The 72,089-nt window shown below is 40.0% G+C and overlaps 2 protein-coding genes across 2 annotated transcripts; one reads left to right on the top strand and one right to left on the bottom strand.

Moving 5' to 3' along the window:
* Positions 1–549: 549 nt before the first annotated feature.
* On the top strand, positions 550–11,949 carry LOC124169139 (neuralized-like protein 4). The gene is made up of 7 exons (XM_046547643.1): positions 550–707; positions 819–911; positions 1,305–1,638; positions 2,413–2,530; positions 4,292–4,462; positions 5,107–5,197; positions 11,593–11,949. Exons 3-7 carry the CDS (start codon positions 1,350–1,352, stop codon positions 11,749–11,751), a joined length of 828 nt encoding a protein of 275 aa, XP_046403599.1. The 5' UTR covers positions 550–707; positions 819–911; positions 1,305–1,349; the 3' UTR covers positions 11,752–11,949.
* A 4,837-nt stretch (positions 11,950–16,786) lies between these two features.
* Positions 16,787–42,829, bottom strand: LOC124168659 (hormone receptor 4-like). The gene is made up of 13 exons (XM_046546922.1): positions 42,586–42,829; positions 37,674–38,160; positions 31,399–32,487; positions 30,476–30,624; positions 29,952–30,013; positions 27,486–27,971; positions 25,465–25,626; positions 24,759–24,890; positions 23,854–23,982; positions 23,561–23,689; positions 22,801–22,993; positions 22,339–22,466; positions 16,787–21,851 (listed from the first exon to the last, which is right to left on the bottom strand). Exons 1-13 carry the CDS (start codon positions 42,827–42,829, stop codon positions 21,771–21,773), a joined length of 3,471 nt encoding a protein of 1,156 aa, XP_046402878.1. The 3' UTR covers positions 16,787–21,770.
* Positions 42,830–72,089: the final 29,260 nt, after the last annotated feature.

Raw genomic sequence — 72,089 nt, forward strand, 5'->3', positions numbered from 1 at the left:
AATTTAAAAGAATAATGTATCGCGGATTCAACGGATGTATGCATCTGTATTTTATTTTTGGAAAAAAATATAGGGTAAATGTTATAAATAAAAATGTAATTAAAGCATTTAAATCCTCAAATGGAGGGTCAGTTCAAAAAGGTTTAGTAATTACGTTTTTGTAATAATTTATAAAAAATATACAAAAATTCTTTTAAGATCAGGGGTCGGAAATCTTTCCGTACTCGCGAGCCCAATTTTCAAAGTTACAGACGTAAAAAATTGTGTTTTAACGGTATATTTGCTAAAAAAAAACTGCTAACTTTGAGAAAATAAACGTGTTTCGCACGCATCATCAACAGATGAAATCATCAAAAAACTGAAATTTACATGCGGACTATCATCATTAAAACAACTCTGATTAGTTACATAAATTTATCGCGAAGCCGAAATAATAAACTGAACTGATAGGGTCACCCAAGTTCATCAAAGCAATAAAATCTTAAAGTGCTTCGTAGAGTGACGACGCAATGGAATTTTTTCACTGCCAGTTAAACGAGAAATCTCCTCGCAGTTGACTCATAGGAGTAAAACCAATAGCACTGTCGTTTCCACATCCACACCAAGTGTTTCTTTATCTTTCTTCATTTCTCCAATGCCACGCATTCTCGGTCTTCCCTGCGGTCGTTTTTCATTTTCGGTTTTCCTTTCCATACCTTGCTGATCACGTACGTTTCTTCTGCACAAATTTCCCATTTCCCAATTACCTATAATTACTCCTACATTGCCTGGTTCCTTAAATAGTTTTATTAGTTCTTTATCCTTTCTTGTTTTCCTAGTGATATCTTCCTGAATTTGCTCATACATACACAGCTTTAAAACGGCATAATTTTTTTTCTTGGACAGCACTGTGAGAGTCCATAAATATCTACGTACGTATCTAGTATAGATCCATTAAGTGTATATTATATATATTATAAGTATATATATATTATAAGTGTATATACCGCATTAAATAATCTCATTTTTGTCTTTCTGGGGAGTGTGTTGCTTATAAACTACCCATTAAGGCTACAGTATATTCTTTCTGTTGGTAATATTTTTCGTTAATTTTTATGTCGTCCTTATTACTTTAAGTGATTTTTAAAGCTAGATGTTTAAATTGATCTACCGTTCACAATATGAATGATAGTAGTAATAGGAAATTCCCATTGCCTTCGTGTCTATCAAACTTTGTGCACTAGGTCTTGTTTGTGCTAATTTGTAATATAACATCAATTTCTTTCTGTGATGTAAGGGATTTTGATTTTTCTTCATTTCGAAAGCGATATTAGTTCTGTTGGTTTCCCACCGTCAATAAGCACCGGAAGATGGTGAACCGGTTTATCCTATTGGCACTCATTGGATTGCAATTGCTACTGGTGCTATCATCGGGAGCTGTATCTGAAGGAGATTGTCCTAAGGCCGTCAGGAGCCAAAATGTCCTTAAAGTCACGTACGATCGAAAGCTGAATGAATCTGACGGCCAATGGATGACAATATTTTCTGCACGGAGGATAGACACGATCAACACTACGGCGGATCTTAAGATGGAGGCCACGCAGAGCGCCGTGGAATGCGGTGGGAAACACGAAATACAAGTGGAGATCATCGTGAAAGGTAACTTGAAGGCTACATGCTTAGGTTTGTGAAAAGGAGAGTTATAGTTTTATTCGTACCTTTATGAAACCTTCTCCTTCACCTTATTCACTAAGTGACTCTCGTGAAATTAGATGTTGATGTTAATAAACATTGGTCAAACTTAATATACAGGGTGTTTAAGGAGGAATCTATAATACTTCATGAGGTGGTTTTGGTGACAATTTTTATCATTTTTGTTCCTAAACATGGGGTCGTAACTCCTTAGTTACTGAGATATGGAAATGCAAACATATTTTAAGCCTAACCTTAGAACTTAATTAAACGATCTACAATACTATCGCTCAATCTCACCCGTTTTGAGGTTAATTGTTTCAGACAATTATTATCTCACATTTTCATCCAACCTTAATTATTTAATGTCCTTAAAATCCAGAGTATTACATGAAATGTCGAAAATGCTGGATGACCAAGAAAAACTAAAGAAAACTGTTTTCATGGTAACTGAAAAATGGATCCAAAATAAGTGCGTTCCCATAACTCAGTAACTAAGGAGTTGCGACCCCATGTTTATGGACACAAAATATCTACAAATATCTCTCCTAACATCTCCTGAAGTATTGCATATTCCTCCAGAAACATTCAGTATTTTATTGTCGAACACTTATGGATACCTAACTCATTTTATATTTAGAATTTCGCGATTTAGAAGTCTAGTGTCAGTGGAGACTGGGCTGCCGGGATGCTCCCCTTTCGTACTTATTCCGACTCTAACGTTTCCGATATTGTCCACAGATGTTCAAGGAAGTAATCCTATTCTGAAAGCGAGTCAGGAAGATAAACTGCGTTTTTATCATCGCCACGCTTCAAATGTCGTGATATTCAACGGTGGACGGTCACTGCAGAGGATTAAGTGAGTAATGAAGTGGTAAAAGGAGGCATTTTTGGAGTCGGGTACTGCGGACTCATTGATATTGTCGTTAAAACTAAGTGTTAGAAAATGGTATGTGCCTCTTGAGTAGAATCCTCTAGCTCTAAACGTCGGGAATTTTAAATTTTTAACGCACATACCGTTGTGGATGTATTCACTAATATTGTCGTCAAAACTCGCGTGTTAGAAAGTGATATGTGGTCATACGGTAAACTCATTCGGCTTGAGAAATTTGGCAATTTAATTTTTTTTAACGCATAAGCTGTAAGCGAAATTTTGGGGATGTTAAATTCTTGTCAAAAACTTTGCACGCCCAATTTTTTTCTCAAAATTTAGCGATCAAGTGATAATTCTTCAAGTATATTGAAGTTATAATTTACGTCTACATACCTGTACTACCTCGCAAGTCGCCTCAATAGGCATGTTAACATCCAAAAGTAAAATTTACATGTGATTACCCATACAAGAATATATCTGATTTGATCAAAAGAACATCAATGGAAAACTAAAGCCAATATTTTTCAAATGAATTAATCTCTCAACGTGGTAGCGATCATGAAAAGTAAAAGAAAGAAAAATTGTAAAGTAATACTTTCAAAGTTTTAGGGATGAAGAGAGTTCCAGAAGAATGGTAAATGCTTTGAGCACTATGCACTGTCTTTCGGAAAAATAGTATCGTGCAGTTGAAAACAAAATTCAAAACCTCCTTTTTCGAACTAAATTCTTTCAATAGGGTGGTCTCCTATTTTTTTATAGCCTAAATCGAAAGATTACTCCTGCAGTAAGTACTTCACGCTTTTAGATTTTTAAATGACGATATCTATTTTTCACGATTAAATGAAAAGAGAAATTTTCAAGCGCGCGAAAACGCGACGGCCAAGTATGAATGCTGGGAGAAGCCCGTGTGACGTCATTCCTGCTTCAGCTGCCTCCGTGTGAGGCCACCTTGGTGCGAGGCTATGAGTGACGCTACGATGCAGGCTGCTAGCAGGTAGCAGAGTATGCTGCTATCAGGTGGCGCTTGGCTTAAATAAGGATTATTAATACCCTCTCAAACGAAGGAAACTTTCCGACCATAGGCAATTTTAATAAGTGTTTATTAAGAGATGTTTCCCTGAGCTCTGTGCCTCATGCATGCATTGTTAATTTCAGATTATGTTAAACTCCTATCTACTCGTATAGCGTCTAGGTCCCTGTGACGTCACGTGGAGTGGCGTCGCATGCGCGCCAATCTGGCTTTTTTCAAATGAGGATAAAATTGACCCTAGCCATTCGTCGAAACCGGTATTTCTAAAACCAAATAATTTGTATATTATGAATACACTAATGGTGGGTAACGAATCGCAATCAATGCCCTTCGTTTTCTTTGACGAAGGAAACTACCCAATCTACTACAGAAATCCAGGTCAAAACTTTTCTTTGCATCTACCCTAATGAACTAAAAATTTCTTTGCATGCGATAGAAGGAGGTAATCATTTAAGAATAACATATTTTTATTCAATATGTAGTTAATACTCGGAGGAAAGAGAATTTGGTGGGACTTTCATTCGTAAAGCATGAAAAGAAGTGTGTGGTATTCCAATTTTTAGATTTTTTTCATTTTCGGATCTAATTCTCATTATAGAATAATCCTTCAATTTCGTTTATTAATATTTTTACGATTTTCCTGGCCAGTGCCAGTGCGATTTCATTGTGAAAGTCCTCTGTGATTCAATGAAGCTATATATTCTGCTTCTTTACAGCCTACAAAAACTCGACAACGCTGCAGCCTTCACGCACAGACCTCTGAAGGATAACGAAATGTTCGAAGTGAGACTTGATAAGAAATATTCTGATGTAAGTCACAGTCCAGGAATTGGTGTAATGGCCCACTCACCAGATGACGTGGCAATACCTGGGTCAATGCTTGAGAGGTAAAAAATCAAATACATTTACTTCTTTGTAGATGGTAAACACCTGGTTACCCGATAAATTAACTTATAATAACGCTTGAGTTAAAGTCTAAATGTATAAATGCGTGAATGAACACGAAAATGCACCGTGTAAACATCCAACTTGTGCGAACGCAAGAACAGAAAATAGAACCTTGTTCTTATTTGGTTTATGCATTCGTACACGTTCCGTTCCAGTCCACCAATATCGTTTATGCATTCACTCATCAACTCACTCGTGTTAATGTATCGTGTAACCTTGAGGCCTTAAGAATGAGACTACTTTTCTATGGTGGTTGCCTACAGTGGAAATTTTTTGTCGATTCCCACGCAAAAAAAACTATAAATTAATCAATAAATTTCGTGAAATTTATATTATCATTTGTTTTTACGGAAATGGCCGTGGCCCTCTGCCATAAGTAATATCTGAAGTAAATTTTACGAAATTTATGAATATTACAAGTTACTTTCAGGAGTCTAATTATAACTAAGGATAATTAATAGCTCCTGAAACATTATCCATCAACTTAATTTCTGCCATAAGTTAAACCCAACTTAAGAAGAAATTGGGTACTATAACATTCTATCTAGCATTAAATTGAATCAAATTTTTTCCCATTCAATAGTACTTCTACTTGGATGTATCACCGGAGGGACATTCACAGTGCTGGAAAAGTCGTGAGCAAAAATTATGGGGTAAACTCCTTTGAGATAGAGGTATGTACTTATAATTCCTTAACCTTTTGATTCATATAAGGTAATTCAAAGCGTACAGGAACAGCAGAGCTTCAATTATCTGTTCTCCTGATGGGGAAAGCCCAAAAAAATAATTGAACAACTACTGAGTTTTGCTTCAATTGTTTAATTAGAATGTAAAATACACACGCAAGGTAGGTCTGACCCAGTCGGCTGGTCCCTAGCTTAGGGGGCCCCCATCTATCATGAAGCGTATGTGAAAGGTGTAAAAAAAGACTTATATTAATTGAACCCGGTCGCAGTCAAAAGGCCCGCTCCTAAAATCCACAGCGACAAAAGACCCGAGATAAAATACCTGGAACAAAATCCCCGCGGCGAGTAAACTACCGAGACAAAATCCCCGCAGTGACAAAACGCACGAGACAAAATCCTCGTGGTATCAAAACGCTCGGAGACAAAATCCCCGCGGTGACAAAACGCCCGAAACAGAATCCCCGCGGCGACAAAAAGGCCCGAGACAAAATCCCCGTGGCGACAAAACGCCCGAAACAGAATCCCCGCGGTGACAAAACGCCCGATACAAAATCCCCGCGGTGAAAAAACGCCCGAGACAAAATCCCCGTGGCGACAAAACGCCCGAGACAGAATCCCCGAGGCGACAAAACGCCCGGAGACAAAATCCCCTCAGTGACAAAATGCCCGAGACAATCCCCGCGGCGAAAAAAAGGCCCGAGACAAAATCCCCGTGGCGAAAAAACGCCCGAAAAAGAATCCCCGTGGCGACAAAACGCCCGAGACAAAATCCCTGCGGTGACAAAACGCCCGGAGACAAAATCCCCGTGGCGACAAAACGCCCGAAACAGAATCCCCGCGGCGACAAAACGCCCGAGACACAATCCCCGCGGTGACAAAACGCCCGAGACAAAATCCCTGCGGTGATAAAACGCCCGGAGACAAAATCCCCGTGGTGACAAAACGCCCGTAACAGAATCCCCGCGGCGACAAAACGCCCGAGACACAATCCCCGCGGTGACAAAACGCCCGAGACAGAATCCCCGCGGCGACAAAACGCCCGAAACAGAATCCCCGCGGCGACAAAACGCCCGAGACACAATCCCCGCGGTGAAAAAACGCCCGAGACAAAATCCCCGCGGCGACAAAACGCCCGAAACAGAATCCCCGCGGCGACAAAACGCCCGAGACACAATCCCCGCGGTGACAAAACGCCCGAGACAAAATCCCTGCGGTGATAAAACGCCCGGAGACAAAATCCCCGTGGCGACAAAACGCCCGTAACAGAATCCCCGCGGCGACAAAACGCCCGAGACACAATCCCCGCGGTGACAAAACGCCCGAGACAGAATCCCCGCGGCGACAAAACGCCCGAAACACAATCCCCGCGGTGACAAAACGCCCGAGACAAAATCCCCGCGGCGACAAAACGCCCGAGACAAAATCCCCGCGGCGACAAAACGCCCAAGACAAAATCCCCTCAGTGACAAAACGCCCGAGACACAATCCCCGCGGTGACAAAACGCCCGAGACAAAATCCCTGCGGTGATAAAACGCCCGGAGACAAAATCCCCGTGGTGACAAAACGCCCGTAACAGAATCCCCGCGGCGACAAAACGCCCGAGACACAATCCCCGCGGTGACAAAACGCCCGAGACAGAATCCCCGCGGCGACAAAACGCCCGAAACAGAATCCCCGCGGCGACAAAACGCCCGAGACACAATCCCCGCGGTGAAAAAACGCCCGAGACAAAATCCCCGCGGCGACAAAACGCCCGAAACAGAATCCCCGCGGCGACAAAACGCCCGAGACACAATCCCCGCGGTGACAAAACGCCCGAGACAAAATCCCTGCGGTGATAAAACGCCCGGAGACAAAATCCCCGTGGCGACAAAACGCCCGTAACAGAATCCCCGCGGCGACAAAACGCCCGAGACACAATCCCCGCGGTGACAAAACGCCCGAGACAGAATCCCCGCGGCGACAAAACGCCCGAAACACAATCCCCGCGGTGACAAAACGCCCGAGACAAAATCCCCGCGGCGACAAAACGCCCGAGACAAAATCCCCGCGGCGACAAAACGCCCAAGACAAAATCCCCTCAGTGACAAAACGCCCGAGACAGAATCCCCGCGGCGACAAAACGCCCCAGACAAAATCCCCGCGGCGACAATACGCCCGAGACAAAATCCCCGCGGTGACAAAACGCCCGAGACAAAATCCCCATGGCGACAAAAAGGCCCGAGATTAAATCCCCGTGGCGACAAAACGCCCGAGACAGAATCCCCATGGCAACAAAATCCCCGTGGCGACAAAACGCCCGAGACAGAATCCCCATGGCAACAAAATCCCCGTGGCGACAAAACGCCCGAGACACAATCCCCGCGGTGACAAAACGCCCGAGACAGAATCCCCGCGGCGACAAAACGCCCGAAACACAATCCCCGCGGTGACAAAACGCCCGAGACAAAATCCCCGCGGCGACAAAACGCCCGAGACAAAATCCCCGCGGCGACAAAACGCCCAAGACAAAATCCCCTCAGTGACAAAACGCCCGAGACAGAATCCCCGCGGCGACAAAACGCCCCAGACAAAATCCCCGCGGCGACAATACGCCCGAGACAAAATCCCCGCGGTGACAAAACGCCCGAGACAAAATCCCCATGGCGACAAAAAGGCCCGAGATTAAATCCCCGTGGCGACAAAACGCCCGAGACAGAATCCCCATGGCAACAAAATCCCCGTGGCGACAAAACGCCCGAGACAGAATCCCCATGGCAACAAAATCCCCGTGGCGACAAAACGCCCGAGACACAATCCCCGCGGTGACAAAACGCCCGAGACAGAATCCCCGCGGCGACAAAACGCCCGAAACACAATCCCCGCGGTGACAAAACGCCCGAGACAAAATCCCCGCGGCGACAAAACGCCCGAGACAAAATCCCCGCGGCGACAAAACGCCCAAGACAAAATCCCCTCAGTGACAAAACGCCCGAGACAGAATCCCCGCGGCGACAAAACGCCCCAGACAAAATCCCCGCGGCGACAATACGCCCGAGACAAAATCCCCGCGGTGACAAAACGCCCGAGACAAAATCCCCATGGCGACAAAAAGGCCCGAGATTAAATCCCCGTGGCGACAAAACGCCCGAGACAGAATCCCCATGGCAACAAAATCCCCGTGGCGACAAAACGCCCGGGACAGAATCCTCGCGGCAACAAAACGCCATAAACAAAATCCCTGCGGTGATAAAACACACGAGAAAAAATTCCTGCGGCGACAAAACGCCCGAGACTAAATCCCCGTGGCGATTTTGTTGCCGATTTTGTCGAGGGGATTTTGTCGCCGGGCCTTATGTCCTGAGGGGATTTTGTCGCCCGGCCTTATGTCCTCAGGGGGTTTTGTCGCCGGGCTTCAGGGTTTTTTTCGCCGGGCAGGGGATTTTGTCGTCGGGCCTTATGTCGGCGATCGTTTTGTCGCCGGGGATTCTGCGCCGGGCCTTATATCGGTAACCCAATTGAACCAAAGTGTTACTTGCAATTATATGTTTCTACGTTGTTATTAGCTGCTTTATTTACAACATACTGAGGGTAAAAATATTATATAAAAACAAATGAAGATAAAAGAAATCCGAGGGCTTTCTTTGAAAGGGTTATTCGAAAAGTTTATTTTAGATTTCAGCGCTGTTTTAAGGAAAAAAATCATCAAATATAAAATAGAACCCTAAAACACATTTAAATTTTATAAGCTGTAAAATGCTCACTTTTCTTGGTATTATTCCCACGAAATTGAAATTTTCGTTAACATTTATCTAGTTTTTCAGAGCCGGAATAGTGTCAAAATCTATTTCCGGGAATGCAATTTCCTAAATGATTCCAGGGGTGGACCTCCACATGAACGAAGCCCCTATCATGGGAAATGGGTTTAGGATATCTCCTTGAAAATTAAAAGAGAGCTCATGCAAGTGCTGTCTGCTGTGTGCACACTTGCACAAGAAAGATATTGGTGATAAATTCAAAGTGTGAAAATTAATTCTACAGGGGAAAAATCATTTTCTTCAACCAAGAGTTGAACCCAGATCTCCTGAATTTTTGCAAATTTTTTAACCACTTGAACTACTAAGACATTGTGTTTTGGCACTTAGATAGCTCTAGAGAACAAGGTGGCATCTACTGCCAGACATACAATGCCAAATGGCAGCATGTTTGTGGGCATACTGCCATACTCCTGAGGTAAAAGCCAGAAATTAGAATGCTTGGGTATTCACCATGGACATTACGCAAGAAAATAACCACATATTAGCCAGTGGCAAGCAGCCTTTATAACATGCGTACATCCGAGCCTTGGTAGTTCAAGTGGTAGAACACTTCACGCAAATTCGGGATATCTTGGTTATGAATCCTGGTCTAAGCAGATGATTTTTCCCTCTCTGAAATTTTCACACTTTGCACATTGCACTTGCAAGTGACTCCATAAAGATATGCCACTGTCAATTCCACAGGTATTTCCTTGAATATAACCATGATAGTATTCTTAGCAATTTTTATTTTGGCATCAGTATCATAATCTCTACAGTCTCCGGCTCAACTTTGTGGAAGTTCATTATAACAAGTGAAAAGAAAAGTAATATTATATTAATGTGACAAATTTCAATTGAATATATGGTAATTCAATTGAATTTCCATATATTCAATTGAAATTTGTCTCTTTACAATTGAATGGAATTTAATATTTCCAATAGGGTATGTACTTATCCACCAATTTATTCTCGCAGTACAACTAGTTTCGATGCAGCGGCATCATTAGCGGGTACTAAGGTTACAAGCTTAAAATACGTATTCAGTGGGAGAGGAAGAAATACATCTTTTTCATGATAAATAAGGACATATTTTATGCTTGTAACCTTAATACCGGATGATGATGCTGCTGCATCTAAACTATAGTTGCACCGTGAGAATAAATTGATGGATAAGTACATAGTTTTCTTTTCATTTGTTATCAGTATCATACTTTACTCATTTTTTGTTTCTGCCCCATTGGCAAAGGAGGATAGGAGGAATGGAAAAGGAAAAGGGTAAGGCAAAGGGAGTACAGGGGAGAGTTTGGGGGGAATGATTCACTAAGCGATTGATGGATATTCTACGAGGCATGTCCAGAAAGGAAGAGTACCGTTGGGTTCTTGTGCTGCTGGATTTTTTTCCAATAGATGGCACTCTGAGTAGTGTTTGGGATAGTCTCTGAACACAACAGTAAGGGATACAGAAAAAACTCGAGGGGAGGGACGTGCAAAAGATATTTTGAGCTGCCCATACTTTTATCGTAATGAGAAATAATCAAGTTACATGCAAAATTTAAGGGAGTTTTTTTTTTAAACTGATTATATGCAAATACAAAACAATTCTATCTTATCATATACAAAAGCTACAAATAATTTTCTGCAATGTTCGGCAAATCGGGTAGCCTGCAAGGGGGGTTGCGTGCCCCCTCCACCCCCCCATACGTACCCGCAACGGGAACACAACAGTGGGCACCGGTGACCTGGTGACCTTCATTAGTATCAAAACTCACGTCTTAGTGGCCGCTTCTGTGAAGTATGTTGGTAAGAAATCCCCCCGAAAGTGCTTGCAGTTGTAACGTTCATTGTTGCAGAAGGAATTTTTGCATTGGTTTGGTTGGGACATATTAAACCACCCTACTCACTACCCTGGCTTGGCACCTTCAGATGTTCATCTTTTCACCTTCCCGAAAGCTCACGTGGGTAGGAAAAAATTTCAACTGATGACAAGGTGAATCTGGAGATGTAATAAGTGAATGAAGGACAAATGCTAGAAGAGTTCTATGAGGAGGGTATCAAAACACTTGCACCATGGCTTAAAATTAGCATTGAATGGCAGCCGACTACATGGAAAAATAAATCATATGCATACCTTCAATATCATGTAATTAAAAATAAATAAATTTCTTTTGTTTTCAATAGAAAAATTGGATATTTTTACTTTCTGGACATTCCTCACATGGATGGTCAATTGAACGACAGATAATTGAGGCTTTTGTGAATTTGTGACATACGTAACCTTAGAATTTAAGAGGGTTTCTGCCCAAAATTCATAAACTTGTGGGGAGTTTATGGCAATAGTTATTGTGGCAGAGTTCTAAGTTTTCCAATATTGCAATTTTTTTAAATTGTATCAAATTAAATACCAAAATTTTAATCACTCCATTTACATTGTCTGCAAGTAAGCCTGTCTAGGTCAGCAGTGATAAGCAAAGGAAGAGAGGCTATGACTGAAAATAAATCTTTGGTGAACCTATTGAGATAAATATGGGTATAACTTCAAGAAGTATGCACCTATTCTTCAGGTTGGGTAATATTGAATTTTTATTGATTTTCTTTGTCATCAGGTTGGTGATACCGTAGGCGTTATGAAAAGGGACAATGGAAGTGTTCATTTCTTTGTCAAAGGGATTGACCAAGGCCCTGCTCTCACCAATGCTCCATCTATATTGTATGGAATCTATGAAGTCAGAGGAATGTCTGCCAAGGCTACAATTGTGAACTGATTTGAAACTTCAGGGCATCTATAGCTATAGTAGACTATAGTGGCAGAAAAATGTTCACCATTGACCACTATCATCAGCACCTTTCATCCTCCTCCTCGTATCATGACACAGTGGGGCAGCGAGGAGGGTTTTGGAGGATAAAACCTCCTCCCCCCCCCCCAGAACTCAGAGAAATTTTAAAATGCAATCCATTTTACATAATTGGATAAATATTAATCACAGAATAGAGTAAGGATTAATAAAATATCCCTCAGAAAGCCGTAAAACTCACAATTTTGAACCATTTATCTTAAAAATTTTCTGGGGGAAGGCTGCCAAACCTTCCGTATTCAATACTCCCCTGCATAAGTTGCTTCTAAAACCCTCCCTAGCCTTAATTCCCAGCTGTGTTCCTGTCATGACATTACCAGATTTGTTCCTAATCCCGGAAATGTAATGGAAATTTCACATCACTTATAAAGATTTGTCTATTCTATAACGGTAAACTATAATATATTTTACCTATAATGAATTTGCAGGTTCTTAATTTTTCATGAATTTTCCCACTCAGCCTTGCTGATTGCATCCCAAATTATATAGTATATCCTCGTCCCATGTCTCAACCCTATCATCCCTTCAAACCTCTCCCTTCCAACCTTATCAAATGAAGGAAATTTTCCGACCTTAGGCAATTTTAATAGGTGATTATTAAGAGATGTTTCCCTGAGCTCTGTGCCTCATGCATGCATTGGTAATCTCAGACAATGTAAAACTCCTATCTACTCGTACAGAAACTAGGTCCTTGTGACGTCACGTAGAGTGGCATCGCATGGGCACCAATCTGGCCTTTTCAAATGAGGGCATGGGATGTCCTGGAATGAGTTGTATAGGAAAGTTTATAAAGGATATAAAAGTGATGAAATATGTTGCTATGAACAGTCTACTGTGTAGTAGAGATGTATGGAGAGCTGTGTTAAACCAATCTTAGGATTGTTGTCTTATGATGATGATGAAAGTATACTTACAGGAAGCATTTTACAAGTAACTCCAGTCTTTCCTCCCTTCTGCATTCAATTTGCTTCTGATATTTACAATAAAACCTATTCCCTTTCATTCTATCCTTTAGACTCAACATACTTCCACCTCTTTCCTCACTTTACATTCTTCCCTCATTTAGTTTACACCATTCCTCCATTTACTCGCTACATTCAAACTATCAATTTCCCCTAATGGAAATATTCAACTTAAGTGTTCAATTAAAATTTGGCACTTTTTCAATAGAAAAAAATTCAATGTCAAATTTTTACTTCTACGATTAAATTTTTTCCAATTTTTCTCTGATTTTTTTTTTCAATTTTGGCTCTTTTTCAGTTGAATAAAAATTTTAATAGAAAAATTTCCAAATTTCAATCGAACACCAATTGAAAAATATTCAATTGAAATGCATGTGTAGTTTTTCATTTGAAAATTGAATTTCAACTAAAATTTTTTCAACGAATTTTTCAGTTGAAAATATATATTCATCTAATGTGGTGAATTTCTAAGGTAGGATACGCTTAAAATCATAGGTGGATCAAGGGGGGGGGGCAACAGGGTTATGTGCCCCCCCCCCAGATCCTTAAAAAATATGCAACATTTTTAATACAGTCCCATTATCATTGCGCTCATTTTGTATTACGAGGTATTCTTATGCCTTCCCCCCCCCAGAAGAAATCCTGGATACGGCCTTGCTTATGCCCCCCCCCCCAGAAAGAAATCCTGGATCTGCCACTGCTTAAAATCTCAATTTCATGAATTCTGGCATCTTAAGAAATAATTTATGTAAACATCCTTCAAATCTCCCCTAAATGTTTCTTCTCCTCACATGCCATGACCAGCATCTTTTAATTTCTTTTTCTTACTATCCATTCCACTTTATACATTCTCCTCCATACCCACAAATAGCGAATACCTACCTCAATAACTTTTTTCTCAACCTCTTTCCTCAATGTCCACATTTCCACACCATAATGGACAATGCTCCATGGAAGGCTTAGTACACATTAGAGGCAAGACTTGGTACTGCTACCGAAAAAGGGACAAAACATAATGATATGCATATTAAGAGCACAAAGGGAATGATTATTCCCACTTGAGAAAGAGATCACACAAGAGATTCTTGTCAGATGCCCATCATCCAACACGAGTGCTTACTATGGCATCAAATCTTTTCTAAAATTTTACTGGGCATTTGTTAAATTAAAAATAAACCCAAAAAGCCAAAGAAATCAAGAGTGAATTGGGAAAGTTAGATTTCACAACAAAAATGACATACTTGAGCAATTGATGGCTGAAGCAAGAAATAATGAAATGAAAAATGTGACTGCTATAAGATAATGAAAGTTGCAAATACAGTATTATTGAAGAACTGAATCCATTCAAAGGATAGTCAAGGAAGAAAATCAAAATTGTTTATTGAGGTCAGATATGGATTTCATTGGCCACTATGGAATAGTGATATTGCAAACTCAAATAATAAACACCCATTGAAAGCCATAAAAATGCCAAAGACACACTCTGTAATAGCAACAAATGAATTTCTTTTTCTCATTTCCTAAACAATTCTAGTTGATCATGTATTCCTGTGATGGAGAGAGGTCTACTTCAGTGTGGCATTGCAAGGGGGGAGGTGCAGAGGGTCCGGACCCCCCGGAAATATAAAAACACAATTTCCTTCCTTCATAAAAGAAAATAAAATATGTATGGTAAAATCATGAATTCACAAAAGATTCCATGACAAATGAAGTTTTTTCGATTATGAAAGGTGTTGAAATTAGTTTAAATCCTCTACTTAGTAACCTGTTTTTTCAAAAATTTTCCACCTTGGTTTTGGACCTCCGGAACGAAATTCCTGGCCACCACATTGGTCTGCTAGCTTGCCTTCTGGTTTCTCAGGAACTGAAACTATGTATTAGGAGGTTAAGTATACCTACGCTGAGACTCAAGAGGGGCTCAGTAGTGACTCGAACCCATGACAGCAGGTGTCTAATCCCAGTCAACGTAATATGTTAGGGGCAATCTATTTGCGATTATGTGATGTATGTGATCTTTTTACCACTCTCATAGCCCATCAGCTTCTTTATGTTTATGATAATTTTGATGCTCTTGAATGATTTTGAAAATGGCCAGCAAAATAATATGTGGCTTATTTTGTTTTGAACAAACTACAGTGGAACCTCGTTAAAGCGAGTACGGGCTATAGCGACACCCCCGCTATTACGAGAGATAGCCGATGCACCGTCAATTGGCCCTATAATAAGCGTGTTGAAGAATTCGTTTTTACGAGACCCTTTCGGTGTTGGCTCTCGCAATAGCGAGGGTTTTACCGCCGGAAGACTTTTATGAAGTCTCCTTAACCTCTGTAATTGCTAGCGAACTGTTAGAAATGAAGTTAATGGAGTGCTCAGTCTCAAATTTGTGGTAAACTGTCGTTCGATAAATGTAATGATGACGAAACAATGCTTTGCATGATTTTTATTCAGTGCGGCGCTTATAAATTGTTTGAATAGTTAGTCGTTATTTGAGTAAGGAAATTTAGTGATGCAAAAAAACATCGCCTTTCGTCTGGATTTATGCTTACGTTTATCGGATAGATGTTTATCTGTCGCCACACCACTCCTGTTTCTGTATATCTGTTCGCAACAGGTATATTGGCTATTATTTGCTCCACCTCCGGTAAAGCGACAATTCGCTATAGCGAGTGTTTATTAGTGCACCGTGGGGTGTCTTTATATCGAGGTTTCACTGTAGATGTGTCATAGTTACCATACTGTAACAGGGTAACTACTAGAGCAAACAAGAGACTTTTTCCATCTCCGTGACGAGGCTGACAAATGATCTGGGAGCGTCAGAATATCCACAACTATCACAAGAAAAGTACATATTATGTATTTTGTAAAAAAGCTGAATCATCCATTTTATGCTCCTGAGAAAGCTGGTGAAAAGAACAATAGGCGTAAGTTTCCATGACACGTGTAGAATGAAGTCCCATATCTCTGCCGATGTTTGAGTAATCATTCAATAACCACACTTTGATCATCAAACTAAAAGGATGGCTAAGTCAAATTGGTCACATAAAAACTGGATTTTGCATACCTCTAATTAATAATATTGGGTGCATTCAGCCACAGTTAGCAATCACCCCAGATCACTGAGAAGGTGAGCGGTGTGATATATAATGAAACTGATCAACAAGAAATCATGGTACTGATCAGTCACCAGTATGGTGAGCAAAGGGTGATCAAAGGAAACCTTTGATCGCAACTGATCACCGAGTAGATGGAAGTGATACAAATGAGAATCACACAGCATACCATAGCATTCAACTTGCTCTCAAGAAATGATCTTGACATAATCACCCCTTAAGGCCTGTTTACACGGTACATTAACACGTACGGGTTAATGTCTAAATGTATGAACGCGAGAATGAACGCCAAAATGCACTGTGTAACCACCCAACTTGTACGAATGCATGCACAGAAAATAGAACCTGTTCTAATTTGGTTCATGCATTCGTACATGTTCCGTTCCGGTCCACAAAAATCATTCACGCAAACCTACATTAACTCGTACGTGTTAATATATCGTGTAAACAGGCCTTTATATGTGAACGATTTAACTTTCTCCCGACGAATGGCTTATGCAAAGAGGTCTTGGGTTTTCATCCAGGTTAGATTGTCCATCTACATCATTCCTGACGTTTTGATGAGAGACCGTTGAAGGCCATAATGGTCCTGGTGGCCATCCAGCCAACCATCAACGTGATGACAATGAATTAGTAATTCATCAAAATGTCGGCAAATATGAGATGGAGTATCTAACCCAGATGGAAACCTGAGAACTGTTTACATATAATGACCACCTGAACACTGAGAAAGATGCGGCTGAATACACCGTAATCTCTTTGAGATATATAATGACACAGGAAGAAACCAGAGCCAACCACAGGTCTAAAAAAGTAAAGGAAGAACGGAAACAGGACAGCCCAGATGATTTAGTAAATGAAAAGAAGAGAACATGGACCTACTCATGGATTTTATTTTAAATACACAAGCATCAACTTTTTTTTATCCTTACAAGGTTTCATTTTCTACAAACACTACAGACTTCAGAGCCCCCCCTAACACAGAAAAAACTTAACAACCAGAAAGTGATAATTTTTAAAGAGGTTATCTTTCTCTCACTCTCCCTCCCTCTCATTCACAGTATAATAATTACAAATAACTTTTTGTGGATTTTTTTTACGTATTTGGTTGGTGGTTGTCAATGTGGTTTATGAAATGGATTGGTTGGGAGCATGGTGAACAGGGAACCTTAATATATATATTTATATAGTTTTTTTTAATGCTTTAAGTAAAATTGTGTCAGTCAGTCATTGCTTGGAATTGGGAGGACAAAAAACATCTCTTTTGTCACTTAGAAAAATCACATGACATCAAGTTTTCATTAACTACACCACAATCTCTCTACCACAAGCCTTGGAATCTTGGCTAACAGAGCTCCTCATTGTAAAAGATGGACTTAAAAAAGTGAAGGGGAAGGGTACAGTATAATTGGATGCGCTTGCCCAGGCAATGGCCAGCCTAGGATATATGAACAGTCTTCTCAATTTCAGTTATTTTATCGTATATTTTTTTTTCTGCTTTTAAAATTCACTATCTCTCCTCAGATAGTTCGTACGTGCATTTACAGTCAAAATAGCACAGTTTACTCATTGAATAAAACGTTTTCCTCAAAATTGTGGGGTAGGGTACTCATAATATGTGTGTATAAAAAAGAAGAATCGAGAAGAGACTACGTACAAGGCATCAAACACAAGTTTGATTAGTCTCCATTTTGCAGTCAAAATGGTGCAAGACACTTCTCCTTCATCGGTTTCACAATAATCTTTTGCGAACACATTTCATATTGCACCAACGTTTTCCAGATGAAAGAACCCATCCCCCTCTACATTTATAATTATGTTTCAGACTATTTTAAACCCTTCACAGTTCTGAAATCTGCCTAATTTCTTTCCTTAACATGTTTACAGCCTGCGATCCCAAGTTTGGGTATTCCCATGCTCCCTATGGGTAATTAGTCAGTCTTCAAATACAAAGGACATTTGTGAGAAAGAATATAGCTGAAGAATTGTAAATGACAGTCACATCCTCCACCGCAAAACAATTCTGGGGACAATGTCTCATGTAAGTATGGCCCCAACAGGAAATTTTGGTAATTGGAAGTGAAAATAAAGTAGTTTCAGGCTAAGAGCTCCATCATATTATTGCAACTTTGAATCCAACAGTTAGTTATCCAGAAAGATGTCTGCTGTTTCCAGCATAAAATAAATGCAGAGAAGAGCAGACAAATCACTATAATAATATTATAGACGCGAAAAAGAATTTCATTATCAAAGCCAAGGGTAAATTTCATTTTATAGCTTCAAAATACTGTCAGCTCTAAGCCCTAGTAACAATCAAAATTTAAAAATGCAATGGAATTGAACATGGAAAATTATATATCACAATCATTAAATGTTGGCTCAGTGTGAGATATTGTTCATATTTAAAACTCATCTATTCAATTACTGTGAGTGTAAAAAGATGAACTAGGATAAATGCATGGCAATCTTACGTGAAACAAACAAATCTGTCCAATAATTGTTGAATGCATTATGAATATTGCATCTATATGATGAGGCAGCAGACTTTATCTTCACTTAAAATTACCCAGAAGTAACTGAATGTATGTACAGGAGTAACGGTATTGTCTCAGTGGATACCAAAATGGAAAAGTACAATGTTTTCAAGACAAGAAAATGCAAATGAAGGATAGGAAAGTATTTCAAGACATTTCATGTAAACTTCTAAGCATGTCCGCAATTACCATGGCAGTGAAGAAATGATTGTGAGGATGAGCTCACAGGGCAAAGTAGCTGTGAAAAGGAGTAGAGGAGGGTTCAGATTCAGAGCTATGCATAATTTTTCCTTTTGCTGGGCAGTACGCAAAATATCGCAAAAAGTGTAGCAGCTTCAAGAGCTTATATTTCCTCATCCGCATGAGTCAGGAGTCACTCCTTAGCAGAGTCCCTTATCTAAGACAACATGGGAGTTTACTTACACAATCATCACTATTTTTATCAACATTTTTTTTCTGTACAAATCCTTTTCTTAAGCAAACAGTCATGTCATTAGTCAATTCAAAGGCTTGCCGTAGTCAAGGAAATCCAAGCTTTTGGCGAGGAAGTTTATCATGGGTTTTTCCATTGACCCAGTATTTTTTCGGCCATCATAAATCTCATCATCATATAGATATAATATATATGTATATATAATATGTATATAAATTCTCTGACAATACTGACAACAAACATGCAATATATTATTTTTACACATCAGTAAAAATTGCCTCATTAGCAAATTCTTCTCAATCGAAATTCACAAACTTCACAGTGTTTCACTCTCGGATATATTCATTGACAATTCATCTCCATGAGATGATTGTACCTTTATACAATGTCCAACACTTTTATACACAAAAAAATCTTTCAGATGCTTTTTTTAATCTCTCAAACACACAAACATGAAAACAAAAGAAAACAGGCAAATATACAATGGACAGAGAACATGGAGATCATGGTTTTATTCTTCTTGAACCTACATTTTTAAAACTTTATATATATTTTCACGTCTGCCTCAAGCAAAAAAAAATTATCCAGAGGAGAAGGAAATGGAAAAAAACCATATCCCGAGGTGATCCACAAATTCTCTGCATAAACTTGTGTTGGGGGCTGTGTAGTGAACATTTTTAAGACAACACTAGGAAGGGGCAAGCAAAATAAAAAAAGGAATAATGCTGCCGGTAAAGGAACAAACTCTTTTGTCGTTAACCGACAAACGAAGAACAAATACACATGTACGACACTAGCGCAAACATGCAGTGGCTATTGGTAACTGTGGTCTTGTTGAGCAGTGGGCAGTAAACAATGGGACAAGTCCTTTCTTTACGTGCTAACGTGAGAGCAAGTGCTGAGGGGAACGTGGAAGTCGACACAATTGGCAGAAGACACCCACTTGGCAGCTAGTCGCTTTGGCCTGCTTTCACTTACAAATGAACTATGAAACAAAAGGAGTGAGGCAAGAAGCATGAATTTCACTAGAAAGCCTCTTGCATACATTTTATAAAACAAGTTTGTCCAAATTTTGTACAAAATATATAACTCTCGTACGATGCACAGTAGAATTAATTTTGTAAAAAAAATTGCATCAAACTCAACATCTAGTGACAAGAGAGATTTCTTTCACTAAATAACAACAACAGGACATTTTCTGACAGGCTCCTTGCTCATGATTGCCTGAGAGATGTACCAAAAGCACATTCCATTTCAAACAAACTCAAAACAAGAGGCAAGTGAAGAGAGAGACAAAAATGATATCTCATAATCAAAAACGAAAACGTTCATTGAGACTGTAATCCATTGACCCTCACTGCAAATGTTTTTAATTCATTGTAACAAGTGAAAGCATTGTATCAGTATAAAAAAGGGAATGCAGTTTAAAAATTAAGTGGAACATACTGTTTTTGAGGAAGATATAACTTATGGGAAAAAAACTGTGTATAAATATGAGATGGGCAGTTAGCAAGTTGAGCAATATCCTCATGTGTCATGAAGAATTTAATGCGTGCTTGCTGCAGAGCCTTCATCAGCCTTGTTTTGGTCCTCTCCACATTGTTGGTGGCCTTCTTATTAAGTGCAGTCTCTTAGCGGCAAGGTTTTTTTCAATGGCCAACCATTTTTCTTAGGCAGTCAAGGAAACTCCACCATACGCTTCTCCAAATTGTGCCATGGTTGCATGCCAAATTCCTTATTCCCTTACTCTGGACATATTTTCGTCTCCACACCACTCACTTTCAAGAACAACATTATTTTTTGGGCATTGTTTCAGCCATTACCATCAACGACTTCATTGCTTCTTGAGGGTAACCAATGCCAACATTGTCAGGCCTCTTCGTCTACTAGAGTCTTCTCATTTGCATCACACAAGTATTCTCTGTACAATGTCCTAGGAAATGCATTCCTACATTACCAAACACATTTCACAGAAAGCTAGTTACAAAATATGAATTATTTCCATTGCATACATGAAGAATAAAGTGTGGGTAACACTAAACCACCGTCTGTGTTTTTTTGGAACATATTTAACCCTCCCCGCCTATTCTCATCAAATGTAACACAGTGGAAAATATTTCCTAGACTGATATAAGACGGTCACTCTGATTCAATGTAAATGGTAACTATTGTTCCTGAGCTCGGCTATTCATAGCTTTATGCCAGGCGGTAATGAACACTGTAGTGTCGGCAATCAACCTGCGTTGATGCAACGACTACGAGAATTTGGAGATTAAGCCGTGTGAAACAAACTTCAACAGCTATGCATCTCATTCGGTAACTTCTTCCACAGTCCATTCTCCTGAGGAAGTAACTCACAAGTGTGTTCGCTATGTACACAAAAGACTCAGGAAAAAAAACCACATGAGTCCTTCAACACTTGAAAACAAATTTACAACGGCAAAAATTTATCACTGGCGTTGAACACTGACACCCAACCCCTATAACTGCAGCCATGACAATGAAACAAACAGACTTCTCTCAATTGTCATTACAGTTCCTTGCACATCACGTGCAATACTGGGCGAGAGATTTTTCACAGTCGTGAGTCTAAAGCTGCGATGCCATGAAGATAGTCAGTTGGTGCCCTCAGAGCACACACCAAACTTACCTCCGCATGAAGAGGGTTTTGTTTTGATCGCCAAAGCCCTCACTCGTCCCAACAATTTGGTCAAAGACCTAACTTTGTTGCTACTGGAAGGGATCTAAAGCAATGCTGCTTTTTCCGTCCGTCCGTCTGATGTATGCTGACATCTCACGGGGTGCTGCAGAGGCCTTGGGTCTTATCAGTCACCAAACAGAGGAGTAACGGGAACGTCTGCTTGTGGCACGATGCCCGTGATGGCAAGTACTACCTCTGAATGGCTGAGTTGAGGAGGAACGGAACGTAGAACATCTTGCTTTCAAGAAGGAGGGCAGCTGCTGATTGCACCTAAGGAGTTAAATAAAGTGAAATTTTAACCACTGGGCAAGTTAATCTGTGCAGTGGCGCAGGGAGGGGGGGGTTTTGGGGATTAAACCCCCCCCAGAGCTCAGAGAAATTTTTAAGTTTAATCCATTTTACTTATTTGGATCAGTATTACTGATAGAATAGTGTTAGGATTTATGAAATATCCCTAAGAAAGCCGTAAAAGTTTCCATTTTGAACCACTATTCTTCAAATGTTTTTAGAGGAGGGCCCCCTGCAACTCCTGCTTACCCTGGAAGGTATGCAATACCCCCACACCCGTAAGTATTAGTTGCGCCTAAAACCCCCCCTAGCCTTATTCCTAGCTGCGCCCCTGACTCTGTGGTCATAGAACCTTCAATAAATGTAGAAATGAACTTACTTCATTACTGTATCTCCAGAGCCATAACATGCAGTTTGAATTTCCAAGTTATTCAGAAAATGAAAGATGTAGATAGAACATGATACTAACCTCTGGCAGTCTGAGTAGAAGTTCATGGTAACGAGTAGGCTGCTGGGGGAAATGATGGTCAGTGTAGCTGCGAAGGCAAGCCATATACCTCTCCTGTATCATTTCCAGTTCTCTTGAACCACCTCGTCCTGGAACAAATGAATTCATTGAGCATGCTTTTTGGTTTAGATTGCAACTAAGTAAAATAATTTTTTTCTCACTATTATATTTGATTTATTTATCTACTTAATATAGAAAATCAATAATTGTAACAAAAGTATGTAACATTTAAATAAATTGCACAGTATAACAAAATTTTTTACATTGTGACAGTTAAAAATTAAATGCATACTAATTAAATTAGCATTATGGCCCTACTAAGACACTCTTGGCTTATCAACAGGCGCCCTTTATAATACATATCTTAGTAGAGTTATTACATATCTCTAGCAATATTATCACATGAAGGAAATGTAAACAAACCTTGATTCAGCATGGTGATGACTTTGAGGCAGACGTACTCCTCCATCCTCAGTCTGATTCGACGGAAGGCGAGGGTCACATGGGTGATTCTCTCCACCATGAGCCCAACGTCTTGCCTCAACTGATCCAACGTGATTGGTCGACCCATCATGGATCGGAGACACGCTTGCAATGTACACAAGTTATTCGAAACCTGAAACAGATGAATGATTATTTTATACTTCAGATATTTCTGATGCACGAAACATCTTTTTGAATTTTTACCCACTTGTACCAAGAAAAGTAACCACATAAATATTCATACTTCACTTAAGTTCCTGATAAAACCCTACATTTTGTACAGAAGAACCCCTCCGTGCAAACTTATACCATAGTGTTTTGATTAAGTAATGTAAACTTTCCCATTAATAGAATGAAGTTAAACATAAGTATATAACATGAAATCCAATAAAACCGGATCCTATTAAAAATGTTTCACTAACCTTATTTTTCTGTGACAAAATAGTATTGGAAAGGTAAATTTTTATGACATTGACTGGCAACAAAACAATAAAATTAGCTTACTTTAATAAAATTTGGAACTTTTAAAGAGGATTTTTTCCCTCAGAAAATCAAAAATTCCCTTATAAAATAAAATAAAACAGTATTGGCTAGTATTTGAACAAATCTTAGGCCTAATTTGATGTCAGAAAGAAGATAATGTAGCAATTGAAATAAAAAAACTGCTTGAAGAATATTTCATAGTACATATATTTCTTACCTCTTGAGGAAAATCTGCCTCAGTTATTTCCCCACTTTCAACTTTATGTGAACCATGGATGGCCTTATATGCAGATGTGGTAAGAACAAGAAGTTCATGCCATTTGTGAGTTAAAAGTCGTGTATGAACCTGAAAAAGTCACAAATATTAATTATATGAAAATATTTGGAGATAATTGATAATGCCTACGAATCAAACACACAGTTTACTAAGGAAAATGTACAATTCCAACTGCTTTAACCTACTTAAAATGAAGTTATAACACAAACATTTAAGAAAATGTTAATACTTACTTCAACGGGAAGCTCCAAGTAAAATGGAAGACGCTTTGTCCACTGAACTAGTTTGTAGACAATTGAATCTCCAATTTGACAGAGCTTTTCTGAAAGGTCTGATTTATGATCAAGAAGCTCATCCAAGTTCTAAAACAAAAAGAAGAACAGGTCAAGTACAATTGGATTTGGAAAACTAGCCACAAATACATGATCAAAAGAAATCGTTAACTGCACAATCCAATACCTCCCTAAAATGGCATTAAAATTAAAATACATCAAATCCAAGCATCTAGGAACTTAAGTAAGCATTCACACAAACACAATTGATCCAAGACATATGATAATGATGGACTTGCATATATGTACCATGATTTTTGCTAGACCATAAAAACTTCTCTTTGGCAAAGGAAGTTGGATACACTAAAATCCTCATGAATAGATCTAAAGTGAATAGAGTGAGATTCAATTACTCGTCACTGTAGAAAGATAGACATCTGTGATATTCCCCATAAAAATGGATAAGGCACCAACATTTTTCCAGTTAGTATTTAACTGATTGACATCCAAAATGATGGAATGACTGTTGACATCCACTTCTAATGCCATCAGACAACAATTTAGTTAGTTTACAACAAGTTGTTGTTAACTAGCAACCTGACTAAAATTTTACTTAGAATTAGAAATCAATTGTGGGTTTACAGTATATGATAGCAACTCTTGTGTAATAGCCAATAAAAATAACCCCAAACATCCTGATCAGGAATTTCAGTTCCAGATCTGACTTCACTACATAATTTCCTGACCTGGTTTTTGATGGGGAACTGGTATAAAATATTTGATTGGATTGAAATAGTGCTAAGACAACTTAAGTATCAAAAGAATACTGATACAAGGAAACCCAAATCCATTTGATGGGCACTTACCCTCAGAGTGGCAATATCCTGGAATTCATCACAGTCACATAATGTTTGAATCATGGCCTCAAATGGGGGAGCTGTACGGTCTCTAGATGAACTCACGACTGCATGATCCAATCTCTGTCTGAGGTGGATTACCTGAAGAATTAATTATGGTGAGATGATGACTTACAAGGCCACTTGCAGAGAGAGAAGTTTGAAAGAAACATAGTGCCAACAGAAGCTTCCACCCTTGAGAAGGGATGGCATTTTTTTTCTTTAAACAACCCCGAGAAATACATGAAGGACTACATTTTAAGTAAAAATGTAATTTAAGTTTTTTTTAAATAAATCACTACTTTATATGTAATTCATAATTGAAAACTTAAAATTTTTAGGGGAAAAAAAGGGCATATTTTCAAATGGGTTTTCAGGAATAACTAAAAAAAGACTAAGCCCTATCATAAAAATTTAAATGAACAAATAATATAGCTAATAAAACAACAAAGATAACTGAGTATTGAGGAATGATCAAAGTGGAATGGAAGTGAGTTATGGTTGGTGACTGGGATTTTTTTTTGTGAGCACTCGAATCGATGTATTTGTCCAAAAATAATGGAAAAAGGACTGATTTTACAGATATAAAGATCGTGAAGTTTTTAATTGAGCTTAAGATGGAGATTAAGGCTGATTTCCAGCTTCAAAATCTAAGCAAAATTTGGATTCCACTCACCTCGCTGGGATTGGTGAGAGCTGTCTTGAGGATTTGCCCGTTGACCAAATGATGTGGCGATGGCTGTGATTGTGGCTGCTGCTGCATTGTCTGCGGTGGTTGGATCTGCTGTGACTGCTGCTGAGTATGTTGATGGTGGGGAGATGATGGAGGTGGCATTGCCTATGCAGAAAAATAGAGAAATCACAATAGAGACAGGGAAAACATACACCACCTTTCCTTCACCCATCATCAACAACTCATTCACCTCCAGAAAGTGAAATGCTGACCTATCATATACCGCCAGTCTTAGGTGGGATATAATATTTTTAAACATAGCTATTTTTTATTTAGCATGGCATATTGGCTTCATCACTAATATTTGACATAGCCGTAACATCATGCTCCAATGCTGTATATTAAGAACTGTAAATTTTTAGGAATGTACGTATGTCATGCGTTAGTTATGTTTGTTTTTATGTAACGATTATTTATGTTTCTCTCTAATGTAATGAGAGATTTTTTGTTTGACGCCTTCAAATGTCTCTAAGACTATATGGAAATAAAGACTACATTATTACTATTATTATTACCATACTTTGCACATAAAATCGTCAACCAATAAATCAACCTCCCTACACCAACCTCATTTAGTTTTAACAAATCTTCACAATGGATTTCAAACAATTTCACTTCTATTTTTCAATAACTCATCAATAAGTATTATTCTCGACACTAGCCTCTCACAAGTGGGATTTTACTCATTAAAGGAGTAAATAAAGGTTATAAAATAAAGATAAACGTAGTTTAGCACGGGGATTATTAATAAATAACCTGGCTAGCCCTCCCTCCCACATTGAACGCTTATATTCAGAACAAGGCCTTCTTCATGGATGCTGCTGATAAGTCCCTGCAAGGGTTTTGTATGACATCAATTGACAAGGTTGCACTGAATGTGTTGAGAAGTTTTTACAGTGGATGAGGGCCCGAGGATACAATGCTCCAGGGCCAGGAAGCATGTCTGAGACTTATTCGCCTAGTCACCCTGAGGAGGGGTTTGGAGGGGAAGGAAAAAAGTAAACAAGCACCGCCATGATGGGGATCCAACCGTCCCCTCTGGGATGAGGATAGGATTGGAAGGGAGGGGATAAGGAAACCCCACGCCATCATCACGCCTGGGCTACGGCCCAGTGAGAAATGGGTGGTGGAATCCACGTGCAACCCACGTGGAATCCACGTTGAGTGGTGGATATATGGTGGTGGTGGATATTGAGTGGTTGGACCCACGTGGAATCCACGTTGATTTCAAGTGGATTTGTGGTGATTATCATAAAATGTTAAACAGAATTTCTAATTTGTGGAACTTAACTCTCTGGTGACATTGCGTCATTTATCATCCTGAAACCACGCTAGTTATGTGAAAATGTATCGCACATTCTATTTTTATATAATTCGTGGAAAGGCAGCCATGAGAGCGCATGAAAAATCGTAGACACATATATAGAAGGTTTAGCTATAGAGTGGTTGAGGTTTTAATGGTTTTAGGACAGCACCAACTGCTGTTTTAATTTTTCCACCAAATTTCCACGTGGGTTCCACGTTGATTCCACGACCAAAAACACGTGGTATCCACATTAATTCTCCACGTGGGTTCCACGTGGATTCCACCACCCATTTCTCACTGGGGGGGGCCACTACTTACCGTAAATGTCTGAATATAGTCCCCACTTTTTTTCCAAAAATGCCTGTGGCAAAAGTAAAGGGGGGGACTAGATTCAAACGCATTTTTTTAACTTTTTACGAAACTGAAGCCTCAAAATTAGGGGGGGGGGGAGTATATTCAGAGGGGGACTATACTCGGAGAAATAAGGTACGTAACCATAATTTGTTGTATCTACAGAAAGGAAAGATTTTCCTATGGCGAAGAAAAACCCTATGATTTTCCGTAGACTTAAGTATGTAGTTTTCACAGTGAACCTAGCTCCTGCATTGAACCAAATGCCTCAATGCCCACTATGTACGTACTTCCTAAGCAAACTCACCTGCGTTGATCCAACGTTGGTCCCGGCCCCTTGGTGTAGGTGCGTCTGTTGCTGCTGTTGGTTTTGTTGTTGCTGCTGCTGTTGCTGTTGTTGTTGCTGCTGGAGGTAGTGGTAATGCTGGTGCATGTGGTGTTGGGGGCCGTTGGGGAGGTGATCTTGGGGTGAAGCGGCCGAGATGGACGATGAAGAGGACGATGACGATGACGAAGAAGAGGATGATGAAGAAAGGGTCGTAGGCGTTGGGGTGAGGCCCACGCCAGTCGTCCCCATCAGTGTGGTCTGCACAGAGGATGGTAGGCCTGGGTTGCCCCCTACCGTGTTCCCACCTCCGGACATCAGCATCATCGACTTCTGCTGCTGTTGCTGTAGGCTCGCTGCAGTCACAACTGCAGCTGCATTCACGACTGCATTAGCGTTGATGCTTCCCTTCTCTGCTTTCACCTGGCCGTTCTTGCCTCCCGTTTTCTTATGCTTCTTGTATTTGACCTGCAGTGAACAAAGCACAGCGTGAAGAAGTGACATTTCTCTTGAATTGTAAATAGTAAATATGAGAAACAAGTCTTGTCTCTGTAAACATGATGGTAACAAAAAAAAACGTAACTTCTACCAGAGTACCTAAACCAAATTGTACTTGGAAACAGTAATATGCATTGCTTCATTTGTGTCACAAATGGTGGAATGAAAAATTTAGTATTATGTATCTTCAATTATCAAGCCATAATGATTGAAAATATGAAATACCTAAGTTTTATCACCAAAACGATTTAGTGAATGCCCCCAGTAATTTTATTCAAACTTTTAATAAACCCTCAGCTGCTGAAATATACGTTGATTTTAAAATTACCGTAGAATTATACATTTTTTTGTAAAAAAGCAAGAGACTTCTGAATATTTACTCACATAAATACAACTGAGTAATGCTCAGTTCTGCACCCTATAACTACACCTTGGGTTGGGTTTATGCCCTGGGGTGAATGTTATGCTCACAAACTAAAATTATAAATTAAATAAAGTAGTTTTATGACCAGTGCACAGATAAAACATTGGCCTTCAATGTTGAGAGGTGCTAAGAGGGATTAGGAAAACAGAAAATGTGCCAAAGGAGAACAAACATATCTCCCGAGATAGGATCAGTACCAAAAATAGAAAGTTTTTTTTTAAATTTTTCGTTCTGCAGTCACTGGTGACCTCAACAGATGAATGTTCAATGCCTTCCTTGGCACTCGGATTGTGCTTCCTGGTTGGCCCCCCCCAATGCTCAACCTACACTTTCACTTCGAGGCAGCAAGAGAAAGTCACTGCTGTGACCTTAATTCCCCTCCCTCTGGCAAATATCCCAGCACCTCCCCCCTCCAACCTCTTTTCTGCCAGTGGTTTCATGCTCCATGACCAAACGCAGATTTCCCTTTTCCACTTTTTCACTCTCTAGGGTCGATGAACCCATTATGAAAGATGAAAACTGCCTTCCTCCCCGCCACATCAAAGCCTTTCAGGGAGGAGGAGTTTGGATAGAGCTGGAAGTTTTCTCGCAACCATCATCAGATGAGATGATGTTGCACAATGTGACAGTGAAATTGAAATAACGTGACTTACACCTGGTCATGAAACATACTGTATACAAGAAAGGTGGCGGTGTTCAACGGACTGTCATGACCTACATTTCGGACTTTATGATATCAATTCTTTGATTTGAAAGACATACAATATGAATGCACAAGTGGTCCAAATGTGGATGCTCCTAAAATTGCCCAAAACAATTTGCACATATCTCAAATTCTAATGAATATCACCTAGCTGAATTAGCTTCAGCTTCATGAACGGAATCACTTTTGTTGGGAACCTTAGGCATATTGGTTCTTTATTTGGAATGATTAAACCAACATTTACTCAAATAAATTTTTCAACACAAACATCTTATCCTTCTTCAACATAACTTTCTCACAACAGAGCTAACTTAACTGATTTTTAAATCACTATTTTATGCCTGGAGAGCCTGCCTGTACATAAAAATGCTTCAAGTAGCGTCCATTGCGTGAGAACTGCCAATTCTGATCATCATTTAAAAGTAGAACACCATTCAAATGTCACTTAGTAAGGATAATAAAAACTCAAAAGTTTCAGAGGTAGTAAGCATAGCAGATTGCTACTTTGTAGGGATTTTTTAGAGCATTATACTGTTACTCTCATATACTTCAAGTGAATGCCCTGTAAAAGTATAGAATCAGAGGTGGACTGTAAGTATACAAGAGATTAGGGAGTTACTTGAAACACCAGTACAAAATGTGTTAAATTCGGAAAGAGTCAAATAAAAGATTATATTGAGATGAAAGAGTATAGAAAAAAACAGTAATTTAATGAATAAATTTACCAAAAAAATTTAAATATGTTTTAAAGATAAATAGAAAATAATAATTTCTAGCTAGTAAGCACAAGTTGGTGAGACAGAGTATATACTATACACATTACCTTATACAGGTTGTACACAGCACCAGAATTTCGACCTCCAGGCATGCGATCTTCTCTCACAGCTTAGTTAAAAAAGAAAAGAAAACAAAGAATCATTACAAGTACTAATGAGAATCATTTAAAAAATACATATTTCAGTATCACAGTTTGTACAGATTTTTTACTTTTCTTCATTCGAAAAAGAATAAACAGTTCTCAGGATAACACAATCTTAAAATCTTAAAAGATATTAAATGGAACTCATTAATGAAGTTCCTTTTTCCAATTATGAATGCTAATTGATTCAATGGAAACACAAAGAAATGAAATATGCAAATTAAGTTATGACCATTATTGAATTATTAATGAAAGGAATGATGTATTGAAAAATTAGTTAGAGCATACAGCAATTATGAACTCAAGGTAATACCAAGTATGCATCAAAATTTTAACCATAGGGACATTTTGAGACATTAATATTGAATGAAAAAAATATAAAGGAAAAAAGAATGGACAATAATTGGAAATAATAATCATATAGTTACCTTGCAAAACCATTCCTTGCTCAATACACTTCTTGAAGCGGCAATACTGACAACGGTTTCGCTGGGCCTTGGTGATTTCACAATTACCATCTGCAACACAAGTGTACACTCGACGGTTCTGGACTGTGCGCTTGAAAAAGCCTTTGCATCTGAAATTGGACAATGTTAGATCAAATTATTGCTTCACTTCTACTTTACGCTTTTGTTGAAAAAATTGTATATGAAAATGAATAATGTGAGGACATTTCAGTAATCAAGAATGGGGCACAACTCAATGAATGACAAAGTAGGTAGGATTCCAAAGAAACAGATAATATGTAGTAAGTTCAAGTTAATATTCTGATAGGATGTTAATACTGATTAGGGCACTAATATTTCCCTGAAAGATTCCAAATCCCTAACTTACTCGCTTTATACATATTATTTGTAGGATCCCGGTCAAATAACAATACAAGAACTTTATAAGCTACTTTTAATGGGAAGGGTAAAATCTTGTTGATTTTCCTTGAAATTCCCGTGACGGTATTCAATGTTAATGGTATTTTATACCACATAAAATATACTGAGGCAGGAAAAATGTAGTGGAAAGAATGCATATTGGTTGAAGAAAACAGGTCCTCATCAGGCCTGATGTGCCTGATGGTGACCTAGCGGTTGTAATGTGTTGTATCAAAGTAAGACTTGTGGAAAAAAAGCTATATTGATTTCTTCAACCAATACATATGCAATTTATGCCATCAGGGGAATTCAACTGATGTTCACACAGCAGAATTCTAATTATAATTTCTTTGTTTCACCTAATGTCCAGCACTTCTTTGGGAACCCCATCTGTTATGCTACAACTTTGCATTAATATTCCTAGGTAATCAGCTAGGAGAAATAGCAAAGCAAGAAATAGTATTGGAAGCAAATGAAATGCTTACCCTTCGCACGTGATGATTCCGTAGTGCAGGCCCGTTGCCTTGTCCTCACAGATCATGCAGATCATTGGCTGCTCCTGCTCCTCGTCGTCAACCGTCGTCACCGAAGACGAGTGCACGGTGGGCGTCACCCCTGACCCTGGCAGGAGGATCACCTGCGATGCACCCCCTCCTGGCACTCCACCCACCTGCCCACCTCCTGGCCCATCCAACAACATCAGGTCATCCCCTTTATTCCCACCCTTCCTCGGTACCATCCAAGGGGAGGACAAGTTCAGCGCCTCGGAGGGCAACTGGCTCAGGTCACCCGCCCACAGCCTCTCCATGTTGAGCGGAGGGAACCGCGGTGCCGTCGCAGCCTGGTGCCTCGGGCTCGGATGGTGGTGGTGCCCCACGGAGGTCACCACCGCAGTCGGAACACCACCCCCACCACCACCTCCCTGGTGCTGGAAGTGCCCCGGAAACCCACCAACCCTGCGCAAGGGGGGCTCCTGGGAGAGCCCTAGGAGTCCCCCAACAGCCACAGACTGCCTTAAAGGGTCGTCGAGCGTGCTGACCGGAGAGGCGTCCGGTCTCTGCCCCGGCTGGGACCACACCATGGTGCGGATTCCACCAACCTCCCCCATCACCACCGTGGGGGCGCGCATCCTCATGTTCTGCTGGGACGAAGACGTCGGGGCGGCGGACGTGGAAGAGGTCGGCGTCGCCGAAGAGATCGTCGCCGAAGACGACGGAGATGAGCTGGACGAGGGCGAGTTGGGTGGCGGCACCTTGTTTCCCCCGTTGACGTAACCCCCGCTGATCAGCTCCGGCTTCACCCCGTTGATGCGGAAGGGGGGCGTGGTGGTGGAGGGGGCGGGGGACGAGGGGGAGGGGGGCAGGGGGGAGGCGGGGAAGGAGGAGGGTGGGGCGGGGTGGGACCAGAAGTTTGGGGAGGCCTCCGCCTTGCGGGGGGAGGAGGCGGGGCTGGGGCCGCCGCCCCCGTCGAACACGACCCCCGCGTCCTCGCTCTCTCGCTTGACCCGCGGGCCGTCGTTCCCCCTGGAGGCCACGGGCGAGGGCAGGTCGCCCCGCTCCGAGTCGGGTTTCATCCTGAAAGGAAACGATAACATATTATTATCATTATCTAAGTACAGTTAAACTTGATTATAACGAATTTCAGGGGACCATCGTTCTATTTTGTTATACACGGGATTTCGTTATATCAATAATAAAGGATTTTTCCCTATAAATCACAGGATTGCGGGCTAATATTCCAGATATCGTCTTTATTTAAGCAACAGATCCTTAAGATTTAATCATCGTCCTACCCTTTCCATCGAAAAGGGAAGGATTAGATCAACAGTTGAACTATGTTGTGATGGCCACACGTGAGAACAACTGGTGATAAGGCAAGGAACGGTTAAGTAGCGAAGATAACCCTAATTTTTTTATAAAAAAGGAAATAATTCCCTAAAGGACCAAAGAATAGTTCGTAATATCGGGGATTTCGTATCATCCGCACTCGTCACACGCGGGGAAATTAACATAAGTGACCACGGGAAAGTCCAAGGGAGCGGGAAACTCAGCTCTCGATTGCCGGCTAAGTGTTCCACTAGTTACGCTACATTGCATTACCATGATTTCGGTGGGGGTTTATCCACAGAAAACTTCTTTTGACTTGGCCTACAAAAATGCCAAAGCAAAGGGAGTTAACGCCTATTCATTTACACTATTTTCTGCGCCCAAGAAATTTTTAGCTGACAATACAACCTTCGCGCGATTTGAGATCGATATTTTTTATATTACATTTTCCACATTTTCGTATGTATTTGTGGCAAAAATAACGAAAAGTGGTAAATGAATATTATACTCTACTTGATGAATTAAGCAGATACGTGAGGGTGCAGAATACAATATAAATTCATTATCCTGCCGTTCATAATGCAGCTACAGCAGGCGTATCACATTGCGGAAGTTTTATTCGGTTCTAACTCCAAATTAGAGTGATGTGAAACACTTAAAACTCAACAAATAAAAAAAAAACATATGCACCAAATTCCTTAAATGTGGTTTAAATCAAACGAATACATTTGTTATAGGCTCTCTGAAACCACATTTACTACACGAAACATTCCGTCACTTCAAACTTAGGAATGAGTACGGAATATAGATAAGAAAATTTGATACTAATCCTCGAGAACCCATTAGATTTGTTGGTTTTCGAATGTCCTTTACAAAACGATAAAACGTCTCCCAATTCATTCAATCTCTGAGGGATAAGGGCGGACGCCGCGTTTGGCAAACGCGCTTATGTGTCGTGCGTGTCGGCCAGCCTCGACTTTCACCACTCCCACTTTCGCTGGCCGATTTTTCGTGGCCGGTTAAGTGCACACTGACCCTGAAGGTGGAGGTTTCACTTTCGCGCGGCACGTGCCCATTCGTAGAGATCGCTTTAACCCTTCATTTGCCGATGGTAAATTTCAAGTCTTCCACTCGGTGCGGGAACATTTGCTAAGGTAACCAGAGCCTTTTTTTCTGCCGGGAGTGGTAAAGTACCCTTGAAGTCCCCGGGCGAATCTTTTCCCGAGGACCCGCAAAGAGAACCCCACCCGCTAAGGGATGGATTAGTGGAATATCGGATAACTGTTTCAATTTTTTTAGTCAGTAAAATTCTCATCATCTCAAATTTTTAGCATTAATAAATCAAGCATGCATTATAAGTAGATTTTTTCTACGGCTCACGCGTGAATTTAAAGTGTTTTTTTGAAAGAAAAATAATGCCATTTTTATACAAACTTTTCTTTTTGAGAACCGTCAATTTTTACGAATAATCGATATTTTGGTTTATATTTTTTGTTGAAAATGCGAGATGTTCATTTTGATTAAAATATTTTGCTTGAAATATCAATCTCGACAGACACTTTTCCATCAATAACCCAGGAGCCACCAAATTTTGACCGGACAGTACGTTTCTCACTGCTGAAGGGTTAATACAAGCGGAAATGGGGATTTTCACTCAAATCCGAAATCACAACAATTCATTTAAATAATTTGGTGTGTGGAAGGGAAATATGAAGTTACGACGAAATAGGAAAACTTCCTCTTTAAGTCATTCTCTCATAAATTTAAATTTCAAATGAAACAAAATAACGCGAAATCTAGCACCATTTTCTATGACTTAAAGACGCAAATATAGTGTCGGGTAATTAGTCCGTTAAGATAAGACAGCTCAAAGTTTAGATAAAACGGCTCAAAGACACGCCAGGCTGAAGAGTTTCGGAGAAGCGAAAAACAACACGGAAGAAGCTTGTGACGTCATCAACTTATCTGCGAAAGGGTTAAGGCCATTGATTTTTCGCCGCGAATAGTACGAGAAGTAGGCTTCTGATTAAAATAAACTGAAAATTACTGGTCTATCTAATTTTAAAAATTTAATTATTTAATTTCAATATAAAACAATGAAAAATCTTTGAACATCAGTAAAATTTCAACCCTATCAGTTCTCAAAGTAGATGGATTTTGAGGGTAAACCTTCCTCTAGCAAGGGTTATGACATTAATTCATCTCACATAGCTGAGTGAAAGAGAATAGATCCCCTTTTTCACACTACAGTATAAGGAGAAGTTATATTTCTCGCCTAGATCACCGAAGCAACCTTATAAGGAGCAGAGTGCAGCACAGATGAAGTGCTGAGTCATTCGTGAAAATAATGGTGTGAGACGCAAGTCCGTGAACGTCTTGGTCATCGCTAGCCCCTTTCAATTTCACAAGCAACGCGCATGACATATGTGAATGCACGTACCCATAACCTCCAGGATACTTAGAAAGCGGGGCTGTGTATGAAGGAAAAGTAAATTTGACATGGTAGCTCAGAAATAAAGGCTATGAGAATGGGGCCAGTTCCCAGAATATTCATTAAGTAATGATCGCAAACTTTCGGTTTCAATTCTCAAAAAGGGAAATAATTAACTTTTTCCCGTGGAATCTCTTTCGGTCTCGTAATCTTGGATTTCAAACACATTACAAAGGTATACTGATAGTATATTTTTGCCACAGGCATAACTGTGTCGATAAGTCAACGAATGTTTTAACGATATGAATGAAAATACGCCATGACTAAAAAAATAATAAATAGACTTTTAGGAAGTTGGACAAAGTAGATTGCAAAATTATTATCCATGCCAGAAATGTCTTAAATGAGAGTATTGAAAAATGCACTTCCTTCGTAATTTTTTGATTAAATTTAAGTTTCCACACAGCTGTAATAAAGAATTCCGATAGATCATATGTTTAACACAGAATTTTCACTCTACGAAAGCTGTATTGTAATTTTTTTCAAACAAAAAAGAATACCTTCTCATGGCAATTCATATAAGAGTCTTTGACGGAATTTGGCGTGAATTTGTCACTGTGAAACCACCTCAAGAAACAGCGTTGTCCTCTTGTGGAGAAAATATGAAAAGAGGTCGTCCTTGGACCGGAGAATTCTCGATTCCTTGACCGAGGGCCAGCAACATTTCGAAGGAGTGTCGGTCGACAGTTGGGAAACAAACGCCGATCGGAGGCGAATATAAAAGCAAGCACCTCCATCGGCTTCGGCAGAAATTGCGTCACGCCAAATACTCAACCGCCAGTGGCGAAGAATTAATTTCAATCCATTATCTCGAGGCGTTCGGACCGCCGGGTTCAAGATCGAAAAATAAACCTTTTCAATGATCGTTTGGGGTGGGAGCGTGACAATGAATGCAGGTTTGACCCCGATTTCGTAACGTAACGCAATGAGCTCACGGAATACACTCGGACGAACCTGAGTATGTATAATTGATATGCGGAGAATAATAGGGGGGATTATAGATTTGGCAAATTTCTTCAGCGTATGGGGACGACTCATTCCTTCATTTGTGATAGGAATTCCTGCAATTATTTTTACAGCTGTTGGGAGGAGATTCTGACCAGGATAATAATGTATTATTGATATCCGGAGAAGTATCTAGGGGAGTATAGATTTGGCAAATTTCTTCAGCGTATGGGGCGACTCATTCCTTCATTTGTGATCGGAATTCCTGCAATTTTTTTTCAGCTATTTGGAGGAGATTCTGACCAGGATAATAATGTGTAATTGATATCCGGAGAAGTATCTAGGGGAGCATAGATTTGGCAAATTTCTTCGGCGTTTGGGGACGACTCATTCCTTCATTTGTGATAGGAATGCCTTCAATTATTTTTACAGCTGTTTGGAGGAGATACTGACCAGGATAATAACCGAGCTACTTACTCTACGCAAAATATATCCCATTAGATATAAAAACAGCTGTAGTAATTTTTCCCACTATTCACAAGACCAAAATGGGTTGAAAATTATTACACCACGGTTCTTATGAGACAGAAGAGCTATATGATGGTAGTTGCATGACGCGGAATGCTGCACCGCTACTATAGCCGTTTTAATCTTATTACAATGATTTTACATTACGAGAACTCGTAAACAATCGATCCTATTTATAACCCATTAACTGGTATCACTATTTACACCGCCCAGTTACGTGAATTACAATGTAGTTTTAGTCGCATCGTATCGCTTCACAAATTTAAACATTTAAAAGCACTTTTGGTTTTTTACAAATAACTCTAATATCATTGCAAAATCATTTTTGACATACTGTGACTAATTAATACAAAGGTATTATAGTTCAATAATTTAAAAGACGACTGATCTCTTTGTTTATGAACGTTTTGTAGATGTTGTTTCGAGGATGCGATTGACCTAAGTAAATAACCATGGTGATTCTACCAAACTACTTATTAAAATTAAAAACCCATTTAATTTCAAAAATATTGATGAAAAAAGAGCCGCTGGTCGCCACTTCAATAGAAAAGGATTAACTCATCACCAGGATGTCCCAAAAACAGTCAATAGAATTTTTTTGTTCTTATCCAATTAATTTAATCTTTACGAATAATTTATAACTTCCTGAATGTATATTGCCATTTGATGTTGCCCCTAGGTATGAAACTACCTCCTCAAAACCAAGACAAATCTTCCTTGAAATTATCTACTTTATATTTCGCAGTGGCCCAACGATTCATCCTACTATACCAATGTTACCATCACAATACTATCCTCGATGCGTCGGTCATGTTTGCAAATTACACCTGAAACTCCAGTGCCGCCATCGGTGAGTTGAGTCTCGAATAGCATCCACCATAATTGAATACAAAATTGCAGACACAATTGAACAAAAAATTCATATCAAAATTGGATCCAAAATTGGATACAAAACTTCTACGGGACTCACCTCTCGCCGTGGACGAGGCCCATGTCGGCGGGCGATGACCTCGCGGGCTGCGGCGTCGGAGGTCCCCTTGACACGGGGTCACAGCATACTACGGCCGGAGGCGAAGAGGATGAAGATGTAGGGGTTGCGGCAGGTGCTGGGGGCGAAGAGGCCACAGAAGAGGCCGAGGATGAGGAAGAGGATGAGGAGGAGGTGGACAGTGCTGCCGCGGTGGTGGTGAGCGGAGACGAGGGCGTGGTGACGGTGGGAGTGTTGGTGGTGGCGGTGGGCGAGTTGGACGAGGTGCATGGCAGGTGGTGCTGCAGCGGAGGCGGCGGGGGCGGAGGCTGAGCCGGGGGGCTGGCGGGGGCGGGCGTCGAGGGGGGCGAGAGGCCCGCCCCCGCGCCCTCGTAGCCCCCACCGCCCCCCGCGCCGCCCCCGAGCGAACCGCCACCCCCCGCGGTCGCGCTGTCCGGCGACGAGGTGCTCACGTCCGCCACGCTCTCACCTGGAAACAAAAGAAATCGAGAATTCGTAAATTAAATCGAACTTATAAAAGAAAAAAATCCAATAATTTATCTATGGAAAAAAATGGGGAAACTTATGATTTTTAAAAAATAACCCAGTTTTGGGGAAAAATAGTAGAATGTATCGGTACTAAAAGATCATAGGAAGTTTGTTTGATTAATTATAAAAAAAACTATTGCAGTTAATAGTGATGACGCTGGTTTAACAATTTTTCCAGCATACCCATAAAACATGGGTGGCAGTAAATGTAAATTGGAAGAAAGCTCCTTCACTTAATAGTGAATCGAATCGAACTTATAAAAGAAAAAAATATTTATGAAATTCATTAAGAGGACGCTTTACCACTGAAAAAAAAAGAATACTGGTCGCTTTAGGTGATGGAAATGTCGTTTTCAAAAAATTGTAAAAAAAGCTACCAACAGATCCACGCAAGTGAATTATTTTATTGATTATTAAAAACTATTGCTGCCAATTGTGATGATGGCAAATAAAAGCAGATACATAATAAGACAGATGTATTCCACAATAACGTACACAGCTGGTAGTTCATAGATAAATAGTTATAGCTGCGAATGCCTATAAGAGTTAGCAGCAGCGAAGCTAAAATGGAAGGAAATTCCTGAATTTCGCACAGAAAAAAAATAATAAATACTTTTATGTGCCAAAAAAGGAACAAAAAGTCTTTTTTTAATACACGCGCTCGATAGAAAATTCGTCCGCCTACATGGCGATTTGAATCATGGACCAAAAATACACGACGCTGGGCGCAAAATCGAATTGGCATTGAGAAAGGGGCGGGAGTCATCAAAATCTTCCATCCTATGCCAAGGTGGCGCACCTTCGACGGCGCCATCTTGTTTCAAGAATCTTCAAAGCGCACGGGAGAGGATGGGAGGGGGATATTGGATGTTAGAAGCGAGGAGTGGGATGGGAGATCGAAAGAGGACGAACGCAGTGCAAAGAGTAACACACTCTCACTTTCCGAAGGACTAACCACTCGGCAGGAAATGCCTCGCATACCGCGTGGTCCGCTTCGATGGGTTTCGCGGACGTATCTTCACTTCGGGTATGGTAACCCACAGTCGGAGAGCTATTTCAGACGCATTCACGCACCTTTCGTTACGCCTTAAGCTGGAGGTTTGGGGCGGCATCTCAAGGACACGCGTTTTGGTCCATGAGATACTGGGCTCCGGGATGTGAGCAGTTTGCGTTATGTCAGCGGTGAAATAATTTTTCGTAATTTTTCAACAATTTTATTTCACGCCAACCGGTTTTGATGTTAATTACACGCTACCCTCATGGAAAGCTCAATTTCTATCGGCTTTGATGATAAATACGACAGCATATTCTGTTCCACGCACTCTTTTCGAAAAATTTTTGCTGACATCGATTAATCGACGTAAGATTAAATTTAGTGGAAATCATTAAGTTTTTCTTTCACAAACTTGGTAATAAAAAAATCACCCTTCCAATGCCTCCAATCATCATGTTATATTAAGGTAGACAAAGAAAAATGTTTTATTTAGAAACATTTTTGATGCAGACTTGAACCGTTTCGCGTTCTCTCCATCTTAATAATGAATCAAGTTGGTTGAGCGGTTGATCCGTTGTGCATTGTAATAATGTTATTGTTATTATTTGATTTTTGCCTTGTTTACACTTTTAGCTATTGTAATACAGCAATAGGACGCATTGTTTCAAATAAATCAGTTTACATAACAGATTAATGTCATCTCTCAACCTCTGGCATATTCTCTCTGAAAAACTCTAGACACGACACCAACCCGATCCACTCCGAAACTCGAACGAAAAATGTTACAGCTACACGAGCACGCATAGTTCGGGCAATCACGCTTCTGGGTCGCGACATCCATCCAATCCGCCGTTGTTGAGGGCTTTCACTTTCCCAAGATTGGACCGAGCGAGACGTGACAACGCTGTACGAGACAGATAAACTTGAAGTTGCTGTCGCGGCCGCTATGCTCCCTGACGGAGGTCACGACAGCTGCGGTAAGGAAGAGAAGCAAAATATACGATATAGTGGCTAACCGCAAGCAACAGGTCTCTCTAGGCCGTTCAGTGACCATTTGATAGCAAGAGATTCCAGCAATGCAATGAATTATTGCGAAGCTACTCAAGGAGTAGTGAACTTTAACTGACCGACTTAATCTTGACCAGGTAACTTGGGAGCCACCTGCAGCGGTTACAGCTGGTTGGTTGGAGGATTTTTGAAATTTGATTTCCGTGAAACTTCTAAAACGCTTTTTACTCGTCGTAAATCAAGAATCAAATTTTTTTAAATAGCATATAATCGACTATTTTTATTAATAATGAAAGCAACGTTCACATGCAGTCTTATGCAGCTCGATAGTCATTGATATCAGTCCCCATCGTGCCTTCATTTGATGGAGGAAACCAGTCTGTTTGCATTGAAATACAAATGGGGGGACAAGGCGGGAAAAAAATCCCAAGACTATAAGAAAAATAAATAATAAACGTGAGTAAACCATTCTCTACACCCTACATGGACTTTGAGAAGGTATTGTAAAGTCAGAAAACATTGATTAAATAGGATTTTCAGCAGATAGGTACATTCGGACGGAAAGAATCACTTGCAAGAACAAGGTGGCGAATATTGTACAAGTTATGAAATTATCAAGGAAATAGTAACATGAAAGGAAATTCACATTTTTAGAGCCAATAGATAGCTTTGTTCAAAGGGAGAAGAGCCTTTAATTTACACATGAGAATAGCTGGATTATTGTTTTCGAGATCTTGGTAGCCCACTTAGACGAATAAAAGTGGATCCTCCGAGAACTCTTTGAATTTACTTCTGGACCAAGAAGGTCTTCTAGGCGGAGCGTCGCAAAAATGATTTGACGACCTGTCACGTAGTTTGGTTAGCTCACCGGATAAACTTCGTGGCCCCAATTGGAAAACAGCCGGTGAGCCATCTTTCTAGGATACTTTCCTTATTGCTTGTGACATTAAAAATAGTAAATATTTTTGGTTACATACAGTGATTATAAAAAGTGACTAATTCCCAAAATGAGATTTTATTGTAAAAATGATTCCTTCTAATTTTCAAAAGAGAATCAGCCTAAAGTTTGTGTTTAGAAGTATTAGAATTATAAGAACTAAGCCACCTTCACAATTCGAACATAATCACTGCGTCTTGCCTTGTCATAACAAAAGCAAACATTTTGCTGACTCGCTCTAATTGCAAAATACCTTGTCAGTTTGTTTACACACACTAAGCCTTGAGTGCAACTGGAGTTGAACAGAAAGTCAACGACTTGACTGGAGAAGATGAGGTCTGGAGAGTTTAGAAGTAGCCCAAGATCATAAAAAGATAACGAAGACCAACCAACCAAGAAGCCAACCTTCGTATTAGCTCCAGGGGGTAAGAACTCTGGAGGGTAAGAAGTCGTCGCTGTCCTCATTAATTCTTGGGGACATGGACAACGCTTTGTGAACATAAAGAGGATTTCACTTAATTTCAAGTATGAAAACTGAAGTATGCCCCTTACTTCATAAGCCACGATCGATGTAAATTGAGATACTTAGCAGTCACATACACAACAACAATGATATCCATCTAAACAAAATGATAACATCCATCTTTGTTTGTAGAAACTGTATTCTTTCCTACATTATTCATCCTCTCGACATAACAATGGAAACACTCGGTAACAATATCTCATATCTAAAATCTACAAGACTAGTGGAAAACCTACCTTAATTGGGGGAATATCATGGCGCGTATTGTAATAGCGTGATGGCTTCAATTTCACGCAAATCATGTTTTCAATATCATGGAAATATGCTCAGCACCCTCATACTAGGAGGGATCAACAAAATGATAAAAATCAACTGCTCCATGGGCAGTCTCCCGACAAGATTCCAGCAAATTTATACAGGGTGTTTCAGGAGGAATCTGCAATACTTCAGGAGGCGTTTAGGGAGACATTTTTAAGCATTATTTTTTTATAAATCTTGGGTCGTAACATGGTAAAAATTAAGGTTATAAACCAATGTCGAAAAAATACATGTTTTCATGGTAACAGCAAAGTTCATAAAAAAATGTTTACGTTGCCATAGCTCAGTAACTGAGGAGTAGCGACTCCATGTTTGTAGGATAAAAATGTACGTATTTAATGGTGTAATAATTTCAATTTCATGCCGGTCTTGGTGGCGTCGGGGCAACTTCACAACCTGCCGACTCAAAGGTCGTAGGTTCGAATCCGTCTGGGTGGATGTACCATCATTCAGGTCATGGATTTGTGGTTGAGAAACAAGAAAAATTGTAAGAAAGGACTATCTAGTCCAAAATTCGCTGGTAATAAAGACGACATAATTACAATTGTTATTCTTATTAAAAAATTCTTGAACTTGTCTGCCCTACCAGCTCCTGAAGTATTGCAGAATCCTCCTGAAACACCCTGTATAGCGTTCACGTGCACCTTTACATCGCACGGCCAATGATAACCTCCGTGAATGACGAGACACGAGTCGATCACCTCCTCGTTAACTTTCACTCCCGATAGAGGGCAGGCGACACACTTGAACCCACCCATCCCAGCCACCTCTTCCGCACACCAAGAATTCCGACCGACGACGCCGTACTGAGGAGACTTCAACGCCTGCATGTCCGCGGCGGCGAACGCGCGTCAAGGATATCGCTGCCCCGAGGGGACATTTTGTAACGACCGGGCAGCAGGTTCAACCGCTTCGGCCCTCGGGTTGGTCTTGCGGTCACGGTGCCGGGAACCGCCGACACCCACCGAGGTGTTGGCACCACAGATATACGAGTAGATAATTTGTAATCATCTTATCCTTGGAGTTTCGGTCATGGAATAATTTATGCTTAATGTAAGACTTAAGATCCACTCACAGCACATTTACCTGACGCGACAATAGGAGACACACGTATGCATGTAGGATTTTAGTACTATGCATGTATGGATATTAAATATCCATAATTATATTATTCCACAAGTGTCCATGGAATGGACAAAATAGCTGCCTTTTTATACTCACATGATCACTGGTTAATGCAGATTTCAAACAGGATAATTAAGGGAAATATTCTTTATGCTCATGAAGTGTCGTCCATGTCCCCAAGAAACAATTAGGACAGCCAGGACTTCTTATCCTTCAGTGGAGCTGCCTGTCAGATCCTGACAAGCCTTCGGCTAAGCAGGATCTGGTTATTAGTCAATTTTTGCTTAATATAACGATATATCCCTAATTTGATAATACGTAAAAGTTGTAACGCTAAAATTATTGCAAATTATTGTAATCAAAAGTATACTGCCTGCAGGCGGTGTCTTTCATCTAAGGAGGTATTACGCAAACATATTTACTCACATCTTAAAGAGTGGTTACACTGCACGGGGTGGGTAGTACATGGGGTACATCAACAGGGCGATGACGTATTTGCGTGGTGTAAGGAGGGAGCGTGCAGGAGTGAGATGGTTGGGTTAATAAAAGAGGTGGAGAGACCACGCCGGAGGAGGGAAGGTGAGGGGAAGGGTCCTTGAGGTTGAAGCTGCGACCTCAATCTTAGAGTCTGCGGAGGTGGCGCGCGCAGCCAATGAATGACGGAGTCGAGGCGCGAGGCATGCAGTGAGCATGGAGGGGAGTGGCTGGGGGATGGGAGTCGTGTGGGAAGATGCAGAGGGGATGGGGGATGGCAAGAAAAATTCCCCCATCCCTAACGCTACCACTGAATGCAAAAGACCAAGCGCATATGAGAGAAGAGTTTGCCAGCGAATGTACACAGAATAATCCCTTATGATGAATGAATGAATGTTTATCTATTAATGCTCTGGGATAACCCATAAACACAAAAAATAAATTTATTCATCTATTTTTTTATTTGTTCCCATATAAATCGCACCGTAAACAGCACATTTTGGCCTTTCACATCGAATTTTTTCAACAAGTTCACAATTATATATACACGAACATCTATGCTCGGGATAGAGGCAACCTATTCAAGCGGAACTCGAACCCGCGACCTCTTGTTTGGAGGGCGAGGAATTTAACCAGCCGTCACCGAGACCGGAATGTTATAGTTTTATGCTCTGTTCAGAAGGAAATAAAGAGCCCGTGAACAAACAGTTTGAATATCGATTGTAAAGAAACAAGTTTCAAAGTTTTTACGTTTAATATAACGAACACTCACGAATAGAATATTTTAGCAAAAAGAAAAATATCAAACAAACTTGAATGCGGGATTTCAAGCAACAATATTCTTTTAATGACTTTATTGTATGAGATGATTTGACGTTACCAGTGAGAGAATTCCAGAATTTCAAGATTATAATGGCACCGCGAGATAAATACGCAAGAAAGAGCCTGAATCAGTCCTTCAAACGGTTTTATTATGGAAGTATTTTGCATTATCCGACCACGATGGCAGTTAGGTAACATTTTTGCATCCTAACTAAAAGGCCGTTGGTTTAATGTGAAGAACACTAATTAAACAGGAGTTGCTCCATTCTCCCGCAGCGAATTCAAATAGTGGGACGCTAAATTCAAGTGGGATGAATAGCAGAATAGCAGTACAAGCAAGTGATCTCTCCCGCGGGGGGTCTCGGAATAATAGGTGAAAGCTGGATCAGGAAGGTCGTAGGGGAGGCGAAGGTAAAGCTAGGAAGGCTGAGGGGGTTGGGCAACGTGCGAAGAACAAGCGACCGCTCATTGCTAGACCAACAACAACTCAGACGGCGAAAGGGGACGTCGATAATTAGCCAGCCACTCACTCGACACGGCCATTGGTTGAAGTGAACGAAGCCTTCGCGCGAAGTAATAAAATAGATCGACGCCGAGGCCTCATTCATTTCCAAAGAAACTATCAGCTCTCTCACTACGCCTAAACTTCGCAGAGTTAAAAACATACAAACAAAAAAGTCAAGTGACAAGCGAAAATTCTCAATGATGAAGGATACCAAGAGAGCATTCTAAAATATAATACCAATTTAGAGTGATCTTGCAGAATTTTTCAATATTTTGATTATGCACCCACAAAGTTTAAACGTAATTTTAAAAATTACACAGCTTTTCTTTATTAAAAGGAGCTCAATGATGCAAAGTATCAACAAAATAAAACGCGCGTTGAAGATAGGTTTCATAAAATAAATAATGCTCATTGATTTTAAATTAAGAGAGGATACTAAAGAATTTTCAAGGAATATTTTGCAAAGAAAATCGCACGTTCGCAAATCAACTTGGAAATTCGGCGAATTCAGCAATATTTCTTAAAATATGCAACCCATTTTTGCTGTATGAACACAGAATTTGTTGCCTGACTTTTTATAGTAGTTACAGCCGTTAAATTCGTTATGTAGTGTAATCGACGATAATGCCTTGCTTGTTCATCCGTGGCTAATACGATGGAAATTCAGGGCGAGTATTAAATCGATGGAAAAAAAAGAAGGCAATCTTTTTATTTGCCAACAGTGATCCAAACCGTGGATACCTTCAAAAAAATTTCAATATGAAGATTCACCGTTGCCAAGGGCGACCTTCGCCACAATGGCGCCGTTTGGTAAGTTGGCTGAGAGGCGAATAGAGGGAACGTGATCGACAAAGCTGTCCGTTTTTCCGTTTCAGAAGTTGCGATGAGAAGGGAGAAGGTAAAGGGCAAGGTGAGGATAATTGGTAAACAAGACGAAGGACAAAACAGAATAGAGAAAGGAGAAGTAGGAGGATGGGTGAAGAGCTAAAGCTGACGGGAGAATGGAAAGAGGGTGTTTGGGAAGCGAGTGCCAGATAAACACTTGATAAACAAAAATATCGCACTGATTACTTAATTTTAATTTTACAAACTACAGCACGTGTTTCGACAGGCTTGTAGTCATGATCAGGTACAAACATATTTCAATTCATGCACCACTAATAATGTAATTTATATCCTTTTTCGCAAATCTTGCCCCGCCTTCTACATCGGTCTAAACACAACTTCACTCAACCTCAGGGTCACTAACCATCCATCTTGTTGCAATCCTACCTCCCCATTCTGCCTCTGTTTCCGTCCCCACCCACGCCTTTTCCCACAGTTTGGATTTTTATGGTTGTTTCAATCTAGGAATACTTGCCTCCCTCCCTCTCTCCGCTTCACCGCTAGAATTGAAAACCTTGGAGCAATTCCGAGTGAGTACCAAAAATAGGATTGCGCAATATTACCCATTTTCAGAGTAATTGATTCAGAGAATTTTAATCGCAATTTTCGTCAAGCCTTTATTATTTAATTTCCTTAAAAATAGTACTAAATAAAATTTCTAAAATGCTGGATATCCGAGAAAAAACGTTTTTATGGCAACTGCAAAGTGCTTCCAAAAACTATTTGCGTTGCCATATGTTTATGGACGAAAAATGCTTAAAATTCCTGAAACACCCTATAAAAGAAAAATTCTTCGGTGAAGGCCAAGAGCAGAAAAAGAAGGGCACTGAATTAAACCAGGCATTTATTCACGATCTTTGAAAATACTGAACCCGATTAACTGCTCTGGCTCTTAATTTATAATGAGGGTTATATCGGTGACTTATACACGCTCAAATACTTCAAACCACCCAGCAGATGTACGCTTAAGTTGGTAAACAAAGATTAGAGACTCCAAAAGAGAGAGAAAAGGAAAATATTGTGACGGAAGTAATTAAAATTTTTGTTCCGGGAGAGAAAAATTTCCGGTCGTCGTGCGACCTTGCTTTCATGATTCCATCTATTCCTCCTCTGGCTTCTAAAGGGCGGTCCCAGTACTTGTCTTCGACCGGCCAGTTCTTTAATCGTTCTAGCTCGTTCCACGGCCAAGCTCCAGCGGCCAATTTTCAGGCAATTATAAAATAGGTGGGAGGGAAAAATTATCATCTTACCTCGTTGAGCATGAAAACTGAGAAGAATTTGAAAATAACTTGGAAAACTGGCAAGGTCATGGGTGTTGAGCGATTTACTGCGTAATGAGAACCTGGCAGCGGTGGATGGCAGCACAATATTGGCTATACTGATGTGCGAACAAGAAAAACGGTTTACTAAATTCCGGTTGTCCGCTATCTACCTTTTCGAGAGACCCAGGATCACAACTATGGGATGGCAAGCCGTGGTCGTTCAAGTTTTAACATTTTAGCGCAGAAAAGGTTAATGAAAGAAAAATTTACAAAAAAATATGACAGTGCTTCATTATTTTCTAAACTATTTGCCTTAAAAATAATGATTTTTATTTTAATTCTATGTATTACACTAATATCATTTTTCTTAAAAAGAAAATTTGTTCAAATCGCTTTAAGCTAAATTAATTTTTGCTTCTAGGAGGGGGCAGCTGTCCCCGTTGAATATGCCCATGGTTCTTATGTACCAATACTAAAACCTCAAACTGAATAGGTACTGCTAGGTGGCTGGGCAGTAATGGCAAGCGGAGGCCACCACTGATACCCTAAACCTCAATATTACTATTGGAAATGCAAAAAGTTAGCAAAGGAAATAATTATAAACATGTTTTACTAATATCTGGATACTTCTCCTGAGTACCGAATTTTAAACATCGCGGGTTTGGAGCTTGGAGAGTCCGATTGCCATTTTTAAAAATTACGTTGGTATACATGCCCCTGAAATATGATAAAATTTTCTGACGTTTCGTGACCGACTGCTGGTCACTTCTTCGAGGGAATGGTGGTGGAGGTGTTTGGCGAAGCTGACTTTTTATTTCTACCGGAAGAGGTGATTGAGGGGGCGAGGAGTAAGGACTGGAGGGGGGAAGATGGAGAAATGTAGTGGATGACTTGATTCCATGTGTTGCTGATTCTTAAGGAGTACTAGGTGTGTTCAAAAACTAACTAAGCGGTATTCGCGAAGAAGTGACCAGCAGTCGGTCACAAAACGTCGGGAGAAAATCCGGTATACCACGCGGCATACACCTTTATGTCACTTTTAACCTACTCCGATAGTTATGTACGACGTGTGTTCATAAAATAACGGGGATTTTTAGCTTTTTTGAAAAAAATCATTTCACAAAGAAATGCAAAAAAAAACTTAATAATGAAATTAATGCTGTACGACTTATGTTTACGTGAAATTTCATCATGCCACGTGGAATTCTAGGTTTATCAGTATAAAATTTATGTGGAATAATGAAGTTTTTTTGCATTCCAATAAGTCATCTCAAATCCATGAAGTCACGCCCGAAAAAACGAATTTTCTACATTAATACGTCTGTATTTACGTTCATCATCATCAGTCAACAATCCTAAGATTGGGTTGATGCAGCTCTCCGTTTCTCTCTCCTATCCGCTAGCCTTTTCACAGTGACGAATTCCGTCTCTTTTACATCCTTTATGTCTTGTCCTATGTCACTCATTCGGGGCCGTCCTTTGCCCTTCTTCTCATCCACCTGTCCTTCAACGATCGTTTTCATCAAGCCATCGTGTCTCTTAATGTGGCCAACTAATCTGTCCCGTATTCTGCTTAAGGTTTTTAGAAGACTTCTATTTTATCCCACTCTTCTTAGCACAGTCATCTTAAAAATAATCCCTCTAATCTCTTTAAGCTCTTTAATCACCATGAGCTGCGAAAGCTTCTATCAAGAAATATAGGAATAGAATTCACTAATACCGCCTTACAGAAGGGAGAGAGGAGAATAGCATTGGGTGAGAACTTGTGAAGCGGAGAAAGTAGAACTTTTTCCGAGCGGAAGGAGTGGGCAGTTTATAGTCAGAGAGAAAGGGATTGAGGCGCGGCAGGCACTCGCATAATTCGGATGGAAGAAGTTTTCGCGGCCGGGACCATGGCCCTCGCGACACGGGAGGGAGAAAGTTTCGGCGCTTGGGACATGCGAGCGAGAGTGCGTGTGAGAAAAGACTCCAGAGATAGACGTGTATGCATACATATATATATGAATGGGTTCTCTTCTGCGTGGGGTCGCGACCTCATTTTCGGTCGCCAACGCTCCTACGTGGTATCTATTGAACGATATCGCCCACATCACTGAGTTTGGTCCACGCTGTACTGGTGTACCCTTAGTGAAGTACGAGGTGTGCCAAGAAAGTAATGCACCATATTTTTTACCTTCGGTATTTATTTATAACGAGAATTACACGCACGAAAGAATGATTTTTCAACAATACACTCTATTTTTCCACGCAATCTCCTTCAGGGCCGTCCCTTGCCTTCTTCCCTTCCACCTGTCATTCTAAAATTGTTTTCATCAGGCCATCATGTCTCATAAAGTGGCCAAATAATCTGTCCCGTCTTCTGCTTAAGGTTTTTAGAAGACTTCTCTTCTCTCCCACTCTTCTTAGCACTGTCGCCTCCAAAGTAATACCTTAAATCTCTTTAAACACTTTAATCATCATGAGCTGCGAAAGCTTCTGTCAAGAAATATCAGAAAAGATTTCACGAATACCGCCTTATAGATGGGATTCTATGGCCTTCCTCCATCGCGAAACAAGGGCGTGTTTGCCCTAATTGTACCAATGTTTGCTCTGGTCACAGACCCCTGCAAATCTAATAGCACCGCCGAACCGCCTTCTGATGCCCTCGCCCTCTGATCCCAGCGACTACCTGTACTCCTATTGACAGCAGATACTCCATGGACTTTTCACAAAGTTTTTTTTCTAAATATTCTCTACAGTTTCTTTCTTTGCAGTGAGAAATTCAATGATGGCACGCTGCTTGCAACATACATCACTTACAGACGCCATTTTGAAACGGTCCTGCAGCTACGCTATCCATCGTAGGTGCCAGAAATTTTGCGCGGGCACCCATGAGATTTCAGATAATACACATGCTACCTTTCGCATTCGCACCATTGTTGTCGGCTGAGAAAACAATTGTGGTGCATAACTTCCAGGGCACACCCACGTAAAAATCTGCAATCTGGCTTTCCGGTAATTCCCCACACGTCCAGTAATCCGGCTTCCAGGGCTGGCGACCTCCCTTCGGCTAATATAATTTAGTCAGATTTAAATAAAAGATTTTTCAATATATAGTAAGTAATGTAGGTGTTTGCTAGTTCGTAATTTGCATGAATTTTTGGGTACGTGACACATTAAATCGGGAAAAGAAATGCTCTTTGCAGAGTCACAGTGGTGTCCGTGGTTTGTTCTGTCTTTATCGACCATAATCGTTATTATTGATTCTTTTATCTACCTTGACTCACGCCCAAATCAGTAGGGAAAGTTAGCGTCACTATATGTTAAAGTTAAACTATTATTTTCGGAATTTATGTACCTTTTACCTAAAAATATATCTGATAGCTAAATGCACCAAATATGTTGAAGAACTGACGACTTAAAGTGTTTGTGATAATGTTCCACTCTCAGCAGAAACTTTACTTCGTATTTTACCCAGTTTTACTCGATTCCAGTTCTCATTAGTGAATATTGTGGACAAAAACAAATATTATTTTGACTGTGGGGGTATGAAGAGGAAAGGTTTGTTCCTAAAGATATAATTAGAAAGATGTATCGTAGGATAAAGGTAGCGTCAGATTATAATTCAAGAATGTAGCATATAAAAATACTATTCATGATCAAAGATGGTAATTCTGTTTTGAAATCGGTGCAAAACGTCGGCCTTCATTTGAAATGGATGTTGTCGTTTTAATCGGACATTAATTTCGAATACTTGTTGGTCGGTTCTCTCAAGGATTCCTACAAGGTCGTTCATTTTATTAATCTAGTGACCAAGGTTCTATCCAATTAACTCTACGCTATTCCTCGCCAAGCGGTCGTTTGTTGGTCAATAAAATTATGCACCGACGGCTTATTAATGCCAGTGACAAGTACATATTAATATCCATATGGTCATCAAGATTTGTAGATTAACTAAGAGTTACTTGATGATGAAAAAACAAGGAAGTACACTGATGGAGAGTAACTAGAAAATCACTTTAAGATATATTTTGCTAGACGACGTGACAATGGCTAGGTACTACACACCCAGTGAGTATGGTATTTATGTTAAGATAGTTATCAAGTTAGTTGAGTTAAGTAAGTACGGCATTCAAAAATGGCAGGGAAAATACCCAACTGATGGTACCTGTTTATGATTTAAGACCTATAACTATGAGGGGCATTTCTAAATGGTTCAGTTGATGTGGAGGCATTTTTAAGATTTCTTGGACTACTTTTTTACGTAACGCGACCCGGGTTTCGATGAGTAATCATCTTCAGGCGTAAATTATGATATATTTATCTAATTATTGTTACTTAGTTATATAACGGAGGAAGGTATGAATTGTAAAACGAACGCCAGAATAGAGGGAAAGAATGGATAAATATATTCTTTTATCAGAGTGCTGTCCTGACTTTCAATAATTTTTAAAATTTCCAACTTCACCGTAGAGTCTAAATTCACGGATTCTAATTCTAGAGTCTAATTATTTTTTATTTTATTTTTTAACTATGCAACGACCGCCGTGAAGTATAATCTAGAGAGCAGTTGGAAATTTTAAAAATTATTGAAAATCAGAAAAGCCCTCTGATAAACAAATACCTTTACCATCCTTTTCCCCTATTCTGGCATCCGTTTCAAAATTCGTCTCTTCTTCCGTTACGCTTCTTGCCCATAACAAGTCTTAAACACGTGCGGGAATAAACCGCACGGGTTTCAAACGTGACCAGTTGCTTTTCTTACTTTACAATTTTAACCGTAATAAAAGATTACTATCAACAGTACTGGAGACAGCTCTCGTATGACTGAAACCGTCTAGGGTGGCAGTGTGCATTTGTTTACGTGTATCACTAAGCAGAAAGAGGATAGCGTAGCCGTGTGGCCCCAGCGACACTGGACGGCTGCAATGCGACTTAAAATCGTGCCCGTGTTTTATCCGTACAATGTGAAAGGTCTTGTAAACTTCTTCTGTGGATTAATAGAAAAAGGCCCGTGCTGTTTTTTCCCCACACGTGCGAAAACGTGTAATGCGCAAGGAGCGTTAGGTAACTAGGTTACAATAATAAGATAAAAACATAAGAATTCACGCCTGATGATAACGATTTCTCATCAAAACCCGGGTCGTGTTATGGGAAAAGGTAGAGGTGTGAGTAAAAGTTAGCTAGAAGCCTTATAATGGAATACCACACATTTAAGAATGAGTTAGTGAATTTTGAGGCATTTTATACTGGCCTTAAATAATCGGCCAATAATGCAGTAGATGGTTACGTACTGGAATACTAAGGGATAAGCAAGCGCATTGTCTCCATAAATATTCCACAGATACACTAGATAAATAACTTTATGAGGTCTTACTATAATAACAGAATCAAATACGTTTGAGTGAGAAGTCTTTATGTTTTATTTTACGGTGATAATTCAACACATGATGTATAAGGGAACGTTGACCATCAGATGGATGGAACCGGGGATCAAAACTGACGATAATTTAACCTTTTGAATTCCTAGGAGAATGAAAGATAGCATGGGATGGAGGTGACGGGGAGAGGAAAAGTCAACGACCAAGATCAGGAAATTACGACATTTAACCGCGAGCCGGGGGATGGAAAGCTCTACCAGGTGGTGAGACGTGGGAACACTTACGGGGATAGCTCACGTCTAACTTCCGCAAAATCGCTAACCATTGATGCCGCGATAAAGATCACGCTAAGCACAATAGAGATGAAGAAACCAATGTCCTTAATATGCACAGCGTAAAACACGCTAACCAGTGAACACACGTGTGTGGAGAATGCAAAGTTGTGCAGCAGAGAATTTTTCGCAACACAATATGCGGCATTGAAAATATGCAGGAAATCTCTGAATAAAAACATCAAATACATTATTTACGGCAAATTATATAATACCTAATGGCATAGTGCGTGAAGATAAAAAATATCTCGGGAATACGTCAATGTTTTCGCAGGCTTATCGCGCCCCCCTTCTAGTGTGGGCGTTTTCTTTCAGTAGGTTTTTTTCCAATAAGGACGAAAGTCATTATCCTTAGTTGTTCACATCTTTTTACACTTGATAATATATACATTTTTATTACTTTGCAGTTTTTATTGTTTTTCAAAGCATACTTCTATGTTTTGTTTGATAAAATTTTCATGTATGACGGAAGGGATTAGATGGAGGATGGGACTTTCTAGTCCCAATTTCGCCCAATAAACATAAAGAAGAATCATTAATATTACTATTATTATCTTCCGAATGAGCCAATGGTGCCCATAAAGCGATTTGGGATTTTGCCATTTAAGTCTTAGAATAATCTTTAAAACTCAAAAGCGCAGTAGTTGATTGTTCTTTTCCCTTTCCCCATCCCCCGGCTCGCGGTGTACCTCTTGTTCTTTCAAACTCTCAGGATGACCACGAACCGCGGACGGCCGCGAATTCGCTCGGAGAAGAGTGAGAGGAGGGATTTGCTAAAGCTGTGGATAATACGATTCGCCGCTTTGGACGAAAAGGTCGCGCTGCGGGAAACAATGAAAACTGGGGTCGTCGACCTGGCTCGGGGAAAGCAACTTCCGACGACTGTGTTGCGCGTAGGGGTTATGTGTGAAAACGAAGTGGTGTGGGGGTGGGGAGGATTATAAAGGTAGAGTGGAGTGAGAAGCTTAATCGTGAAGAGGGGTGAGAGAAAAAGTGAAATTCTGCACCGGCGAGGTTTATATTATTTTTTTTCAAAGGCCATCGCCCACTGTCCCCGTGAGATCTCTCGGGTCTTGACAATGACTCCGGAATTTGAGAAGGGCGGGATCGCGAAGATTATAATCTAATCTTGTGAAAAAAAATAAAACATACGCGCTCATCTGAAACAATTGGAGGGCTTAGAAACATATTGGTGTAAGTCAAAAATCAAAGTTGTTCAGTAATTAAGTAATGATTTGTAAAGAGGTTTGAAATGTGCTGAGGGCTACCAGTATGTGCTGCTTTCCTGGCGGTCCCAAGTGTAACTATGACTTGCCCCGTTGTATTTATAGGTAGATAAAATATTTTGGAGTTGGTTGTCATGGATATCTCAAAATCAACAAAGATTGATCTACAACAATATGTTTCCCAGCCCTTCAATTACTACCCGTTCAACCAATATTAAAATATTGAATCCGATAATCATCATCATTAGACAACAATCCTAAACTTGGTTTGATGCAGTTCTAAATTCCTCTCTCCTGTCCACTAGCCTATTCATAGCGATGTATTTTTTCTCTCTTACATCCTTTATAACCTGTCCTACGAAACTGATTCATGGCCGACCCTTGCCCTTCTTCCCTTCCACCTGTACTTATACGATTATTTTCATCATTCTGTTGGCCACATTCTTCATGAAGTGGCCTACAGCCCCGTCTTCTCCGACAGGTTTTTAGAAAACTTCTTTTTGTTCCCAATGACAGAATGAAGTACGTTTGAATTGTTAGGGATTTTAAGCAGCTCAGGTCATAAATAACACTTTTACATGGTCGGTAACCTCCACCAAATACCATACCAAAACCTGTGAAAACGTAAAAGGGTGCTGATTCCAGATAAGGACGAAGACGCACTCGTGGCAAACGGGAAAGGTTTACGGAGGGCTAATTTTTCTCCGTTTCACCCGACTGGAAGATGGGACTATTCACAAGTGCGATTACATCAGCAGGCACGACTCCACTCGTCGGCTCAATGCCAAACCGGCGAGAAAGCGTTTTGCGCCGAATAACCGTCCTTTTTCCCGTCCCCATTGAAAAAGTAGGGGAGGGAAGTAAATATCTCAGTCGTTACGTTCAAGAGATCGACTGCCAATAAACACGACGTAGTCGGGAGGGGGGAATGGGTCTCCGTCCGATGGAGCGTGCGCAATAAATTCGACTACAGTCATTTGTCCGGAGAGATAGGTATCCATGGGAAATCAACGGAGCGAAAGAGATGGAGAACTAACAATAGTTATCGCAGCCTCCAAACGCTCCATAAAAAGCATAAGCTCCTAGCTGGGGAACTAGAAACTGTTTCCTCAACTGTGAATGACACTTAGGCCTTGTGGTGTTTCCAATACATCAAAATACTTTGTCAGCCGATACTTGAAAAAATGTGCAAAATCAAGCAGATCAATTCAGAAATTTTAGTTCATTAATACATTTTTTATCAACACTTTTTCTTTCCAAATGAGTTAGTTAAAAAATAACATTTTCACTCGCTTAGTGATTGAATACCAATGTTGGTTCGTACAGGTGAAGATAGAGCTCACCCCAGATTTAGCGACGGACGGGTGAAGATAACACATTAAGAATAGATTTCTTTCCCCAATTAGGGATTTAATTTAGGGACGTCCAAAATTCTTCACCCGAGATTTGAACCCAGGATCCTTCCCTCAGAAACCAAACGATCAACCCACCAAGCCTTCAGGATCTCGAGTAATTACAAAAAAAGCACAATAATTGAAAAACTTACCGTTCAGCGTGTGTTACTTTCATTTTATTGCTATATGAAATCTATTCCATGAATAAAAAAATTACAAAATCAAAGTAAGATTGAGTAAAAATTTCATGAAAACTTTAAAGTAGGTAGTTACTCAATCGGAATCGTAAAAAAGTCACTAGGCAAATCGGATGCGATAGGGTACCACGGAAATGTTTGAAATTAAGGTGTACTTTTTTATTCTAACACTACCAACAACTGCTTACATAGTCCTTTACATCGGGTTTTTTCAACAAATTACACATGCACGAATAACCATGCCGTTATAGCTTAGGCAACCTACCCAGGCTGGACTCGAACCCGCGAACTCTTGTGTGGCAGGCGAGGTCTTTACCCTATCGCCACCGAAGGCACTTTATTTCAGACGGAAAAATTCCACGATGTTGAGTTTAAAACCACTGAGCTCTAACATATTTAGCCATAGAAAGTAGAAAAAAGGACGGTAAAAACTTGACATAATTGGGCTATATACGGAAGTATTTCTGGCGAAGATTCACCGTTAAACTTTCTTCAAAGGTTCATCTTGATGAAGACCATCGCAGAGGGCATTGTAGCTTAATTTATAATATGTTCGCAGGACCTACACATCTCCGTGACCGCGATAGACACGCTCACAAGATAACGCGGAAACTAAAATGTTTCTCACACCTTCCGACCACTTTTCTTCCACACCATTTACCCCGCATCCACTGCTTCGATCAGGTGCGCATTAAGGGGTAATCGTGAGGAACATTTCGATGGTGGAAAGCACCTATCACCTACGGCAACAAATGTGATCAATTACATGATATCACCTTCGGTACCTTAACACATTAGTTCTTAGCGTTCGAAACATCGGACGCACGTATTTTATTTTTTCCCGAGTAATAATAAATATAAGATAAAATGTGATACTACATTACGTTCACAATATTTCAGCTTTTACCGCAGCATAAATATCTTACTTGCCTCGGGGAATTTTTTTTGTGCCAACAAACATTAATATATATATAAAAGATTTTCCAGTAACCTACCCAGGGTAAGCGAAACATTTTTTATTTTAATACAGTGCAGTATATTGATAATTTTATTAAAATTTTTGTAGTACGCCCTGGTCGGTGTCCTAAGTTAAGTGCAATCGTGCAATGCTTTCGTTAACTTTCTCAGTGGTATTTAAATCAAGTACATTTTTCATCTTCAAGCTAACACTTGGCATATTACGAACTATCCCTATAGTTCGCAGTGATACGGTCAGTTTTAAGTGAGCAAAACGCGTACAAAATGCATAGTTCAGATAAACTTAAGATAACGCTAAGTGATAGATCAATCAGTTATCAAAGCAGTAATTCGACAAAATCTATCGGAAATGACCATGAAATATTATATTCGTCGATTTGTGACACTCCCCCCCGTAAAAGGCTGATGAGCGAGGGTCGGGGGTTCACTTAGAGGTCTCAAATTTTTTGGGCCTTACATTTGATCAGTCCCACAACTTTTTTCATCGGACCTGGTGGATTTGAGAAAAAAATAGATTTTTCCGATCCGCTCTATTCATTATATAATCCGAACAAGACTACGCATTAATTATTAACACGGAAAATAAGAAGATTATAAGTAGATGTCGCATTTTTTTTCCGAGGAAAGTCACGTTGGCGTGGTCGATCGACACACAATACGCAGACCTCTCTCAGAGTCTTACGACAAACGAGGACTTTCTCTCTTCGCCAGGAATTGGAAATCACATTCGCTGTGTTTACCTAACCCATCCATAACCGCGATCCCCCGTCGCCAAGATTAACGCAGGCAAACTCTTCCTCTTCCTTTCACGCATTTGGAAATTCGGGTCACGGAAGAAAGTGCAGCGGGAACTTGAGGCGCTCGCCAACGGACAGGATGGATCAAGCACTTTTATCCCTCAGATGGATTCTTCTCTATAGGTCATCAACTGGTTTTCTGTCCAATTAGTGAAGGCAAAATGTCAGTCAAAATGGATTTTTCAGAGAATCGATTTTTTTTACCGAAAAAGAAAAGCTCGACTTTTCAACAAAAATCGAAATTTGAACCACAAAATCGATAAATCGAAAACACCGACAGTTAAAGGTCAGAGCAGTGCCGAATCATCAACAAACTGGTTTACTTTCCACTTAGTGATGGAAAAATGTCAGTAAAAATCGATTTTTCGAGCAATCGATTTTTGCACAATTGCACTTAACTTAGGACACCAACCTGGGCTTAGTAAAAAGAGTTGATTTAAACTATCTGACGAAGACGATGACGAGGTAATGTTACAAGTATGAAGAAATTCACTTCATTTAAGGATATGGATACACTTGTGTGAAGCAAAAGGAAAACAATTAAAAAAATAGCAATACCTATTTAGAAAATCTAAATGCAGGAAATGTGCATAGAAAAGGGGTGAAGTAAGGGGCTCTTCCGGCGGGGGTCTAGGGGTCCAGAGCACCTCAGCGATCGAAAGTGATTTCTATCTATCAGTTCTCTTCATCCCCTCCTCTGCTTACCTAAAGGAACGGGTAAAATGATCGTTCGATACAGGCTTCATCCAGTTCGGTGAGACGGACTTTTAAAAAGAAAAGGAAGGTGCGTTCTTCGCGTTTCGGATCGGCCTTTAAGTTCGCGGCGGGTGTGTCGCAATTGAAAGTGAGAGGTCATTACTACCCCATGTGCGCACTGCCGCTGCCAAGAGGTCAGTGGGACGGCCCTTCGCCGTGCCCACGTCGAGGAGGGGAGGGGAGTTAGCGTTGGACGCGACAAGCGGTGGAGTGGGGACGCATTGAAAGGGAGGAGGAAGGTGGTGGGGTGGGTGCAATTGCGATGCGCCGGCCGTAGCAGACACGGCAAGGCACTCGAGAACTTTCACTCGTCAGCGGGGGACCGCGTGTCCGATCGGGTGAGGAGCGGCCGGCGACTTTTGCACCTATGATCACCTGCCGTGTTCACTGAACGTATTGGACCACTTAATGTAATAATAAACACAATAGAGGCGGTGAGAAGCCAAGGGGTACAAGCGATTATTGTTTCTAAACAGAGTTAGGTACAGACATTAGGTTAAGAAAGCAAAACGTGATCATTTAGATCTATTTAGAAGTGCATTTGATTTTCCACTCGAAGTCAGCACAGAACAGAGACTCAAACGTATCCCTTGGACACAGAGATTTTTATATTTCTTCTTTCAATTTCCGTACCTAACTATGTTTATAAAATTAATCACTTGACCACCTTGGATTCTCACCCCCACAATTACAGTATACATTTACAAAAGTAGTGGAATATATTGGTACACCATATGAGCATGTTTTCGGGCTACCATCATTCATTGTACCAACAGGTGCTATCAATATATAGGGTGAAGAAAAATGCGTATCGAAATTTTAGCTCTGAATAGCTGATGCTAGCAGGGACCAAAATTACCAGTGATGTTTTGGTTGAAAACGCACCATTTTTAAACGACGGAAATATCGAGCCAAGCGATCCGATTGCTCGCGAGTTTGTCCTGTTACCGGATGTTCTGGATAACTCATTACTTCGAATGCTTTGCCTGAATTTGCCTTCGTCCAGAGCATCCGATAACGGGGCAAGCTCGCGGCGAATCAGAGCGCTTTGCTCAAATATTCCGTAGATTAAAAATGGTGCGTTTTTGACCTAAACATCATCAGTAGTTTTTGCTCCGACTGGCATCAGCTATCCAAGGTTATTTTTCTCCACCATGTATAGATACCACATATGAACATGCTTTGGGGCTACCATCATGCATTTTACCAACTAGTGCTATATGATACAAATTTTCTTAAATTAAATTCAGCTATAATTTTATATTTTCTTACCCTTTTTGCATGAATTTTTAAGAATCCAACAAATATACATATATATAGAAAATTAACACACATGATAACTAACTTTAGAGTTGCATAAATACTAAAAATGGACGGCGCCAAAATAGAAATAAACACCGAGATTAGTGCAGGGCGATGTGCATTGATCGATTTGAGGTACTGATAAGTACAGAGAGGAAATGGGACCGATTCAGGGACTAATTTCCTGCCAATTCAACTTTCACGTTGGTTATTCATTAGCGCTCCACCCCGGTGCAGTATTATGCAGCCATTAATTATTGCTCATTCAATGCTAATTCACTGACTCCTTCATAAATCTTCATGTTAATGCCCTTGTACACAATTGACATGTTTCAGCCCTTTGATCTTTCATCCAGAGAAATCATGACTGCGATCATTAATTATGATGGGCGCTGATCATTAATTCATCGACACTTTTACCGTAATACCGAACAATACAGCTATTCTTTATTTCCTAACTGGTGTTCTATCCACGATTTTTCCATTATAAAATTATTTATAGGCCCCTCCTCAGTTATTTCTCCAGAATCTAATTCCTCTTTGAGGCGAATTTAACTTGCTTAACTCGTGGTTTTAGCTTGATAAAATTCATATTAATTTACCACGATTGAAATCTTAATTATTGTCCTATTATTTTTGCAAAGACTATTTACGCAAGAAAAGGGTAGATATTAAAATTATTTGCGTTGAATATTCTTAAAATATCATTGAGAAAATTAAGTATTTTTATGGAGGAAGGCAGTCTTCACACTGTGAAAACAGCCATAGGTAACAAGAAAAAAAATTCAAATCAATATAATTTACTGTCACACAATGTAATTGGTGTAAAAATATGTTATTAAATGTTTTTCACTGTACTCATAGAGAAGAATGATTTGTCTCGCACCATTTTCTCTTTTGACGTTCGCAATGCAATTAAAACATGACACGGAGCCTCCGAGGCTCTGCAAATTAACGACGACGACGAAATTAACGACCCACATGGAAGAACGTGCAGTGGAATTGTATAAGTTGCGAACAGCTGCGCTACTGCGGAGATGCCAAGTGATCCGATGAATTCCCACCGCGAAACAAAAGACTGCGAAAGGAAAAGTGTTTCGTGAAACCATCTGTCTCTCTTTCTCTCTCGGCGCAGCAGCCAGCCGAGTGCGGTCATCGCTTCCGTACCTGTCCCGCCAGAGTGCATCGCAATCTCCAGTGAAAGTGAGGCGAGTGGATTCCGCTATTCCGCCGTCACGGGAGGCCGTTATTCTTTTTTTCATTCCCAGAATTCAGTTGCCAACGCTTCACCAACGGGGAGCGAATAGAGGAGAACCCAATCCGTGCCGCAGCTTCCTTTTTTTTCCTTAACTATTTTTTGGTTTATTATTCATTAAATGTTATAAAATGATAAAATGTTATCAAGTGTCAAATTTTTGATTTATTATTATGTTAAAAATACCTTATTAAATGACGTATTTACGTTTTCATGCTTCGATTAAATTCAACTTGATAACCGAAACTGAATTATTTACTGTAATATGCTATTTATTAATGTTTATATGTAATTCACTTATAATGAATATGTTATCAACTGTATTATGTATGTAATTTGCTCACCACTTATGTACAATTTGTGCTCTTAGGGGTATTGTACCCACAGCAAATATATATTATTATTTTTATTATCTAGAGTGAATATTTAATAACCCTTCTGTCACCTCCAGTGACTGTAATCTGAAGAGAAAATCAAGGGAGCTGTATAAAAGAGTAAAATCAAAATGGTAAGTACGTAATTAAAAGCTTTCCTGGATTTCACACAATTACTTATACCATTTCTTTTTCACAGACCCGGGTTTCAATGAATTATCATCATCTCCAGGCGCAAATTATGATTTGTTTATCTTATAATTGTTACCTAGTTACTTGATGAATTTTAAAACGGACGACAGAATAGGGGAAAAGGATGGGTAAAGATATTCATTTATAAGAGTACTGTCCCGACTTTCAATAATTTTTAAAATTTCTAACATCTCCCTAAAGTACCAATTCACGGCGGTCATTGCAAAATTTTAAAATATAAAATAATGATAATTTATATTGTTAATTTTCTTTTAGATGATGATAATTCATTGAAACCCGGGTCGCGCTCTGTAAAAAAGAAGTGGTATAAGTAATTGGGTGAAATTCAGGAAAATTTATAATGGAATACCACAAAGTTAATCAAGAGTTAGTGAATTAAGTACGTAATTGTTTCATTTGCCAAGTTTAACGTTCGGTATTTCCACAAAGTATCGCCTTCATCCATTAATCCACAGTAAATCCTGTTTAATGTTTTTCTTTTCGTCAAATTGGATTTTACATCAACATTTTTCGAAGTATCTCGAAAAAGGTCTCGAACGAAAACAAAAGTTTTGAAAAAAAACCGTTGAATTTCCTTATCGTAGCACCTTGATTTATTCTGTCAATTTTGGCGAATTTTAATCAGTTTCCAAAAAATGCCCGCATCGAGGAGATGAGAGCACAGCAATCCATGCAATCTCAACATCAGCAAATATAGTATTTGGAATCACAAAGATTAGCACTCAAAAGTTATGCATTTGGTAGATCACACCATCGAGAATAAAAATTTCGGTTAACATTTTCTCTCATCTATTTATATATAGTATATTTCATCATTGAAGGAAATGGATCTGTTACTCAATTAACACTTCCTCCAGATACCTGAGCTGACTGCAGCGTCACTTTCGTTTCATACTTCAAATTCAGTTATAGCATCAATTCGCTCTCCGCTCCACAAATATTTTTTTCAAATTCCTTTATAAGTTCACCATCTCTATAGAATATAAGTCCTCAGAAATTTAGTTTATTTTCTCTCGTTCTCTACATTAACCTTATGTCCTCCTCTCCAATCAGAGGTGCTATAACTTAGGCTCACAACATAACACAACCCTAAGCAATTTATAATATAACTAAGTTTCCCTTTTCGTATATATTTTTTAAAAATTCATACATGATACCTTTCGCTGCCGCCTAAAGAAATTCAGCAGGTAAGTCGATGGATGAAGTTTTAATTTAACACTTCTTCATGCTGGAAGAACCAATAGAAACACCAGTTTCATTCGCTTATATAATTTGATTTACGTTACAGCAGTGGCGTAACTATGGGAGGGGCCTGACGGGATGCATCCCCCCCAAAGCCTCAGAGAAATAAAAGAATTATTTGAAAATTTTTTCTGGATTTGATGCATAATAACTGCATCTGATAAAAGTTAAATTTTAAGTGACAAAATTATGTAAAATGCATTTTCAGGCATGTTATTTTTAAAAAAAATTCCTGAAATCCCCGTTTCCTGGGGGGGTAGCCCCCACTAATCCCCCTCATCCCTCCAAAGCATATTCCTAGTTACGCCACCGCGCTACAGCATGCATTATTTCTTGTCTTCGCGAAAATTCCATCCAAGCGCGGTGGTACATATTTAATTCCGTAGAGCACGGATTAATTTTATTTTTCAAATAAATTAGTGTTAATTTTCCTTTGAGTGCCGTCCATTAAAATAAATCTTAATGACGATTATCCAGCAGGGCAGCCCGCAAGTCGACGCCATACACCGAGCATGAAGCAAAACCATACATCACCGCGACATTCATTAGGATGGGAGAGTCAGGCTGCATGCATAATTCGCGGACAACCCCAAGGTGTGTCAGGGACGCGTGTATCACTTAAGTTAAAGAGAGTCAGCGAAGTTATAGTTCGTTTGATTTTTCCATCCCTTGCGGGCGCGCAATGAAAATTCCATCCGTGAAGAGATTAAATCATTAAAACACCAATAAAAGTCGACACCAGCTTACCCACATTCCTTGAAATAAAAAACTTCCAAGACCGTGTTCCGTACCATTTATAACCACGGGATTATGATTAGAGCGTAGAAGCGAGGAAGACTAAAGGATAATATTGCGATTCATTCAACCGAATCTCCGCAGAAGCAGGAAGGTAATTGCTTGGAGAAAACAATTTATTGATTTCATTACTAGAAGGTCAGCAGCAAGACATGTCATTCAAGACAAAGGAGTAATTTGTCACATTAAACAGCTAATATCAGGTATCTCCGATGGATAATACTTTACCGCAATAACCGCAACCAACAAAGAGACTAACGTGTGCAAATTAACGAAGACATTTTGTACTATACTTTGATGAAGTAACAAGTAAGGCAAAGTTTTGTTTGTTAAAAGGCTAGGGAGAATTCTCGATTTACTAGTGTCTCTGCAAGTGCTATGCAAAAATATTCAAATAATTTTTTTTAAATTCAGAAAGACATCAATTTGGTCTTGTAGTTCGTAAACTTACTTAATGGATATTATATTTACTGATAAGTCGCACGTAAATTAAGTCAGAAATTCAAGTGAAAAACAATTAGCATTAAATTCCATTAAGCCATCAAGGCGAAAAACTTTACAAGAAATATTATTTTTCAACTACGCCTTTCATTTTTTAACTTTTCATCCAGAAGCCTAGAATCCTTAGGTAGTCCGCCCAAAAGTTTCCTATGCCTTTGTTTTCGGGAAAAATTCTCCATAAACTCTCTGCCTACCGAATATTAACACATCAAACTCCAAAAATATAAAAAAAAAGACTCGAGGTATAGGCGTAAATACTCTATAAAACAATCGTTTTTTACAAATCAGCACCAATGGTAGGCGATTCCTCAAAGGTACGTCCAGATAAAAAAACCTCTTTAAGTAATTCTTGGAATGGTCCCACTTTTGTGATGCGTAAAGTTATTGTTCGCAAGGAAGACCTCAAGGTTTAGAATACGCGGCGCGGGAAGATTCATTATTGGTACAGAAATAGTGATGACTTCTCAAATGTCATCTGTCAACAACCTTGAGGACGAAAGCGACACAAAAAAAAGTTGCGTACGACATGCAGCACGAGGAGTATAATAAATCACTTCGGGACATTATCCCTTCTGAGTCGTTTGAAGAGAAATTCCAATGTCGTCCGGGCGGACAAGTCTCGGCTCGATCCATGATTAATTAACGCGCTGACACCGCTGAGATTGGAGATCTAACCACTGTTTACCGCGGAGACTTAATAGCTTTTAATCGACGTGGTAATTGTCAACCGAGCACATTTCTCTGGCTTTGATGGAGAGAGGAGGTTGTGAGGTAGGCGAGCGAAGAGTTGAATGCCTGCCACCGAAGTTTGCGATCGTTAATTATCGAGCGCTAAGGAGTCAGGTTTGCTTCTGCGCGATTTTAATAGATACTTCTCATGCGTATGGATTAAAATGATTTTCATGTATATACTTTTAACGTTAAGCCATCACGGACGACATCCACCAAGATTAAAATATATAAAAAAATGTTAGAGAGAATGAGTAGAACTCGGTCTTACATTTTTATGTAACACTTTTCCGCTATTTGTGCCGCCTACAGCGCAATTTTTACGTGACCAACGTGATTAGAGCATTCGCTCCCTAATAAATCAAAAGGTAGTGCGGTGACGTGCCTGCATTGCATTTTTGACACGATTATTAACAAATATCATTTCAGTTGTTTGTCAAAACGACGTACTAAATTCAGAATAATTATGAAAAATGTTAGTATGCTTCCAACTGAATCGCTCTGTACTTAAAGACGCAAAATTTCGTAATAGGCTGTTACATGGCAAGGAAAATTAAATGGGGGAATGAGGATGGGTAAGATATTATTTAATAATAAGCCTTAACTATTATTTTATAAAGACTCCGACCACATCTCACAAGCAAAAGACGATCGGTACCGGAGGATACGGAAGAAGTGTTAGCAGGCGTCATCAGGCTCCTTCTGTTTGATATCACCAGCTTGGGCATAGATCAAGGGATTGGTTTTTCCCTAATAGCACCACAGCAACTACACTCACACTTCAAACAAGCATTCTGAACAACATGTCCGCGATGTCGGAGTGAAACCACGACCTAGGGGACGAAAACGAATAGCAGGTCCTCGATGATTTGACCGTTTTCACTCTCATACCGTAGGTTCACAGTGCAGTGTGAGAACTTTCGCGTCCACGCACCCCATTTTAAAAGTTCCTATGAGAAATTAGCGAGAATCACAAAGCCATCTGATAGACTGGGTCATGAGTTACTTGGCACGAAGGAAACGAATGAATCTCAGGATCCATTCTCAATGTAAGAGTATAAGAAATACTTAAGAGTGTATTAATGTTTCAATCAGTACTTATTTTATAAAAATTTCCTCGATATGTATTTTTTCAACTGACATTCAACAAAAATTACGCAAAGCTATCAACCAATGAAGTCCCCTTATATATATAAAAAGGCCAATCAATTGTTTTGGTCACCACATTCTTTCATCCGATTTTGTAACGAGTTCCAAAGCCCAACCATAATATAGGCTTTTTTGAGAGGTATCAGCATTCCAATGTTAACAGTTCGGTACCTATATAAAATCACTGGAATGAAAAACACAAACAAAAGACAAATATAAAAAAAAATTGGTTATGTCTACCAATCGACGACAAACGACCACTGTCAACAATCAACGGCTAGCGACCATTGTAAACAATCGACGGCAAGCGACCATTGTAAATAATCGACGGTTAGCGACCATTTAAAAAAATCGACCGCTAGCGACCATTATCAACGCTCAACGGCTAGCGACCAATGTCAACAATCAACGGTTAGCGATCATTCTCAACAATCGACCGCTAGCGACCATTATCAACAATCAACAGCTAGCGACCAATGTCAATAATCCACGGCTATCAACCACTTTCAACAATCAACGGCTAACGGCCATTGGAAAACAGAAACACGGCAAAGAAAATAAACGACTCATATTCATCATTGGCTGCGATAAAAAAACCGTTGAAACCACCGATTCAGTATTCAGTATGCCCATCACCGATATCGGAGGCAATCGATTACTTCTGACGAAACTTGCTGATCTAAATAGCCTGGGCGGCAATCACTGGTCTCTTATGCAGCATCCAGAGCATCAAGCAGATCGTTCTCGTCTGCGGTCGCTTCCACCGCGCCCTCGACGGTCAAGGGGTGAATTAGCGTGACCCGGAAGTAGAGGAATCGAAGCGATGACCTTGGGAAGGGGGGGGGGGGAGTATAGTGGACCTGTTCCAGGGATAGACGAGGAGGAGGATGGGGAGATGCGGAGGAGCCAGGGAGGAGGCGACCTTGGTCTAGGCGCGCTTTTGCCTCAAACAGGAGAGCAACACTTGCGACCATCAGACGTCCACGAAGAGCGGGAAGGAAATGTCTGATTTATGGGCAGACAACATCGTCATTCTCAACGCTGAAACGAGGTGGATTAGTGCCGTGGATTGGGTGCGAGCCAAGCATACTTGAGTACGCGTACTCGTGTACCCAGATGGTACTTGAATATTATGCGTTACTACAGAGTCAAACCAGAACCATGGTGGATGAGGAGAGGCAGTTTCTAGATGAGATGAGGAGGAGACAGAAGGAATGGATGGGGCGAGTACTGAGAGGGGAGGGGATGCTGAAAACAGTGTTAATGCCTGTCTACACGGTACATTAGCTCGTAAAAATGTCTAATGGTATGAACGCGAGAATGAATGCCAAAATGAACCTAACAACCACCCAACTTGTGCGAGTGCATTAACATAAGATTGAGCCTGTTCTAATTAGATTCACGCATTCGCATACGTTCCGTTCCATCAAAATCGTTCATGAATTCACGCATAAACTCATACATGTTAATGGATCGTGTTAACAGGTCTTTAAGAGGGTTGAATGTTGAGTGATTCTAACGATTAAGTTAGGTTTCCATGGAGTACTTATGAAGCATTCTGACAGCCTTCTCTTCCTTCATGTAATTCCCTTATAAATTCACAATAAGGCCTACTCCCTTTCATGATATCTAAAAATCCAACTCTCTTCCTTCCTCTCCGTCGTTTATCTAACATTCTACCCTCTGAAACTGTTTTCAACATCCCCTCTCCGCTAGATACTCCCTCTATCCATAATTTCTGTCTCATCTAAAAGCTGTCTTCTCCTCGTCCACCATGTCCAGCACTTCGTCGTTACTCCTCCTCTCCGTCCACTTTACCTTCGCCATTCTTTTCCACATACGTACATTGAAAGTTTCCAGTCTTCTCTCGTCCCCCTTCCTAAGTGTCCACGTTTCCGCAACGCCATACAATCCTTAGCCACCATTGAGTCGAGCTTAGAGTGCCATTTTTCAAGTTTTCCAGAAATTACGGAGCAGGGTGGGGATGGAATGATGTTTTCCCCAGAGAAATCTTCCCCGCTGTTCACTCCTAGCCTATCGTGATGTGGCGTGACCTTCGGCTGGGTCTAAAGGAAGTCTCCTCTCACTCATCGACTCAATGCCCCGTCGCAAAGAGCGAGCGGATAGTGAAAAACAACGCAATAACGCATTCCAACGGACGACGAGAGAAAAAAAAGAACAAATGGCCGGAGGAAGCCTACACTGCAAAGCGTCGGGAAAAACGGTTAGTGTGGTGTACTGTGGGAAGGGTCGTGGCGACGAAAGGCCATTGGATAGGGAAGTGAGATCGGGGGAGGGAGGAGGCTGAAGGACTCTATCGGGAAATAGTCGGATAAGTTATTGAGAGTCCTCCCATTGATTCTACGTGTAGAAACGTGTTTGATCAGACGAGCCAACCATGAAGTTAATGTTCAACGGTTTTGACCGTAGCCTACGCAACAATCGCAAACAAAAATCGTAGAATCCGCAACAATACACAACACAGCCAGGGGCGTAGCTATGACGATGTGTCGGGGGAAGGGGCACGACCCCGGGGGGTCAAGGGGGTGGTACCCCCTTTGAAGAAAATGTGAAAATTTTCATCCCTATTTGCTATTTTGGCACCTAATAGTACACAATTAATGGGTCGCCGGGAACCTGTTTTGCAAAAAATTTGATAGGCTCTAAAATTGTAAAAATTGCATTAGCAAAAATGAGCATTTTTTTAAAGAAATGATGCTAAAATGAATTGGTTTGGGGGGAGAACGTGCCCCCTCTTCCCCCTCCTGGCTATGCCACTGAAAAACAACTATCTCTAAGGAGCAAAATAAACGATGGAATGTTGATACTCCCTCCCCCAATTGAAGCCAAGAAATTGCGCATCTGGCCGTCTTGACCTATACAATCGATCTCCATTTAAATATTTATGAAAACTTTCAACATTTTTTCTCGGCCCATTTAATTCGAATGAGGTTACGACTTGGAATATAAATTTATAAATTTCCCAAAAAGCAATCAAAGAGACCTAAATAGCCTTAATACCTTCCTGAAGCATGTGAAACTTATTTAGCAGCAATAATAATAATAGCATAGGGCACATCTCATATAATTATTTGAAAACCATATTCCTTTTTTTAATTTTGTTAATTTGATTTTAATTCCACCGTTTTTCCTTCAGTAAATCTTTACTGAATATTTATACGTTCCAAGTTCAACAGGAAGATGTTTTTTTATTATTCAATAATATAAACAGAATCTGAAGATGATCCCTCCAACAGGCATTAGCCTCTGGAGCCACCTAAAGCTCCAAAATTGGTTTTGTATCAATGCTATTTTTAAAATGTTTCAGTTGTTTAAGAAGCAATAAAAATTAGTAAAATATAGTTAAAGTGTAGTACTTTCTAACTATACTTTACATAGAGTATAATATATGGAATTAAAACGCTTTCTTGACTATCAGTGGAAAAAAATGTAGTGACATGTTGAGTAACCAGTGATCACGCGCAAGGAATTACACCCACAAAGGAACATCTATTATTATTTAAATATTAAACTTGATCATCCTCCAAAATTTCCTAAGTTTGAAGTTTTTCTACAGATAGGAGGAATATCTACTTACTCATTAGGAGTGAGTCAGTTTTTCATCAGCCTTTAAATAAAAAATATTCTGCCGCGTACATTCGTGACCAAATTAGTAGTTCCCTATATTTCCTACACTCTCATCGTGACCTTTAGGGAGCAGAATAAAGATTATAAATTTTTATTAATCTTTCGGCGAGACTAGGATCTGTTAGAATTAAAGCGGCAGAATAAATTATGAAATCATAATCCATGTCGCATTTCCATCCAACACGTTTCATACGCGTAATTTTTTAGCGGGATTCTATTCGTGTCCTTTAGCGCAAACAATCACTCTACCACCACTACCAGCAAATGGGAAGTCGACGGTCGTAAGAAAGAGCCAGAGAGAATTTTAGTGCCGTAAAATATGTATGAGTCGGGAGCGGTGTATTGAAGAACTATCGACCAAGCCCATTCTTATTGTTCTTAGAGGTGTATATTTTCTCTCACGGGCTAGAAGACAATTAAAAAGAAGCAAGAAAGCAAAATTGATACTCAGGGTTATAAACTCGCAGGCATTTACAGTGACAGTCTTGTCTTCGTCATTGTAGACACGAAAAGCGTGAAAGACTAAACCCATAAAAGAAACAAACGATTGGTAAGGAATGGCACTAGTTTTATACAATCAACACACAACTGAGACAAAATGTCCCCACGAATGCGAAATATTTCAGTAATTCCGCGTTGACGACGATGAATTTCACGTAAAATTTACATATCCTCACGAAGAATGATGAAGATAAAATGGATCGACCGAGTAAGTTATGAGAAAGTGCTAAGAAGAGTGGGAGAAAAGAGAGACAAATACCGCGTTTGGCAATCGGAAATCTAAATTTAAGTGAAAAATGCCGGCATAACTAAAATGTCTCCGGTATTAATTCCATGCGCAATGTGTCGAATTGAATTTTCAAAGGGTTGGTGTCCAAGAACTTCGCTACATTACCTTTTATTAACAGGATAAACAAAGAATTTTATATTATTTTATTTAGCAGTATAATTCACGAACTGAATCACTCCTACAGCAAAACGAGGGTAGAATGATGCAAATAAATAAATAACTAAATAAATAGGAATTTCATCAATACATTACAATTAGAGGGATCTAATAACTGAGAATCAATTACAGAACAAACTTGCAACCTAGCCAATATATGTTTACGACTCTCACACGTATCTAAGAGCCTAAGGCGAGATTAATAAATCAGCAAAACCGGAAAATGCTTGAATAAATTCAATACAATCGGTGATAGAGTAAAGCAAATGCAATCTAAAGAAATTGTTTCTTAGCACAATTCCTACTTCTTTGTATTTTCTCATCTAATTGGTGGCGTGATTTTGAATAGCTTTAATTCAATACTTCATGATCGCTCGAGGAATTTCTTGAAAACCGTTTCATGTTATGTATTTTTTTATTACTTCAAACTCACCTCGTGCCGCAGTAACTATCCAACTCTCTTGTTATCGAAGGTTTTTTTACGAGATTATTTTACGGACGAGTAGGAAGTGAAATGGATTTTGAATCGACATATATATTTCCCAAGAACTCCTTTGTATCATCACGTGATAAAAAATTTGCGCAAGAAGTAATGTTTAACGATTTAAACTTAAAAGAAAGACATCCACTTATCCGCAATTTGATATCAATTTGCCCACGCGGTTTTAGAACGCACCCATGCCAGTAAGGTGACAGAGAGAGCAATAAGATGTTCAGAGTCGTCGTGTGGATTTATTTCCGATTTTATTGACTCTCTTTTTTTCTGCAACAAAATCCTTGCGAAACGGCACTGCTAATTTGAGCGGCATAAATATAAACGCAAGTACTTGAACGAGCCTGCACAAGTTAACGTTATTTTATTACGGATCTTCCATCAAAGTAAGGCTAGCGACGATGGACTTGGATAAAGGCATCAAATGGAAATAAGAAAGCCGGATTTTTTCTGATCTTAAGTCCACTCTTTGTGGACTGCTCTTATTCTTGTAAGGTTGAACTTTCGGCATAAGAGACGTTAATGTTGGCATGAATGAATTTCTACGGCGACACGAAGTCATTAAATAATTATTTTTTTATTTTGTTAATTTGATTTCAATTACATTGCTTTTTCTTTAGAGTATCTCAACTTTACATTTCTTTTGCATTAAATTTTCACCGTTTCCAGTTTGAATCGAAAATTGAATACCATGGCTCAATCTCGATTACCTCGATCTTTGAGTATTAAAACTCGATTTTCGATTTTAATCGAAATTGAGTTTTCTATCACTAAGCGGGGTAGCGTGTAGATGTAGATGAATGGTAAAAAACATGACCCGCAACTGATTTGCAACGAGACTGTAATCGTGTTGGAAAAATGACTGTCATTTCTCGAGAAAAAGGCTAGCCGGGGGCGGTCTCCCACGCTTTCCTGAATAATATTTCAGCGGTCCTCGAGGATTTCCAGTGACGTATCGCATTCGAAAGCTCACTCTTGAAAAGGTCAAGGGTTGCGTGAACAACTGCTAACGGAAAATTTATTTGCGGTGCGAAACAGGTGACCTTGGCCGCCGATGTACTTGAATTATGCCAACACTGTCACTCGCGAGAGCGGGCGAGTTTTCGGTGAACGAGAAAATAACAGAGCTCTGTAATTAACTTAAGATGTGGATCGGCTCAAGGCAAAATACTTATCCGGGCAAACTACTGTTGTGTCGCCCTCCAACCAGGGGGTTTGGTATGGAATATCCCCCAATTATATGGGGGGTCCGGGGAACCTCACGCGGGAAAAAAAAACTTAAAAATAGTGAGATTTGAGTTTTTGCAAAAATATAGGTACGTATCATTAC

Source organism: Ischnura elegans, chromosome 12 (assembly GCF_921293095.1).
Source record: "Ischnura elegans chromosome 12, ioIscEleg1.1, whole genome shotgun sequence".
Classification (NCBI taxonomy): domain Eukaryota; kingdom Metazoa; phylum Arthropoda; class Insecta; order Odonata; family Coenagrionidae; genus Ischnura; species Ischnura elegans.

Bases quoted from the DNA above. Each gene is read 5' to 3' on its own strand.
- LOC124169139 (XM_046547643.1), top strand. From the start codon at position 1,350: ATGGTGAACCGGTTTATCCTATTGGCACTCATTGGATTGCAATTGCTA. The intron at 2,531-4,291 runs GTGAGTAATGAA...GCTTCTTTACAG, and splicing joins CGGTCACTGCAGAGGATTAA to CCTACAAAAACTCGACAACG. The intron at 4,463-5,106 runs GTAAAAAATCAA...CCCATTCAATAG, and splicing joins CCTGGGTCAATGCTTGAGAG to TACTTCTACTTGGATGTATC.
- LOC124168659 (XM_046546922.1), bottom strand. From the start codon at position 42,829: ATGCAGGCGTTGAAGTCTCCTCAGTACGGCGTCGTCGGTCGGAATTCT. The intron at 30,014-30,475 runs GTAACTATATGA...TTTTTAACTAAG, and splicing joins GCAAGGAATGGTTTTGCAAG to CTGTGAGAGAAGATCGCATG. The intron at 25,627-27,485 runs GTGAGTTTGCTT...TTTTCTGCATAG, and splicing joins CCAACGTTGGATCAACGCAG to GCAATGCCACCTCCATCATC.